This window comes from Malania oleifera, chromosome 9 (genome assembly GCF_029873635.1).
Source record: "Malania oleifera isolate guangnan ecotype guangnan chromosome 9, ASM2987363v1, whole genome shotgun sequence".
Lineage (NCBI taxonomy): Eukaryota > Viridiplantae > Streptophyta > Magnoliopsida > Santalales > Ximeniaceae > Malania > Malania oleifera.
Genome location: NC_080425.1, coordinates 14,659,752 through 14,718,303, shown reverse-complemented (window position 1 = coordinate 14,718,303; position 58,552 = coordinate 14,659,752). Strand labels below are relative to the sequence as shown.

General features: G+C 37.6%; 1 protein-coding gene across 9 annotated transcripts; it reads right to left on the bottom strand.

The window, feature by feature from the left end:
- Positions 1-4,462: 4,462 nt before the first annotated feature.
- LOC131164618 (J protein JJJ2) lies at positions 4,463-34,100 on the bottom strand. 9 transcript variants are annotated; one of them, XM_058121936.1, is made up of 6 exons: positions 32,068-34,100; positions 25,241-25,349; positions 12,763-13,027; positions 11,858-12,010; positions 5,104-5,191; positions 4,463-5,021 (listed from the first exon to the last, which is right to left on the bottom strand). In XM_058121936.1, exon 1 carries the CDS (start codon positions 33,949-33,951, stop codon positions 32,170-32,172), a length of 1,782 nt encoding a protein of 593 aa, XP_057977919.1. In that variant the 5' UTR covers positions 33,952-34,100; the 3' UTR covers positions 4,463-5,021; positions 5,104-5,191; positions 11,858-12,010; positions 12,763-13,027; positions 25,241-25,349; positions 32,068-32,169. The 9 variants fall into 9 exon arrangements, with proteins under 9 accessions (XP_057977919.1, XP_057977920.1, XP_057977913.1 ...); XM_058121937.1 differs by lacking the exons at positions 12,763-13,027; positions 25,241-25,349; XM_058121930.1 differs by lacking the exons at positions 4,463-5,021; positions 5,104-5,191 and having other exon boundaries at positions 11,623-12,010.
- Between the last annotated feature and the right edge of the window lie 24,452 nt (positions 34,101-58,552).

The following is a 58,552-nucleotide window of genomic DNA, read 5'->3' as shown; positions in this document are numbered from 1 at the left end:
GGCGGGTCCGAGGTGTTTCATGTTGTTTGTAGATGATATTGTATTAATTGACGAAATCGGGGACGGAGTAGAGGCGGAGTTAGAATTATGGAGAGAAGCTTTGGAATCTAAAGACTTTAGGTTAGAATTATGGAGAGAAGCTTTGGAATCTAAAGACTTTAGGATAAGTAGAAATAAAACAGAATATATGAAATATAATTTTAGAAATGATAGGAGGAATATTGGAGACAAAGTTAAATTTGATATTACTTTCTAAACATGAAATTCTAAGGAATTTTTTTAAAAAAATAATATCTAATCACACAATGGATAAAAAATAAATCAATAAACTCAATAATTATTAAAGGTTACAAAAATATTAATTCAATTATTATTAAAGGCTAACAAAAATTAAATTTAATTATTAGTGGTTACCATAGTGTTTTAATGCATATGAACTCATAAGCACTCTCAACAATGAATCTAATTTTCTAAACATGAAATTCTCATGAAATCAAAAAATAATAAGAATAATATTTAATGACAATTAATAGTATCAATAAATAAAAATAAATTTATAAATTCAATTATTATTATTAACAGTTACAAATATATTAATTTACTTGTTATAAGAGGTTGCAAAAACTAAATATAAATTAATGAGAAGGTTTTAAAAAACTAATTTTATTTATGAGGATTTTCAAAATATTAATTGTTTTATTTAATTTTCATAATCAATTCATTTATTAATAGTGGTTACGAAAATAATTAATTCAATTGGTTTTCATCAATTCAATTAATAATAGAATTTTAAATTTTAAATTGCAAATGTATAAATTATGATAATTTGATTCATAATTTATACGTAATTGCTAAATTTTGAAAATTATTAAAATTAACCCCGTGCATTGCACAGGGTCTCTATTGGTTATTTTATTAAAACACATCATCAATTCATAGGCCTCCAAATGCTACTCATAGACCTCCAAATGCTGATTTTGATTTTATTTTTTTTTTATTTTTTGATTTTTTGAATTTTTAAATTCACTTCTAATTTATTTTTTTTGGTCGGTTAATTTGTTAGGTTTTCAACTACTATTAGCTTAAATGCTTGACCCAAAACTCTCTCCCTTCTTTTAAACATTGTCAATAATGGATGCATAATTAACACGGTCGAAAAAGCTCGATGATTGCTCCTTTTCCCACTCTCTCTCTCTCTCTCTCTCTCTCTCTCTCATAGTTACTAAGAAAATACAAACGAAATAGAAGCTCGATGATTCCTCTTTCAATTTATCAAGAAAATTATAGTTAAATCTAAATGATGGCAATGAAATAATATAAAAAAATATTTTTATTTTAGTTTTCAACATATTTTATGAAATAAATGTTTAAAATATTTTATGTAAATCTTAAATAATTTTAATCACTTTTAAAATAGCGTAAAATGAAGTTAAATTTTCAATCTTAATTTATTTGGATTCTAGTTAAATGCAAGGGATGGCAAAGAAATAATATAAATACAATTTATTTTAGTATTAAAAATATATTATGATATTTTTATTTACAATAATTTATATAAATATTAATTATTTTCATTCATATTAAAAATAATAATAAAATAAAATTTTAATTTCCAATATTCTCCATTTAAATACAAGATTATAGTTAAATATAAAAGACAAAAAATAAATAATATAATCCCATTTTTAATTTAGTATTCAAATATTTTATTTAAATATTGAATTTTTATTCAAAGTTAGAAAAAAAATAACATGAAATTTTGATTTCTACTATACTTAATTTATCTAAAAGATTGTAGTTAAACATAAAAGATGACAAATAAATAGTATAAACTCATTTTCATTTTAGTGTTAAAAATATTTTATGAAATTAGTATTTAAACCTTTAATTTTTTATTGAAATTAGAAAAGAATTAAATGAAATTTTAATTTTCAATTTTTTCAATTTACCTGGAAAGTTATAATTAAATGTAAATAATAACAAACAAATAATATAAACACTCTTTAATTTTACTATTTAAATTATTTTACGAATTTAGTATTTCAAATTTATTGTTTAGATCTTAAATATTTTAATTTAAAATTTTAAAAGTATAAAAAATTAAATTTCCAAACTTCTCCATTTATATGGAAGATTATAGTTAAATATAAAGGATGACAAAGAAATAATATACACACATTTTTATTTTAGTATTTAAAACATTTTATGAGATTAGTTAGAAAATTTTATTCTAAATTTTAAATATTTTTAGTCGACATCATTGCATTTTGGATGGAATAATCCGAAAGATTTTCCATAGGGCCTCGTTGACGAACATAGGGAGTTCGTCGACGAGTGCATAAGGGACCTTGACGAAAAAGCTACGACTCGTTGACAAGAAGATACCGAGAGAAGAATTTGGGCTACTCTGAATTTCGTTAATGAAGGGTAAGGTTCATCGACGAAATTCCTTAAGGACTCGTCGATGAGATGACGTGGCTCGTCGACGAATCCCGCAGTGCAAAAAGCCCTAAACTGATTTTAATCGTAGAATTTCGGCCGCAAACCCTCTCCTCTCTCTCTCTCTCCTACGGCCTCTCCCTCTTCTCTCTTCAATTCTGGCCCCGTTAGTCGCCGGATTAACGATCTGAGGCCACCACAACACTCCTAGCGGAGTTCTCTGCAAGTCTGCCAGAGCGGATCGTCGGTGGGACAAAGTTGGAATTCATCACAAATCCAGGATAAGGTCTTTTATTTAGTTTTTGGCCTTCTGAAAATTGTAGGAAATAATGTAGGCCAAGAAATATTGATATTTTATTCTGACAAATGTGGTTTCAGGGTGTTGAGTGGAGAACCCTGCAAGTGTAAGACCCATTATAGTAGGAGGATTTTAGCAAAAATCAGGTAAGGGAAATATGCTATATGAGTCAATTTTACTATGTTTCAGCATAATCTATACGTTTTATCATATGATTATTCACGATAGAAATTTATACAATTTATTATTTATGTATAATGTGTTTAAAATTTCTGTGTGGCTTAAGAATATGGGTATAGTAAAGAAACATGTTTTATAGTATTTTTAGGATAAGTTTTACAGAATATACAGCCAGTGATTATGTTTAATAGTAATTACAGAATACCATGATTATACAGTTTTCAGTACCATGATTATACAGTTTACAGTACCATGATTATACAGTTTACAGTATCATGATTATACAGTTTTCAGTACCATGACTTACATATTACAATTCAATTCAGAAATACAGATGATGCAATTACAGTTATTACAGTGTCATGGTTAATACAGTTATTACAGAATCATGGTAAAATAGCTAGTTGTATATAGAAATATATTATATAGTATCAAACCTTGTTGGACCATACAATTACAGAGTATGGTACCGAAGCTACATACAGTTTACAGAGTGCAACCACCTATTCAGATAATATGTGGTAGTAAGTCGATCATATAGTGCCCTGACGTGGACAGGCTCCCCATCAGAAATGGATTGAGGAGGGAAGATCGAACTGAGGGAGTATGGTGGTTTACCCTGGTCGGCCGGCTAAGGTAGATCCCGCTTACGGGCCGCACAACCTTGTCATGAAGGGTTAAACCATGACACACAGTTATCCACATGAAAATTTTCAGTTATTATTATGTATATACAAATTTACAGAGACAGAGAATATACTTACATACATTAGAAGCATTTTAAATAGTACCATAAAATACTGATATGTTAAGCAACATGAAAATGATGGTGGTTTCTATTACTTGTACCGTATTTACAGATCCAGTTATACATGATTTTATAGAAACAAATTTTCATAATATTGTAACTCATCTGCCACACACTAGCAATAGCATATTTCGTCTTACTGAGCGTTGGTTCATCCCATTTATTTTAACATTTTTCAAGTGATTCAAGTAGGCTCGCAGATCAGGCTCGCAGATAGAGGGGCATTAGTATTGTCCTGATATTATAGTGAGTATTTTTGGGAGTATTTTTGTATAGCCTTAGCCAGTTGAGGATATTTCTGGGGGAATAGTTATATATGTACTGTATTTACAGATCCAGTTATACATGATTTTATAGAAACAGATTTTCATAATATTGTAACTCATCTACCACACACTAACAATATCATATTTCGTCTTACTGAGCATTGGCTTATCCCAATTATTTTAACATTTTTCAGGTGATCCAAGTAGGCTCGCAGATCAGGCTCGCAGATAGAGGAACCTCAGTATTGTCCTGATATTAGAGTGAGTATTTTTGGGAGTATTTTTGTATAGCCTTAACCAGTTGAGGATATTTCTAGGGAAATAGTTATATATGTAGATTTTTGGAAATAATTTAGCACTTTGGTATTGTATATAATTACATATTGATATGTTTATTTGATTTTCGCTTCTCGCTACTTAGGTTAATGGTTAGGTTTAATCCAGTATGGTATCAGAGCATGTTAAATATTATGGTATAAAATAATAAATAAATAAATAAAAACCTAGTTAAATAGCAGGTTGTTACAGTATAGAACAAAATTTAGTTAGTACATTCACATCATAAAATCCATATAACAAGAATACAATATGTGAGTTAATGTCTACATACAAGGCTCATATATACAGCGGCGATCCTGGTCACAAAGCATCGTGTGATGGACCTATACCACCTGAAGTATTGGTCATCCGAATGCAAAAAACCATCCTCTAGCATCATTAGGATGATGTGCTCTCTCTGATGCTGTCATGCATCCACATACATCCTGTGGAAAGACGTCCAATTGGTCACCGCTCGACCGTGTCCATCAACTGCATGGAGGTTGTACACATGTACATGTACCCCCGATGTCGAGAAGGGGTCGGGAATGCCCTGTTGATAGCCAAGCCAACGTAAAACTCAATCAGGGAGATACCACTCCACAATATAAAAGCATATGAGTGGCACTCGAGATACCCATAAGTCATTCTCGACGTGATAATCGGCAAGTAAGTCGGCTATAACCTCATTGGAGTACAACCTCTATATGAACTGCACATAAACCAAAAAAAAAAGTTAAGCAGCTATATCTATCTCCTACAAAAAAGAACTTCGATTTGTTAAAGTTGAATACCTCTTGCTCCCTGTGCATGTCCAACTCAAACCTGTACCAGGGCAATGTATGTTGCACAACTGACGAAGTCCTTATGTCGTCCCTCAACCTGTACAAAATGAAAACTTAAATATTAGAATGTAATGAAGCAGTGAGTACTTATTCGTAGTACTTAAGTGCAACTTCATAGTAATACATGTTGTCACTAACCGGTATGCCAATAGTACTTAGTCAACTAGACAACCGTCTATGTCCCTCGCAATCTACAATATACCTAAGCGCAAAGGAGCTATGGAGGGGCATCTCTCCCATGCCCAGATCTGTAGAAAACGTAGAGGACCGGAGATCACCCTCCTCCACAGGTGTGTCGCACAACACATCTCTCTATACAACCACGCCAAAGTTGCAGATCCCCAATTATATGAGCTAATCTATGTAAGGTCCTATAACAGTGATAGGAACATTAGATGTGTGTAACTGCCTGAAAGATCGCAAAATAATGTCCCACATATCAACCGCAAAATAATGTCCCACATGTAAGGTCCTAGATTGATGACTCCAATGATTGTTTGAATCGTTGGCTAAACATGGGGTATCACTTAGAGACGTGTAGCTCTAACCTATTAAAGGAGTGACCGAGTGAGGGGATATCACTTGGAGAGGCTGTACTCTTACCTATTGAAGGAGTGTGTAAACAGTGTTGTTTCACTCGGCAAAGGAACTGATTTTAGTGAATTCTTTGGTGATTTGTCAAAGGCGAGAAAGTAGGCTATGGATAAGTCGAACCTCGTAAAAACTCGATCTCACTCTCTTTCCTTTACTCTCTTTACATTCAGCATATATAAACTGCGTAGATGATTTAATTTTCTTAATTATAAAAACTACGTAATTTGGAAGTTAAATAAACTTAAAGTTTAATTTTGATTTGGGATTGCGGAAACTGAAAAGTAGTATGTCTGTTGATCAAACTTTTGCAGAAACCTCAAAAGGAAGTACGTTGGTTGGTAAATACCCAAAGAAAAACTAACTAAAAAGTTTATTTAAATTCTAAGTTGTTTGGGAATTGAGTTGTGATTTGCATTGAATGAACGATTTCATATATATAGGGTTTGGTTCAAATTCACATTCACTACAGGGCTTGAATATAAATCATAGATACAGGGCTACATACAACAAAACTAAATCTATCAAAGTATTGCATCTTGATTGAATATATTTTTTTTTATTGAGTTTTGTTTGATTGTTAATTTACTTGAATTGGTTGGTTGTGGACCCAAATCTTTGAAAGAATTAAAAGGCTTAAAAATTCATTAAAAGATTTGAAAAAATTTTTAATAACCTAATTCACCTCCCCTCTTAGGACTGCATCTTTGTTTTCAATGAATTTTAAAGCATTCAAAATTTTATTTATAATGAAGTACCTATATAAGACTTCCTAAAAGATTAAAAACTCTCTAAGTTTGAAGTTTTCATGTATTTCTTTGCTTTGACTTATCTTTACCTTGAGCTTGAGTATTCTTTAAGCTTCCACATGTTTTGAATATCTTGGTCCTCTTGAGCTTTTCTTTTGATCACCTTGTTGATGAAGTATAACTTTATGGTACTTGTGATCTTAGACTTTCATTTCTTTGAACCTATTGAACTTTACCATACTAAGTTTCCTGAAATATCATCACTTAAACAATAACTTGTTAAATTAACCTTTATTTGTTATTATCAAAACAAGATTCGAAAGTCATGTTAGGCCAACAATCTCCCCATTTTTTATGATGACAAATTAAGAGCAAAGATGATAGAACCTTGATAAGGTTCCCCCTTACAATAAGCATACCTTTTAACAATATATAAAAAATTAAAAAAAATATGATGATTTCAAATACAAGTTCAAAACTCAATAAGTCATAATCAAGTATTATAGCTCATTTCAACAAACTTAGTATTAATTAAAGTATTATCTCAAATAGTTATAGCTTATGCTTTTGTTGCTTATATTCCCATTTGTGCTTTCTCCCTCATGTTATATCTCATGTTAAGATTATGTGTTTCACATGTTTGTCATGCTCTTATGTTCTCATTTTTATTTGCTCTCTACGATATCAACTCACGTTCTCATGTTTGCTCTCTAAGAAATCTCTCCCCCTTTGACATCAATCAAAAAGAAAGAATGAGCATTGTCACAAAGAGTCTTAGGACAAAACATAAAAAGCATAGTCATATATTCAGTAAAGATTACAGAAAGTTATAATCAAGGGAGTTACAAGCCAAATCAAAACATAAACAAAGAAAAAAAAATAGTTCCATAGAGATAACGGCAATACAACACAAGAAGTAAAAATCAATCATCATCGGCATCATTATCATTATCATCATCAGCTTCAGCTTTTTCGTCATCACTCTCCTCACTTCCTTCTTCAGATTCATCATCAGATGAAGCATCACTACGAGGGGCAATGTTGGTATCCATGAGATCAACACTCCGAGATGAGCTAACCCTATACTACTCAATGCGAGTAAGGCGCTGGTCAAGTGAGGAGCAAGTAGTGTGGAATGAGGATACATTCTCCTGAAGTGATTGGAGGCCTGAACGCGTGTCTCTGCTGAATGTAGTGAACTCATGATGAAAGGGTACAAACCAAGGAGTGTCAGTTGAAGGTCTTTGTTGCTAATCTGGAGGTGGAGGAGGTACAGCTGCTAGCCTTTGTGGTCGTCCTCCTTTCAAAAACTCAACCTTGCCCATACTTTTCGTATCTCATTTGTTTCAGGGTTGTGGAATTGAAAAGGTCGTACTGTGTACGCTTTATGAACAGTTCAGTAGGGGTAGTAACAATGAGGTGAGCAAAGAGAAGATTTAGAACACCACCATATGGAAGAGTGACTTGACTAGCTTCTAATTTTACCCACATCCACTTCAGAATTAAGCTAGATAGATCGAGTTTCCTCCCTTTCAACAGACACCATAACACAAAACATTCTACGTAGGATAGGTGATCATATGAACCAGCTTTTGGTAGGATGTTGTTTGTGATAATTTTCTGAAATATTTGAGCTTGAAGATTCAGCTATTTGTACATTGGAGGATGGCCAAAGTAAATAGGTTCTTCTACCATAATTAGTGGCAAGAATTCCTCAGGAGTGAAACCTTACTCTAGAATCCATGTTTCAACAAATGCTGGACACTCAAATTCTCCTGAACTAATATGCAAAATAGGAGCTAAAGTTTGTGGAGATATAACTATCATCTTTCTCCTAACCTCAGTGGTTAGTACATTTTCACCATGTATCATATTTGCATAGAAGATCTTCACTAGGTTTGCATACAGGCATTTGGATTGATAAGTTACAAAATTCTTCCAACCAATATTTTGAAACACTGGCAGGATTTCGGAAATTTCTGAATCAAAGAAAAAGGTATCCATGATCTTACCAAAAATTGGCTCCGTAGAACGAAGATGAAATCAATATCGATGATTCAATTGAAGAGTTACGAGTCACTGTTCGATGTTATTATCATCTCTCCCTAAAGAAGGATCTCGGTTTGTCGTAGTTTTGGTGCGAGGCATCTTTGATTTTGGAGGATCGAACCAGTCAAGTGAAACCCTAGAAACCGTGGGAAACGGTGTAGGAGGGTAATTGGGAGGCTTTGATTTGAGGAATTTGGAGCTAAGAATTAAGGGAGATCAAGAGAATGAGGCTCGAGTGAGTGATGGAATAGACGTCAATAGCCTAGAGTCTGAAAAGTTAAGGTTTGTCGCGCTGAAAATATATAAGACCCGTCAAGTCAGGCGCCTGAAGTTTTTGGTTCAGTCGCCTGACAATTTATAGAATTAATTTTTCAGCAAGCAGTAGCACATCAGTCGCCTAAGGTCTGAAGGCTCATGCACTTGACCCTCTCAACTTTCTAAAAATTCCCTTTTGACTCGACATGAAATCTTCTTAAATCACTTCCCTACTATGTAACAACCCAAGTTCTCTTCTAATTGATATAAATCTTTCTTCGGGAAGAAGTTTTGTGAAGATATCCGTTCATTGATCATTTGTATTTATAAATTCAAGTAGTATATCTTTTCAAATTGGCTTTTTGAAGTAAATGACTTACTTGATTTCGAAGATAAGCCGTTGTACAATCCAAGCTTTCTTGATTTGGCCAACAATACCATTTTTGTATTTGTTTCAATGTTACAGTTTGTCAATAAGCTCATAACCTTTTCTTTAAGAATTTCATACCTCGTTTGTTCAATATCCTTGGATTAAGTGGCTTTCTTATCTTCTAAAAAGTGGATGGCTAATCCTAATATTTTCGGAGTCCTTAGTTTGTGAACTAGTCTTTTATCTAGGTATCCACACATTCTTGGGTCCGGATGGTTTAGCAAGAGTTGATTCTTTTATTTTCCAAACTCGTTTGATTTTTACACTCTTTCTTTTTAATGGACATTCAAACTTAATGTATCCTTTCTTCTTACATAGAAAACATATGATATGTGTGTGAACATTTGAGGAGGTACTAGCATAAACTTTGGAGGCTTTTGTAAAGTACCCCATGTAGAGGTCTTTTTTCCTTGTATTCTCAGCTCCATTGAATCTTATGTCTTCTTTATTCAAAGACATTCTATGTGCCAATCATTTTATCAAAGTTCTTCTTTCTTCTAGTAAAATTGTAGATTATTTTAACTTGATCCTCATTTTTTCTTTTAAGATCACCAATTTCTGAGTCGTGTATTTTTACCCTTTTCTTGCAGCTTAACGGTCTTGAGACATCTTGCTGATTTTATTTTCTAGTTCAAAAATATATAGATCTTCAATGGGAGTTTGGGATTTTAGATCTTCTAATTCTTTTATCACCTTTTCATTCTTACTTTCTAATCTCTTAATTTTTAAATCTTTTTTTCTCTTTTAGCAAGTTTTTGAGATCCAAATTCTTTCATTACACTTTCATTCTTATTTTTCAATTATGTGTATCTTTTGGTCATATTGACTAGAATCTTATGAACCTTGAATAGTTCGTTTTGTAGTTTTTCATAAAATGGCATACTCTCATTATTGAATTCGTTAAATGAATCATCACAAGAATCATTAAATGATTTGGATAAGGAGTTGTGCTCTTCATCATTGTCCTATGCCATAAAACAAGCAACCTCTTGGTCACTTGATTCACCATTTGAACTACTTGTACTAATATTTACTCATGTAATGGCTTTCATTGCCATTTTCTTTTTCTTTTTGAAATCTTTCTTAAGTTTTGGACAATCCGATTTTATGTGTCCAACTTTCTTACAATTATAACATGTTGGAAGTTCAGTCTTTGTTTTCTTCTTACTGATTTCCTTTTCTTCATCTTCATCTGAGTTTGAGTTTTGGATTTTTCTTGTAAATTTTTTCTTCTTTTTAAGGATTTTTGCAAGTTTCTTTATTATGAAAGCTATTTCATTTACATCCATCTCTTCTTCATCTTCATCACTAGAGCTTTCATTCGAGGCTTTAAATGCAATGGATTCCTGGGCTTTAGATTTTTCACTTCTTTCGTTTATTGCAATCTCATAGGTAAGAAGAGATCCAATTAGCTCATCTAATGAGGTATTCTTAAGGTTTCTTCCTTCCATTATAGCTGTAGCTTTGGGTTCCCAAATGGGTGAAAGTCCCCTAAGTATTTTTCGAATCATCTCATATGTAGAGTAGTTTTTTCCTATGACATTAAAGGAGTTTATGATATGAGTGAACCTAGTGTACATATTTGTAATAGATACATCCGGATTCATCCTAAAAGTTTCATATTTGCTAGTAAGCATGTCAATTCTATTATCTCTCACATCAACGATACCTTCATGGCTACCTATAGTTTGTCTCATATTTCTTTTGTTGTTTTGCATGTCATGACCTTATTGAATTCATTTATATCAAGATCACAATATAAAACATTAATAGCACTTGAGTTAACTTGAAACATCTTATGATCGTTTTCGGTCATGTCTTTTTCTTCTTTGGGAATTCTTTTCTATCTACAAGTTTGGTAGGGATAAGATCACCATGTGTGACAACCCTCCATGCTCTCCAGTCAATAGTTTGAAGGTAAATTCTCATTCTTTGTTTCTAAAAAGTATAATTAAGTCCACAAAAGATCGGAGGTGTAGTTGAAGATTGACCCTCTTCAAAGGAAGCTACGCATATGTGTGCCATTTAAATCTTTATATAACTTCTAATTAAGATTTACTGTAATCCCGCTCTAATACCAATTGAAAACTAAGATGTAATCCCAAGAGGGGGGTGAATTGGGATTTTAAAAGTTTCTTTTAAATCTTTTAACAAATTCACAACCTTTTGTAAATTTAACAAACACACAAGAATGATTTTTTAATGCTTAATTATACCAACTACAATTCACACGCAATATTAACACAAGCCAATGATTCTTAATGAGATGCTTTCAACAATGTTTAGCAATCAACCAATCAATCACAAGACACTTAACCAATTATATGAGCTGCCACACTTCCTTGATTTAGCGTTTGCAAAGCTCGGCTTAGAGTTTAAATAAAGCCTTGTATATATGAATATTGGTGCACTTCTTTTTAATTGAGATTTCCTCAAACGATTAATCAACGTACTCCTTTTAAGGTTTCTACAAAAGATTAATCAACGTACTCTCTTAAATTAAAAGTTTTCTCAATCTCGAACTTTCAGCTTCCTGCACTTAGATACACAACCACACAATTTATATATGCATAAAAAATAAAGAGTAAGGGTAGAGAGTGACCGACTTTTTACAAGGTTCTGCTTGTACCTAACATACGTCCTCGCCTTGGGCAATACCACCTAAGGATTCCACTATAGCGTTTCTTTACGGGCGAAACAAACCGTTACAATCCCTCCTTCAATTAAGTTGGAGCCCCCTCTCCAAGCGATACCCCACGCTCGGTACAACGATCCAATAACCCTAAACCGTCAAGAAAACAAAGAAATAAAAAAATATTCTTGTGTATAACAAATGCTCTCACATAGAGCTAGTCAGTACAAAAATAGCACAGCTAATACTTCAAAGTAGATATCAAATAGAATTGAATTGAAACTCAAAGAAGTATGTCACCGAGATCCTTCTTTTGATTTGTATCAAACCTTAACAGATTAGCTTTCAAATTAGTGATCAAGGACTCAGTTTATCTCAGAAAATTCTCAGCAAAAGTACGTGTGCAAGAGGGCTTTGAGAAAGAGTGAGCAATATAGCATGAAAATTGATTTTCAATTCTTGGTATTGATTTGATTTTAGAAACCATGCATTTATAGGCTCAAAAAGTGTAAAATTCGTGTTACCCAAGTTATTTGGAGTGTTTCACAAGTTTATACGAAATTTGGAATACAAGCAACTTCGAATTTGAATTTAAAAAGTTGCTTTAAAAACTAGTCGTTTGAGGGTTAGTTGCCTGAGCCCTTAGGGGTCAGTCGCCTGATCCTTTTGAACACTACAAAATTTCAATTTAAAACAGGGTCAGGCATATGAGGATTCAGGGGTCAATCGCCTGAACAGTTATAAAAAATGATTTCAAGGTTTGTTTCCAAAATCCTTAGTCATCTTGCTTTGATACATTTAAAAAGCATTTTCTGAGATTTTCAAAGTAAGGTCTCTAAGTCCATATCAACCCCTAATGAGCTTCAAAGCATTCAAAATGATATTTATAATGAAGTACTTACATAAAACTTCCTAAAGACTTAAAAACTCTTTAAGTTTGAAGTCTTCATGTATTTCTTTGCTTTGAGTTATCTTTGTCTTGAGCATGAGTATTCTTTCAGCTTCCACATGTTTTGGACATCTTAGAGTCCTCTTGAGCTTTTCTTTTGATCACCTTATTGATGAAGTATAGCTTTATGGTACTTGTAATCTTGGACTTTCATTTCTTTGAACCTTTTGAACTTTATCATACTAGGTTTCCTAAAATATCATCACTTAAACAATAACCTGTTAAATTAACCTTTCTTTGTTATCATCAAAACAAGATTCAAAGTCATGTTAGGCCAACACAAGTTCATAAATATAACCAAACATCCAAATGAAGCAAACAGATGTTTATACTGACCTAAAAAATTAGCAAGCTCTCAATCACTAAGTGGCAGTTTTCAAAATTCAAATAAGCATCACAACCAAAAAGAATAATTGTTACCTTCTTGATGCCAATGTGCACGATATTATAATATACACTAGAAGATATTCTCTATTAGACTACTAAAGATAATAGCGCCAACAAAGTTGATGAGGTGGTAGGCGAAGTAAAATATCTATCATGCCCCACAATCATGCAAACAAATAAATATCTTATGTGAACAGTTCAAGATGCCAAGAGGCCTAAACTTATTTTTTTTAAAAAACTATAGCAACAAATTTAGTAAGTCATAAGTGATATGTGTGTTTATGGATGATATCTTGATCCCAAAATGCCATACACAACAATAGTCTAGTTAACTGGAGCTTTATTTAAGCACACCAAACCCTAATTCTGCAATTCAATCCACAGTTGATATTCAACAATGAGCAATCCTCCATATAAATATACCATCAAAGACTGCACCTTGCTGTGAGAATAATCAGAATCTATATTCAGTTTCAAGGAAAAAAAAAAGAACAAATAATGAGAGAGAGAGAGAGAGAGAGAGAGGGAGAGAGAGAGAGATAAGGAGGGTACTGAAACATGAAGAAGCAATCGTGATTATTAGTAGGTAGCCCTATGCTACATGGAAACATCGTATCTTATGTTATTTATAGGAAGAGTGCAAGTGTGCAACAATAAATTATATTAATTGGTAATAATTCAAGTGACACGGTGAGCATAAATAGGCGTATATTCTAATTATCTGCATAATATTTTTCAATCTCTTATTTCAAGCATAGCTCCAGTCCCACAAGTGTCCTGCACGACACCTAGCACATGAATCAAAATGGGTGCTAGCAAGTCTGGTTGTTACTGACCTTCGAGTACATGGTAGTATACATGGTACTAATTAAATTACCATCAATAGCCACAAATTAACCCATTCTCTCTCTATCCATGAAAAACACAATGTTTTGGCCCATTCTCAATGGCAACCACAGCACAAGAGACAGTCACAGACTCTAGAGAAGAAAGTGAATGTTGCTACACCCAAGGAACCCGCTTTTAAGATCTAGACAATAACTGACTGCCCATAATTGTAGATGGGAAAAAGTCTTAAAAGTAAAAGAAGTTATAGCTCTCAAAATCAGCACTCTGCACCTCTCCTGCAACAATAAAAATAAAAAATTTCAGGCATGCTGATGCCAAGTCGTAAACAACCATGAAATCCAATTTCTTCCACTAAAAATTTGTTAAAGCTTGATATACATTGTTGGCCCACAGTCTAACATCTTAAACTTTTAGGTAAAGTAATAATCTAACATGGTACCAAAGCTAGTTAATAGGAGGGTCCTAGGTTCTGGTCTTGTTGCCCGCATTTATTGTGTGGTATTTAAAAAATTATTGTATTTCCTATAATGGGTGATATTATCGTGTCTTTATCTCTCCACATGCTGTCAAGCTGCATGTGTGAGGGAGTGTTAAAGCTTGATATACATTGTTGGCACACAACCTAATAGCTTAAGCTTTCAGGTAAAGTGATAATCTAGCACAAATCATCTGATAAGGTCCAGCATAGTCTTTTTTGTCCAAGTATTGAAGTTATTGAAGATGACAGAAAAGAAATTAATTAGTATTTCCAATTGATATTGCAGCATCTTGGTTGACTATTTGACACAATAAACAAGGATTAGGAAGTCGAATATTCAATATACAACTTCTATTAGATACTGATGACAAGCAAATATTTTTCTTATAGAAAAAGAATATTTGTTGAGAGGAAGAAAACACAGAAGGGAGGGCAAGGCATCAAAAAACCGGAGAACAAAACATCCTTTCGAAAAACCAAACAAACAAACGAAGAATGCACCAAAGCAGCACTCCAATCACGTTGCGAATTACGCAAGAAAGTATCCAAACACCCAAAAAGGCTCAAGCTGAGGCAAAGAACATAATTCTATACCAAAGCAAAAGAGAAATGAAGTTATCCCTGAAAATATTCTAATTTTTGCTAGTTTCTCTATTCACAAGGACCACAACTCCCAAAGTGGCAAAACAAGCACAACTTGACAAATCCTTTCTTACCACTTCCCAACGAGAAATCTTGGGTGTGCCCAAGGCACCACATGAATGTGAGGCTCTCTCTCTATATTGCATCACATGGTCATAAAATGTGGGTTCCACACATATTAAATTTTTTTAACCTCTTGAGCCCACTATCACCATAGTTGTCAAATTGAGATTGGGGTCTTGAATTGAAATTCCAATTTTTGCAATCAAGAAACAAATTAAATCATAAGAATTAAATCATAAGAGACAAAAGAAGTACGATATAATTATATATATATATATATATGGGAAACACGGAAATAATCAAGAAAAATAACTGAACTACCCTTTATGTTGTTTAAAAATCATATTTTATGTGTATATTTTTTTTTGTAAGAACTAAAAAAGCAAGAAAAACCAATATAAAAACTTAAACCAAAACAAACATAATTCGAAAAACTAAGGAAAACTAACTTCTGAAAGTTCAAAACTCACCCAAACTTCAAAACCACCCAAGCCAATTAGTACTAGAACAGATCATCCTTCCTTCTCAATAACGAAACAGAGTTCTGCTCCAGGAGTAATGAGAAAAAGCCCAAAATTCAGGTTTATTTAAAATCATCGAGAGAAGGCCAAACATTGTGGTTTTCTTTTGTCTTTCAAGACAAACAGTCAGAGATGGAAAAGAATGTCCATGGAAAAAAAAATACATCAACAAACTATTCTTTTTGGGACATGACCAGACTTCTGTAAATTGACTAAATCAATCGATTCATATCGATTCGGCATAAAAAATTCAAGTACAATTCAAGTAGCTTCTCAATTCTTATATATGATCAAATCGTTCATCCTGAATAGTGCGGTTCTAACAACAATGCTCTTAACAATGTGGGACCCACGTTTTACGACCACGTGGCACAATTTAAGTAGAGGATCAAATATTCATGTGGTGTGGCAGGTGCACCCAAGAATTTCTCCTTCCAAACCCACAGAAAATTCTACCCTTGTAAAGCCTTGCACATAAGCTGGACACACCCACACCTGAATAAAAATATACCAGGTAGTTGACCTCAGGCAGCTTGCAACTCAATGAGAAAAGAGGTGAGAATTATCCACCAGTAACAACATACATATTAATCCACCTGGATTTCAGTAGCCCCAGCTTCAAGATGCAGGTTTTGGACTGGCCGGGTACTCAGCAAAATGAACCTGGTATGCAAGGTGATTGAGGCTTCTTCTGACGGCTTTGAGGAGAGAGCATTGTGTCTTTTGAGGAAATTGAGAACAAAAAAAAAAAAGGATGAAGGGAAAGACTTAGAGAAAAAGCAATAAGGCAGCAGCCAAAAGAAAGGCACTAGCAGGGAGCTGAAGAGGCTGGAATGTTCTGTAAACTATGACAAATCAGGAGTAGTTTCAGAAATGGTAGTGGCTGCTAGCAGTGTGACTGTTGCAAACACATGTTTGAGGAAAATAATGTCTTGGAAAGTGAGGAGGCCAAATGATAAAACCAAAAGATCGTTATAAGGTCATTTCTCGTTGATTGGAAAGGGGATGTTATCTGCTTTCAGGAAACCAAGGTTGAATCTCTATACTGCTGGTTGCTACATAGCTTATGGGGTTTAAAAAGCTACAAATGGATTGATTGAGGCTTCTTCTGACGGCTTTGAGGAGAGAGCATTGTGTCTTTTTGAGGAAATTGAGAACCAAAAAAAAGGATGAAGGGAAAGCCTTAGACAAAAAGCAATGAGGCAGCATCCAAAAGAAAGGCACTAGCAGGGAGCTGAAGAGGCTGGAATGTTCTGTAAACTATGACAAATCAGGAGTAGTTTCAGAAATGGTAGTGGCTGCTAGCAGCGTGACTGTTGCAAACACAAGTTTGAGGAAAATTGTAGTGACCCAAAGAAATTATAGTAGTTAAATAATAAAGAAAAAGGAAAATGAATCAGGGCCTCGTCGACGAACTCAGGGGATTCGTCGACGAGAGCACATGAGGGTCTCATCAACAAGAATGTGTCTCGTCGATAAGAAAATACCGATAGGATGTTTTGGTGATTCTGAATTTCGTCGACGAGGAGAGAGCTCATCGGCGAATTGCCTTCTAGACCTCGTCGATGAGGTGACGTGGCTCGTCGGCAAAGGTCAGTGTATAAATAGCCCAAACTTCATTTTTAGGCTGAAATTCAACGCACCAAACCCTTCTCTCTCTCCCTTTTCAGTTTCCACCCCTTCTCTCTTAATTTTTGGGTCCGTTCTTCGTCGGATCAACGATCCGAGGCCACCACGACACTCCTGGGAAAGTTCTCTATATATCTGCTGGAGTGGATCGTCGGTGGGACGAGCTTGAAATTCATCCCAAATTCAAGGTAAGGTTTTTTATTCAAAATTTGGCTTTACCATAGTTGTAGGAAATGTTATATACGAAAAAATACTGAAGTTTAGTTCTGAGAGATGTTGTTTTCAGGGTGATGAACGGGGAACCCAGCGGGTGTTGGATTGATTGTTTTAGGGGCTTTTTCCATCAATCAAGTAAGGGGATAAACTAAGCTAGTTGTTTTATGAAAATATATGTATAATCTCATAGCATTTGATTTCAAGAAAATAAATGTATATCTATATGCATTATGTTGGGAAATACTGCTGTAAATGATGATATGTTCTGATTATAAGTAATACCCAATCTGTGTGGCATGAGTAGAATTTATAATGCATTACTGTTTTTCTAGGAAAATGCTAAATGATACAGAGTTTTAATATGGAAAATCGGCGTACAGGCCGAGAGTTTTAATATGATAAACCGGCGTACGGGCCGAGAGTTTTATATGATATACCAGCGTACGGGCCAAGGATGTATTTACATGATATGCCGACATACGGGCCGAGCTTGTTACATGTTATGCCAGCGTATTAGCCGAGCCATTTATATGATATGCCAGCGAACGGGCCAAGCTCCTTATTGATATGTGATACGGCGTACGGGTCATGATGGATAAAATATGAAATGCCCGCGTACGGGCCGATGATTTTCACGTTATATATGAAATATGATATGATGATATTGAATTGACAATTATTATTATGGAATAGCAATGTATTACAATTTGGAATATGTATAATGTTATCAGAACCTGATTAGCTTGGTTTAGGCTTACACTTACACGGTACCATAGCTATGTGTTCATGATCATCATGATATTAGTGTTATCGCTGTCGTACGGGGCAGCATGAGGATGGATAGTCAATGTGGTTTATTGAAGTGTTGGCGCCCCTGGTGTACGAACCAGATCTGACAGACCCATCGTACTTACAAATTGTACTTTTGACTTGACAATGGTCGGCCAGCCATTGTCAGATCCCGCCTTCGAGCCACACAACCCAATCATGTGGGGGTAATACATGATACCAGTCAGCTAACCTTTCAGGGTATTTTCGTATTATTGATATATAAGATGAAATATGTTTGTAGAAACCCAGCATGTTCTACCATATGATGATTATGTATGTTTTCCCAGATACGAACAGTTTACTAAATATGTTTATGTATGATATATGTATAGGAAAAACTCATGTTGTCACACAGTGGTATTAATTTATTTACCCTTACTGAGAGATATCTCACCCCAAATTATATGAACATTTCATGAGCCCCTGATAGGAGAGCGGATAAAGCTCCGCTGAGGTAGTTACAGCTGGTCTGCCCTTTCTGAAGGGTAAGTGCTTTGATAGGGTCGGATGGATTTTGTGGGAAATGACCCTAGGTTTCCTTTGGGTTGTGTACATAATTACCATGGATGTAGTAACTCTGGTATTGTGATGAATGGTGTTGTGTTGTATGGTTATATGAGGTGTTTATAATTTTATGCTTCCTGCTGCTTAGGCTTCCGTATTGTATCTCTGATGTATCCCTAGTACCCACGGTTTTAGGTTGATTTGATCTGCCGGATTTGTTATATTAGTTTTTATTAAATTAAAAAATAATATATATAATATGAAAATTAAACAAGTCGTTACAAAAATAATGTCTTGGAAAGTGAGGAGGCTAAATGATAAAACCAAAAGATCGTTATAAGGTCGTTTCTCGATGATTGGAAAGGGGATGTTATCTGCTTTCAGGAAACCAAGGTTGAATCTCTAAACTGCTGGTTGCTAAATAGCTTATGGGGTTTAAAAAGCTACAAAAGGATTGCTTTAAATGCAACAAGCATTGCAGAAGGGGTTCTCATCATGTGAAATGCTTGGGTAGTGGAATTGTTGGATCATTCCATCAATTCCTTCAAGGAGTCCTGCTAGTTCAAGACTTTGGATGACAATTTTTTTGTGGATTTTCACTAGGGTCTATGGTCCTGGTGAAGCATCTCTCTTGGGATGAGCTCATGGAGACTAGAGATAAATGGGAAGCCCTTGGGTTAATGGGGGAGAGTTCAACCTGGTCTTATACCCTTAAGATAGGAGTGGGAGATCCTCTGATTCTCCCAACATGCAGGAGTTCCAAGACTTAGTGAATGATTATGCCCTCATTGACCTCACCCTAATTGGAGGCTCCTTCATGTGGTCAAATTCAAGAGAGTCTCCTCACACTCGAGGATTGATAGATTTCTTATTTCCTTCGATTGGGAGGAACATTTTTCAAAAGCTACACAATCCTCACTCCCATGGCCCATTTGGGATCACTTTCCCATCTTCCTAGAGACGGGAAGAAACAGATGGGGGCCAACCCCCTTCTGTTTTGAGAACATGTGGCTTAATCACGAAGGTTTTGGTGATCTGGTTTAGAATTGGCGGAATGACATGTAGGTTGAAGGGAAGGTCAGATATGAGGTAACCACAAACTAAATGCTGAAATAGAAACTAAAGTGGTGGAGCAAAATTATCTTTGGTAATATCCCTCAGAGAAAGAATGAGATCCTGAATGACATAAAGGAGCAGGAAGGCTAGGAGTTTAGAGGGGGCCTAAATGCTAAGAATAGATCCAAAAAGAGTTGCTCTAAAACAAAAACCCCAGCCAAAGTCATCATTTCAGGGAAATAGCACAAAGACAAAAATCTAGGATCCTTTGGTTGAAGGTAAGAGAAAGGAAGACTAGTTTTTTTCACTGAGCTGCTAATGCACATTGTAGATACAACTTGTTGACAAAAGTTGAAGTGGGGGGTGAGCACCTTGAGTAGGAAGGAGATATTAAAAGGGGAATTTGCAATTTCTACAAATACCTATATACTGAAGGGGTATCCTGTACACCAATAGTAAATGGTGTTTCTTTCAAATAGCTAAATTTCTCCAAGCTCTATGGATCGAGAGGCATTTTGAGGAAGAAGAAATTGTAATGGCTCTCAAGAGCTACAATCGAGACAAGGCCCCAGGGGAAGCTTTAACATGGCATTCTTCCAAAGAAACAGGACATTCTCAGGCAAGACATCATTGGAGACTTCAAAGACTTTCACAGTTCAGGTAGAATTGTGTTTAGCATTAATTCAACCTTTGTCTCCTTGATCCCTAAAAGAGTAGAGGCTTTAAACATCAAAGCTTTTCGTCCCATCGGCCTTGTTGGTAGCTTGTATAAGCTTCCATCTAAAGTTCTAGCAGCCAGAGCCAAATTGGCAATTTCAGAAGTTGTTGGGAAACACCAGCATGCTTTTGTTGCAGTGGTTGTGGACACCTACTTAAAGGGAGGAAAAAAAGAGTGGTTAGTAAAGATGGCTATGGAAAAGGCTTTTGACCATGTGAACTAGAATTGTCTACTTTACATCTGAGGAGGATGGGCTTTGGGAAAATTTGGAGGCAAATGGATCAGTCAATGTGTTCCTACACCCTCATTCTCTGTGCTATTTAATGGCTGCCCCGCGGAGTTCTTCAGTTCTTCATGCAGTTTAAGACAAGGATACTCCCTTCATACCCTTTTATTTATGTTAGTTATGGAAGTTTTGAGCCATATGGTAATCAAAGCCAATGAAGGCGACCTACTCAAGGGCTTAGTATTGAGAGGACCAATGAAAATTTGGTAGTCTCCCATCTCTTTTTTTGCAAATGATACTATCATTTTTTTTTAGGACAAACCGGAGCAAATTCTTAAACTTAGATGCATCCTATATGGGTTCAAAGTAGTCACAAGTTTAAAAGTGAATTAGGGTAAGAGCGATATCATTCCTACAGGTCTTGTAATTGCAGATCCTTTCCAGCAGGCATTTTAAGCTACAAGCTTGGAACCATACCTATTTATTACCTTGGCCTCCCACTAAAAGCCAAGTTCAAAGACAAGGGAGTTAGGGATCCTATAATTGGCTGATATGAAAGGGAACTGATTGCTTGGAAAAGGAATGATCTCTCCGAGGGTGGCAAACTCACGCTCCCATCCCTAGTGCAATTGCCAAAAGATTGGAAGGCATTCAAAGAAGATTTTATTGGGAGTATAAGGGAAAGAAATACAACTATCACCTTGTAAGATGGAGAGTTGAAAAACAACCCAAGCAAAGGGAGGGCTTGGCCTCAGATCCCTTCTTACTCTTAACAAGGCACTCTTAGGGGAGTGGCTTTGGAGGTTCATGTCTGAGAAAAATTATTTCTTGAGGGAAGTTATTGCTGCTATGGCCTTCATCATAACATTGAGGCCTCTAAAGAGGTGACTAAGGCTATGGTCAAGTGTTTGGAAATTCACTAGGATAAGGTGAAAGAATTTCTTCTCCCACATTCATTTTTGCATTGGAAATGAGAACATGTGTTTTCTTTGGCACGACATTTGGTGTGGCAAATCCCAGCTCAGCTCTTCAACCCTTCTACCACAGGCTTACCTGTGATAAAGATGCCCTCATTTGTCAACACTGAGAGCTTACTAATCATGGATCTTCTAGAATGTTCCCTTGATTAAGAACCTTCTTGATTGGGAGATTGATACTCTAAAACTTTCTGCAGTAGCCTTTACAATATTTAGTGCCAAGCTACCTCCAATAAGCCCATGTGATCCCTAAGCAAGGATGGAATTTTCATGGCCAAGTCTTACTATAAACAAGTTAGTTGCCCGGTGGAGTGTGTCAGTAATTTTCCTTGGAAGCTCATTTGGAAAACAGCAGCGCCTTCAAAGGTTGCCTTTTTAAGAAGAGGAGGAGGGAAGGGGGCTGCACTAGGGAAGATCCTCACTTTTGATAATCTAAAAAAGAATTAAAAAAAAGGGTGGGGGGGGGGGGGAGGCTTGTCTCTTGTGATTGGGTGTTTTTTGTGCCTTGAGCAAATAGAATCGGTGGAACACATCCTTCTTCAAAGCCTTTGGTCAAGAAACTTTGGAGCTTGGCCATGTCCATGGTCAAACAGAAACGGGTCACTGCAGCTTCGGTTGAGGGTGACATTTGGGCTTGGAAATGGATCTGCTCTGGCAAGGTGAAAAAGAGGGCTCTTTCCTTAATCCCCCTTGCTCTTTCTTGGCTGGAGTGGAAGGAAAGAAATAGAAGATCTTTTGATGGAATGATTTCTTCTTTGATGGCTGTCATGGGAAACCAGATATCTATGATTACTAATTGGCATAGTGGGATGCTTGGGAGAGACATTTGTATTATCCTTGATTTCCTTGATGTACTACAGTGAAGGTTGTATTGTTCTTTGTTGTTTTCACTGCACTTAAAAGGCATCTCCTTGATGCCTGGTCTCTATTAATAATACTTCATCTCTTTTCTCATCCCAAAAGAAAATCTACAACTTTTTTTTTTTTTTGATAGAAAAAGAATTCAGTAGATAAAGGACAAATGTACAATCAAGAGAGAAGACATTTCCTTAGCAAACTCTGGTAATCCTCAGGAAAATCAGATAAGAAAAAAAAAATGAAAAACGACAAAAGAAACTCAAGACGCCCTAAGAATAGAGCTGAACATCTGAAACACACATTCCCTTGAAATTTCCATAGCCCACACACGATAAGAAAGCCACAAAAAGAATCTTTTTTCCCGCACCAACCAATATGGAAACTTCTTCCCAGAAAATATACGCAGATTGCGTTCCTTCCACAAGCCCCAAAACACTGCAAATAAAGCACAATTCCATAACGCAATTACTTCCTTTTTCCTCCCAAACCCCACAAAAGAAACTGCCAAGAACTCCTCCACTGTTCTAGGACAAACCCAGCCTTCTTCAAAGCAATTGAATAACTTGTTCTAAACCTTCCACGCAAAATCGCAGTGCAAGAAAAGATGTGAAACAGACTCTAAACAATCAGAGCAAAGCATACATATATCACGAAGGAGAGCCTTTAAAGTTCTCCTCATCTGCAAAAAATCATTAGTATTTACTATTTATCCTATTAAGCACAACCAACCAAAGAAATGCTTTGATTTTTTTTTTGTGGGGGGGGGGGGGGGTTATTGCTGGAGAGTGGAAAAGAGAAATTTGTCCCAACCAAGAATTCAAAGAAAGATTTACAAGAATAAACTCCCAAAGAATCCAACAACCAATATAGACTATCATTTTCTGAAGATACTCTACAATTATTCAACATAACCAACACAGAAGATAACTCAATAGTTTCCCTATCATTCAAGGCTCTCATAAAGTGAAAATCCGAAGAAGGTAAAGGACCGCCCAAATCTACTTAAATCAGATATTGAACTTTATTAATAATTTAGAAGTATGATTTTTTATATCCTTTTTTCTTTCTTTCTTCATTCAGATAAAGTTTAAACATTTCCAACTTAATAAGGAAATAGTAGAAAAGTATTGATACAACTGACCACACCTAGTTGGAGTTAAGGCTGGGTTGTTATGGCAGCCATTGTTGTTGTTCTTTCAGCAATTATAAGGCATTAACTTCATCGAAATGAACATAAAATTGGACAATAGTCACAAGATTCACAACATAAACCAGCAATGCAGCATATCTAAAAGTCCAGATGTGTATTATAAAAGATATCTGCCTTTCCCCATCACTTTATTCATACGCAAGCACCTTTGTGTGCCCTCATTTTGGCACCTCTTAGTAATGCATGCTTATTTAAAATATATATACATATATATAGCCAATGTTTTAAAAGGGCCTCAAGGCAAGGCATACCTAAAACGCCTTGGAGCTCAATCTAAATAACCAAATTCCAAAAAAGGATAACTCATTACAAACTAAGATTTGCGCATTTGTACAAAAGGCACACCTTTTTTGCGTCTTTTTAGTTGAGGCTTGTCCTCAAGTTAAATCTAGCTAGAAACTTTTAACTCCACCATTTATATAAAAGAATATGAGTTGATTTCTAAAACTCTTGAAGCTCAACATTTCCAAAATAATTGACAGTTTGCATCTAAGATTTTAAAAATAATTTGAAATTTGTAATATTACACAAAATGAATTCAAGTTAGCAATTTTTTGAAAGGCCCATAAGTAGTTTGCAAATTATATTTGATTTTTTTATTATGTTTATTTTTAATTATATTTTTTATTTTCTTAATTTTTCTTTATTTAAAATATATGAAATTTATTTACATATTTTTAACACCTTAAGGCTTACGCTTCACCTCTTAAGGGTTAGAACGCCTCACCTTATGCATTTGCCTTTTAAAACATTGATATACACACGCAGATGACCACAAACTCTAATATAATAGACTCTTAGTAATGCATACATACATATATATATATATATACTAGAAACAAAAAATTGACCACAAACTCTAATAGACTCTTAGTAATGCATGCATGTTTTAAAAAAAAATCCCAGAAAAAATAGGTCACAAGCTCTAATAAAGAAGACCTTGTATTCAAAAACATCAATGCTCCCCATGTACACATTTCATCAAAATTCAGCTGAAGAGTGCACAAACAGCACCAACTAATCCAACTCTACATCTTGGTCATGAAAAGTTTGGCAATCAAAGAAGATGGTAGGCAAGGATAAAAATGTAAGGAAGAAACCCAGAGAGGAAGATTTGAAAATGGAATTACTTCATGGATTTCCATGGGAGCTTCACATGACTTCAAAGGCAACAAATCAATTTTCAAATTGTGATATGCATCTGCCCTTTACTACAATAGCTAAAAAATGAAATCTACTGAAGAAAAAAAAAAGTGAAGATCTCACCCTTGGAAGTCGCAGAAACACACGGTATTCAAGATGATAGAAATGCTTATGAAAAAACCTGCCACAGCTAGTTTCCATGCATTTCCTAGTGGCAGATCCACATGTAAATCTGTGGGGGCAGAGAGCAGTAACATTAGTAAGGATTATGAGGCTAGGTGATATAAGAACATCAATGAACAACTATAGATGTTTATATCATAGCTACAGATTTAGAAAATAGATTTTAATTTTAGTTTGGAAATTTTAAAAGTTTATTTAGGCTTGTTTTGGGCACTTCAAAGATTTTGGAGCTTTTTGTAATTATTTATTTTAGTTATATAGGTGTGTAAGTATTCTGCTTGTGTATTGTACAAGAGTTAACCATTTGAATTGACTGGTTTTCCCTCTCTCTCTTTCTCTCACCCATAATTCTCTTTCTTCTGTTTCTGTTACTTGTCTGTCCAGGATCAATTTGGCATCACAGAGAACCATGATTATCCTAACCATAACCATCTCCATCTCGCAGAATCTCCATAATTGCCACCATTGTTTCAGATAAGAGAAATCTTAAAATTACGAGGGCATACAAAGCACTCACGGATGCATCGTCACTGCTCATCATCCAGCAATTTCCAGCTGAAATTACAGTCACTGCCCCTTGCTTTTCGAACACCACATACCTCAAAACATTTTTGAGGGACCTCCACCATCACCAGAGATAGAGAACCCTGAAAGCCCTTCCCCAAAGTTAGGTCGTCGTCCAACAACCAGAGAGCTCCCATGTGCGGGCCAAAGTTGTTGCACCAACAAGGCCTCACCTTTATCGGAGTTAATTTGAGAAACCACCATCACCAGCATTCTCACCATCACTCGATCTGCCTTCATTTAGAAGGCCATCACCAGAGGATCATTACCTGCAGCTCATGCACCCACTGCACTAGTGATGTGCATGAAATTTTTCCGACTTCTGCTGCAACTTCAAGACCAGCAACAGAACTGTCCAGCAACAACATTTTTTTTTTTTTTGCTGCCACTTTACCATGGGCATTTTCGAGTAAGAAACTGTACTGCCAGCACCCTAATTCAGGCTTATGAGTGGAGTTTGGTGGGGAATATGTGAAAAATAGAAACCAAACATTTGAAGAATCTCCAAAGACTACAAAGCATAAGGACCTTTAGGTAAGGTTGCAAAAATTTGCACAACTTGGACTCAACAGGCATTGATCCATTGTTACTTATCTAATTGGTACTTGCTTGAATTTGCATCGGCTTACCCCTGCTCTCCATTGGGAAGAAGGAAAAAAAAACTGATTGGTCAATTCGACATATCTAGTTCCCACCTAGTTGGCTACTCTCAACAACCAATAAAATGTAGATGTCCTGTTTTGATAGCTGTTCAAGTCTTCACTTTTTCTTAAATTGGTCAGATCGACATGGAGAAATAATTTTATTGGCATGGATGATGACTAGAATATCTACTTTGCCAAATCCAAACTTTTTGGTTTCTCAAAGCAATATTGGCAAAAAGTTGAGAGGGACAAAAATTATCTTAGAGAACCATGTGTTGCCATTTGGTATGTACTGGGATATACTTTAGGAGAGAAATATGCCCCACATTGTTATATGGAGAAATTAGAGGACCAACTATGTAAATAGTCCTGCTGATTATTACCTTAAATTTAGAGGTGGCCTCGTGTATCAGTGTGTTCTTAGTGATGTACCTAGTCTGAAGATCATGTTCAAAAATGGGTTGAGAGATGAAATTATAAAACATGTTATGTTGCGAAACCTTTAACATCCCACCAATCTGTTTGGGGCTTACCGCATGGCTTTGGAAGCGGAGAGATTTCACTAACTACCAAATCATAACATTTCTTTTAATGTTATCATTCGAAAGGCCAGGAAGATTAACGAGACTATATTCGTTTCATCGCCCCCTCCTAATGCAGATCAAAGAATTTTATTAAAGTGTTCAAGAGGTGATCATAACCCCACCTAGGATGCTCAAGAGAAAACTCAAATTGTTGACAATAAACAATAAATAAATAAAATAAAAAAAACTAGCAGTGCTCATGCGAATTATTGCATAATTGATTTTCACAACTACATAAATTATTTGCATATTATCAATGCACAATCTTTTGATTCTTCTGTGGACATGTGTCATGAATCTCCTTATCAAAAATGGGTCCTAAACTGGCAAAAAGTTGAGACGGACAAAAATTATCTTAGAGAACCATGTGTTGCCATTTGGTATGTAATGGGATATACTTTAGGAGAGAAATATGCCCCACATTGTTATATGGAGAAATTAGAGGACCAACTATGTAAATAGTGCTGCTGATTATTACCTTAAATTTAGAGGAGGCCTCACGTATCAGTGTGTTCTTAGTGATAAACCTAGTCTGAAGATCATGTTCAAAAATGGGTTGGGAGATGAAATTATAAAACATGTTATGTTGCAAAACCTTAAACATCCCACCAATCTGTTTGAGGCTTACCGCATGACTTTGGAAGCTGAGAGATTTCACTAACTACCCAATCATAACATTTCTTTTAATGTTATCATTCAAAAGGCCAGGAAGATTAACGAGACTTTATTCATTTCATCGCCCCCTCCTAATGCAGATCAAAAAATTTAATTTAAGTGTTCAAGAGGTGGTCATAACCCCACCCAGGATGCTCAAGAGAAAACTCAAATTGTTGAAAATAAACAATAAATAAATAAATAACTAGTAGTGCTCATGCGAATTGTTGCATAATTGATTTTCACAACTACATAAATTAATTGCATATTATCAATGCACAATCTTTTGATTCTTCTGTGGACATGTGTCATGAATCTTCCATGCAAGGGGGCAGTGAAACTGAAATGAATAGAGCAAAAGATAATGTCTCCCTTGCTGTCCCGATTGTAGCTGAAAAGGTTGAAGATAAAGGAAAAGGCCCCCTTATGGCTTAGGATCGTGGCAAAACTCAAGGGGATGAAATGATGCAGGATAAGGGTTTTCAACCAGTGAAAAGGAAGAAAAGGAATAAGGGGTTCTGGCGTCCTTGAGCTCAGGTGATCTTGCGTTCCCTTTGATATCTGGGTATGCCCAGAGTTGATTGTACTTGTCTCTAGGTTTTCCTAGTTTTGTTGATGCTTGTTATTAAGCCTTTGTGCCATGGGTATGCCCAGGTTTGACTGTACTTGTTTCTAGGTTCATCCTAGTTTTGATGCTGTTTGTGTTTGTTTGGGAGCTTTGGCCTCCCATCTCGGTGTATGTTTCGGATTTATCGGTACATATTCCATTTGATCAATATAATTTACCCTTTAATGATCAAAAAAAAAAAAGGGTCCTAAACTTGTCTTTAGTGGCCATAAACTTTGGTGCTTCTAGGCCAAAGATGGGCCTTGACTTCTAAGAAAACTTGGTTGCTGAGACTTGCAATGAACTTCAAGATGAACTGCCAACTACTAGGAAAAATATGTGTCTCAAGAACCCTGCTCTTCAATCACAGAATGTTGAAAATCCCCAACTTCTTTCCATCCAATAGATATGTGCATCCATCCCTAACATCTTCTTCCCCTACATCTTCTCAAATCAAATCTAGTGAAAACTTTTCCATCATTCTAGAATATGAACTGATTGCATATTTGCTTGAATTGCCAATATATTAGGATACTAGATTGCTTTTTTTTTTTTTTAGAACTTCTTATTCTATTGGAGGATATTTCGAGCCTTGTATGCTACTTTCTGGAGCCTAGAGGATCTTTTTGATACTTTCCTGGTGATTAACAATGCAATTCAATTCCTACCACCTCTTTACTTTCCTATATGTTCGACTTTGCTGCCATTCATGGAGCCATTGCTACTGCATCATTTCAAAACTCAAGGTTTCCTCGACCATGGGGGAATTTAATGGCAGACCAGAACTTAAAATGTTTACAATATAGCTATAGAATTAGAAATTAGGATTTTTATTTTGGTTGGGAAAATTTTGGTTATTTTAAAAGTTCAATTAATTTAGGGGTTATTTTGGGTATTTTAAGTATTTTGGGGATATTTTGTAATTATTTGTGTTAGTCATAATGGCGGATGTATAAGTATTCTATTTTTGAACTAATTGAGAGAGAGAATCATTTATGTCAGACTGATTTTCCTGCTCTCTCATGCAGCCCCCTCCCTGTTCTTGCTCTAATTTTTCCTTCTTCCCCCTTCTTCATTTTTCTTCTCCTTCCCTACCACTGCACTTTCTCACCTATAATTCTCTCCACTCTATTTTTGTTGTTGTTCTATCCTACATCATTGAGCTTTTGAAATTAGAGTGTGAGATCATATAGCCAGTGTTTGGCTCTAACAAAGCAAGGCTCAACATCAAAGAACAGAAAATAGGAAGAGCTTTGTCTCTACAATATAGTTTGCATCCACATTGTGCATGTGTGTGTGTGCATATCTCGCCTCACGAGGAAAACTTTTAGCCATATAGGCAATGTTAACATGTTATTCCCATGCATAAGATCTAAATATACTCCTACCAAATTCACGACTGACTGTATTTTGTTTTTCCCATTTAACTCCAAAAAAAACACACCTTGCAAGTTGTCACGTCCCACATTAGATGTGTATTAGGGAGATCTTGGGCTTATAAGAATGGTTTAGACTCCAACTATGTGAGACACCTTTTATAGGACAAACCCATAAAGCTAGTGGGTCAAAGAGGACAATACCTCACTAAAGTTGCGCCCAAGACAATTCCATTCAGCATTAGAGCCACCCTGAGTGTACTATGATGTGAGTGGATCCTACATAAAGGTGAAAGTCACTCTAACGAGGACATTAGAAATCAAATGGAAGAGTGTGTCACAGTCTCACATCAAATGTGTACTAGGAAGATCACTCTAACAAAAGCGTTAGAGATCGGACAAGAGAGTCTATCACGGTCTCACATCAGATGTGTATTAAGGAGATATTGGACTTATATGGATGGTTTAAGCTCCAACTACGCGAGGCGCCTTTTATAGAATAAATCTGTGAGACAAGTGGACCAAAGCCAACAATACCTCACCGGAATTGGGCCCAAACATTTACCTTTATGAAAGATCATGTGACGCTAGCTAAAACACTCTTATTTAACTAACCAGCCTAACATTTACCACTATTCACCAACAAATCACTTTCTTGTCGTTCAAAGAAGTATAAGCTAAAGCATTAAGTAGTTTGCGAAGGAAGTGACATGCAAGTAGTAAACATTGAAGCAACGTAATTCCTTAATCAACACATCTGTTAACAATATGTGTGTAGCAAGGGAAGCAAGTAGGCTAAACAAGTTTACAGTAGCAAGTGAGTTTTACAAGTTGATGAACACTCACCCTCCCCTAAAGCGCTTTCAATGTTATTCCACTCTGACACTAGGAAACATCAATATGACTGACGAATCATATTCCCCTTTTTAGACTAGGGAAAACTATCTCTGAAAATAACCCCACACAAGTATTTACATGATGGAAACTCATCCTAAACACGTGAGACAAGTGGTCACAGGCAAGCATAATGCCCTGAACAAGATTAGACGTCCTCGTAGACTTTGACACTAGGTACCATTCAGCTTTGTCTACGAATTGTTGCATCCCTTCCGCAGAAATCTAGTTGATTTCTTTGTCACCAAGTTCTCTCCTCTTCACTAAGATCTCTCACTACTTCTTACTTGAGGATGTGAAATATCTATCTACAAGGATGTCTTTAACTTCTCGTATACTGGGTGAAACACGGGATGCACTTTCATCCAAGTCGGAGGGTCAATTCTGTAAGAGGCTTTGGCCAAGAAGGAGTCTAGTCCTTCATATTTACGAAGTAATCTCCTATCTCGTCCTCGTAGGGACCTAATCTAACCTGGATTAAGCTTAACAAGCACAACTCACCCACAATGAAGTGTTGTAGTCTTCTCCTCTTATCTGCCCACTTCTTTATCAGCTGTGAAGTTTTCTCCATGTAGTCTCGAACAACCTCTACATTATGTCACGGTCACATCAAATGCATACTAGGAAGATCACTCTGACGAGGGCGCCAAAGATCGAATGGAGGAGCTCATCATGGTCCCACATCGGATTTGTATTAGGGAGATCTTAAACATATAAGGATGATTTGATCTCCAACTAAGTGAGGCGCCTTTTATAAGACAAGCTCATGAGGCCAATGGGCCAAAGCAAACAATATCCCACCGAGCTAGACCCAAGACCGTTACATTTGGTGCAGAGTCACCTTGGGGGTACTATCTTGTGAGTGAATCTTACACAAAGATGTAAGCCACTTTAATGAGGATGTCAGATATCGGACAAGAGAGCCTGTCACGGTTTCACAATCGGATGTGTACTAGGGCGATCATTCTAGCGAGAGCGTCAGAGATCAGACGTGAGAGTCTGTCACGGTCCCACATCGAATGTGCGTTAGGGAGATCTTGAACTTATAAGGATGGCTTGAACTCCAACTATGCAAGGGGCCTTTTATAAGACAAACCTGTGAGGCCAATGAATCAAAGCGAACAATACCTCACTAGAATTGGACCAAAGACCATTACACAAGTATAGTACCAGTAACTCATGATGAACGCAGAATGAATAATAGGACCACAGATAAAACATAACAGGAACAACATTTCAATTATACAAATATAAACAGAAATATAAATCCATATTTCAACGAGTTCCAATGAATGACTTTAGACCCTTCAAATTTTCTTTTTCATTTCTTAAGAAAAACAAAAATGTCTATTAAAATGGTAAAAAGTAATTCAATTATACTTAAAGAGAAATGATCCCTAAACGTTGTTAAAGTCATTAAAAAATGATTGAAATTCATACATACCTTGTCAAGGTAGCTTAAGTAGATAGAGAATATACTCTAGTTAGAACTTGTTGACTAGAATGGGAAAATATAAACAGTAAACCACGCCTTCCCAAATGAATGTCATCTCCCCCAACCGATTGTTTGCAATTCCGGGGGAAGTGAAGCAGGGTCAAGTTCCCAACAGTCTTTTGAGAGATTAGGGACCTCTTCCCCAGAGAGCTTTCTTGCAGGAATTTGATGTGAAAATAATCGTACATCATCCTTCTCAAACCATCTAATTGCATGACACCCAATCTCTTTCCTCTTAAAAATTGTCTTAAAGCCATCAGCCTTCTCAAGGTATGCCATGCTTAACCCGTACATCTCACTGTAACTCGTCAAAAACACAACTATGTCATAACACCGCCTGTCTCCCATTGAAGGGTTCCCTCCTTCAACTTTGTCCAAAGCCATTTCATTATAAAGTGCCCACACTGATCCCTTCTTAGGATAAATCTTGTACACCTCTCTAGCTGCTCTTTCGCACTCAACAATATGCGAGAAGATATTCACATAATTGATGGATGTCTTCCTTGCAACCTTGAATATCCCACAAGATATGTGAAAACCCAAATTCTCCCAACAAATCAATCCTTGCTCCCCATTATTTTTAAGGTCCAACCAACTCATCTTCACATCAAACGGCTTCACTGAAACAACTTCTTCAATCAACCCATAGTGCCTTGGCATTCCATCATCATCATCGTAAATTGCCCATATCTGCCCTCTCTTAAAACTTCTCTCCACTCTATCCTTGTCAAAATCATAGAAGTCTGAATCTTCCACAGCCATTATCTCTCTATCTCCCCTCTTCGATCCCTGAAGTCTATCAGTTTTTAAATTCCCCCTTCTCGAACTTCTTTGCCTCTGAATTTCTATATTGATACCCCTCAATTTGCTCCTTCTTTCAACTTTTAAAACCCTATTTTTTGATTCATTTAATTTCTCCCTCTCCTTCACCCTTCTACTCTCCCTTTCTTTCTCCTTCTCCTTTGACTTCATTATCTTCTTTTGCTGCACCTTCTGCTTTGCTTCCACTTGCATTTCCGCCAACGTCATTTCTCCGCCAACTGGTCTCAACTTCTCTGAAATCCCCCTGCCACTGCTCTTCTCCAATTCCTTCTCCACAACAACTCCTACCACTGTGCCCCTCCTTGACTTCTCCAATACCTCCACAACACTGCCCATTTTCCTCTTCAAACCCACATTTCTCACTCTCTTCTTATCCTTACTAACCCCACTCCTAGTCCTAAACAAATTAGCATCACCCTTATCGCCACTCTCGGATTCATCACCCTCAGATACCTCCACAGCCACGAAGCTCTTCTTACAGCTAGGGCACATCAAGTTATGCCCCACATATTTCCTCTCAAACTGATGCAACAGCCGACACGTTGAGCACGCCGTCCAGAACGTCTCCACCGCCTCCCCTGCCACCTCCGCGGCCGCAGACTGCATCGCAATGCGAAGCTTGAGATCATACTCCTTCCGCCGAATCTTATCCGACAAGCACCGAAACGCTTCCCCGACGAGCTTGAACGCTTCTTCGGACGCTACGAAAGAGTTTTTGTCGGGGTGGAGGGTTAGGGCAAGCGTCTTGTATTGCTTTTTGATGGAGTTGATGTGAGAGAAAGGTTCGACCTGAAGGACTTTGTACCAGTCGAGTGTTTCGCCGGAGGATTTTCCGGCGACGCGGAGGATCTTGAAGGTGGTGACCATCTCGGAGACGCCGTCGAGGTCCGGGGAGAGGCGGAGCGCTCTCTTCGCGTATTTTAGCGCGGATTTGAGGTTGTTGCTTCTGTACTTCTCTTCTGCTAGGTTTCGGAGCCTAAGGGCTTCGTGCCGTGCCTTCTCTTCGTCCATTTTGCTGCGGCTGCCGAGGAAGAAACTGAGCGAAGAAGAAAATATCGCTCCGCAGTTGGGATCTTCCAACTTCCAAGACGAGCCGTCAGCTGCCACTCGGGTGCCTTCTAATTCACCCGAAGTCCCGAACCGAACGGCCAGTAGGGTACCCGCGCGAGTGCTCCACGAGTCCACGGCTCTCTTTTTAAAAGAAAATTAAAAATTAAAAATTATAAAGACAATAAACTATAGCTCAAAGTGTATTTTGTTATAAAAAATACGGGAAATGAATTGAAAAATAAATAAAGACGAGACAGAAATTTTACATGGTTCAGATATACCTACTTCACAGGGCGGATAGGATCAAAAATATCACTATTTTAAGTGAAATTATAAGATGATTTGAAACTAACTTTCTATAAAAAATCGGAACTGGTCTTGTACAAGATATCTCTTTTCTCTTTATCTCTTATCTTCTTTCTATATACCTACTTACTTCAAGCATACAAATATGTATACAAACATATAAATGTGTATACAAGCATACAAATATGTGTGTTCCAAATAAGAAGGGGATGGTGCCCTTATATAGGGCAATAAGGATATCTAAGCATTTATTGGGGTGAAAAACGAAGGGACGGAATATGGGGTAACATTCATATTTTTTAAAACACTCCCTCTTTGATATCACTCATATATTAACTCATTCTACTAAGATTTTTAAGATGTATCATTCCAATAAAATGAACCAATTTCTTAAATGTTATAGTAGGCAAACCTTTGGTAAACAAATCTGTTAGATCATCACTTGATCGAATCTGCTGAACATTTATATCACCATTCTTCCGGAATTCATGTGTATAGAAGAATTTTGGAGAGATGTGTTTTGTTTTGTCACCCTTTATGTATCCTCTTCTCAATTGAGTTATACATGCAGCATTGTTTTCATATAAAACTGTTAGAATATTCTTGATTAATTGAATACTACAATTTACTTGAATATGAGAAATCATTTATCTGAGACACATGTATTCTCTACTAGCTTCATGAATAGCTAGTATTTCAGAATGATTGGAGGATATTGTTATAATCATTTGTTTTACTGATTTCCAAAATATAGCAATTTTTCCATAAAAAAATACATATCCAGTTGGAGATTTAGCATTGTGATGATAGGATAGATATTCAGGATCTGCACATCCTACTAGTTGATATTTGGAATCAAATGAGTAGAATAAATTCAAATCAAACGTACCTCTCAAATAGTGCAAAATGTGCTTAATTTCACTCCAATGTCACCAAGTAGGAGCAGAGTTCTATCTTTCTAGTATATTTACAGCAAATGCAATGTCGGGTCCTGTACAAATGGTTAGATACATCAAAGAGCTGACAGCACTTAAATATAGTATTTCAAGACCAAGTAATTCCTCCCCCTCATCATAAGGTCGAAATGGATCCTTCTTAACATCAAGTGATCGCACCATCATTGGAGATCCCAAATGATGAACATTGTCTATATATATAGTAACCCGGAAAATAATAGAATTTAAATAAAGATGGAGAGAACATAGAAACAGAAACAGAAGGAGTCCGTAGGAGCGTTCGTCGACGACATTGTATTTTGGAGAATAAAAATAATTTTAGGAAATTGCCCAACTTCATCGATGAACACAGGGTCTCGTCGACGAAGGTCTTCAGAATTTCGTCAATGAACACAGGGTTTCGTCGACGAGAAAATACCTAGAGAGGTTTCCGACTGCTCTGAATTTCGTCGACAAATAGGGCTTCGTCGACGAATTTTATGAAAGACTCGTCGACGAATCTAGCAGTATAAAAGGAGGGAAACCAGGATTTTTGTCATTTTCACCGCACCTCTCTCTCTCTACGTCTCCCTTCTCTCTTCGATTCCGGCCCCACCAGTCGCCTGATCAACGATCCGAAGCTGCCGCTACACTTCTGGTAGAGTTCTCTGCAAATCTGCGGAGCGGATCGTCGAGAAAACAGAGTTGGATTTCATCCCAAATTCAAGATAAGGCCTTTTAGCTAGTTTTTGGCTTCCTGACAGCTATAGGAAATGATATAAATGGAAAAATATTGATATTATGTTCTGGCATATGTTGGTTTCAGGGTGTTTTGTAGGAGGCCCTACGGGTGTTAGGCTTGTATTCCCTAGGGGCTTTCCTGTAGTCAAGTAAGGGAAATATGCTATGCTAGGCATTTCTTAAAATATGATACAGTTTATTTAATTACGAAAATTATGTATTTATTATGGTGTGGCTTGTGAATATGTATATGGTACGGGGATATGTTTTACGAATTTAGTTTCACGATTTGATGAATTTCAGTATTATGATTATGCGAATTTCAGTACCATGATTTTATGGATTTTAGTATCATGATGATACGGATCTCAGTACCATGATTACATGAATTTCAGTATTATGATCATGCAGCTTCAGTATTATGATCATGCAGCTTCAGTATTATGATTATTCAGTTCTCAGTATTACGTATGAATTACAGTTACAGTTTATGCAGCATCATGATTATTTCAGTACTTCAGAATCATGACAAATCAAATAGATATATATATATATAGAAATATATTATATGATATCAGACCCTGTTGGACTTGCAGCTACAGAGCACGATACCGTTGTTACAGATACTATGTTACTTATTTAGTGCAACCACCTATTCAGATAATATGTGGTAAGGTCGACCACCTAAGCCCTTGAAGAGGTTAGGCTCCCCATCCAGATATGGGTTGAGGTGGGCAGGTCGACTGACGGAGTTCAGTGATTTATTCTTGGTTGGCCAACCAGGGTAAATCCAGCCTACGGGGCGGCACAACTCTGTCATGAGGGGGGCAAGTCATGACACACAGATAGCCACAGGGAACAGTTTCAGTTACTATTACATACGTACGAATTTACAGTAACATGGACTATACTTATGTACACTAGAAGTATTTGAATTATAACCATAATACTGTCATGTTAAGTAATAGGAAAAAGTGGTGGTGTATTCTATTATTTGTACTGTACTTTTGTACTCAATTATTCATGTGTATATGAAAACAGATTTCATGATATATATATATATAGTAGCTCATTTGCCACACACTAGCAATAGTATATTTCTCCTTACTGAGCGTTGACTCATCCAAGTGTTAATATATTTTTCAGGTGATCCAGGTAGGCGAGCAGACCAAGCTCGTAAATAGAGGGGCTTCAGTAGTGCCCTGCCAAAGAGTGGGTATGTTTTTGGGAGTATTTTTGTACATCCCAATATAGTTGAGGGAATTTTTGGGAAAACAGATATATATGTGTATATATTGGGGAAAACATGTAGTACTCTGGTATTGGTTCTATATTGTATATAATGGTTATGTTTATTCAGTTTCTACTTCTTGCTGTTTAGGTTTTATAATTGGGCTTTTCTACAGTATGGTATCAGAGCATGTTAGACATCATGGTATAAAATAAAAAAAACACACATCAGTTAATTAAGCAGGTCATTACAATATAGAATTGTCTTAATACCTTTTCAGTATATTTAGATTAATGAATAAAAATTTCGCCATTTACATGTTCAATATGTAGGCCAATATAATATTTTGTCTTTCCTAAATCTTTCACCTCAAATTTCACCATTAAATAATTAGCAGCTTTAGTGAGCTCTTTAGGAGTCTCAACTAAATTCAAATCATTAATATAAACAACAATTATAGAAAATTTGAATTCTGATATTTTGATAAAAATACATAGACAAATTGGATCATTTATGAATCATTCATTCACAAGGTACTCACTTAATCGATTGTACCACATGCGTCCATATTGTTTTAATCCATATAAACAACGTTGGAGTTTAATTGAATATAAATTTCTGGTTTTGTTTCAGGCAATTTAAATCCTTCAAGGATTTGTATATAAATTTCACTATCCAACGATCCATATTGGTATTTTGTTACTACATTCATAAGACGCATGCTTAGTCATTCAACAACTGCTAGTTCAATTAAGAATCTAAAGTGATTCCATCTATTACGGGAGAATATGTCTCCTCATAATCAATTTCGGGCTTCTACGAGAAACCTGACTCACTCAAAAAATGAGCAGCTCGGAAGCTATCCCAAGTATAGGAGTTCTGTTGTGTAATACTTAGTCCAAGGGCCAGATCGTCTCCTCAGGGAATGCGTTTTATCTCAGATTTTACGTTCGACCAATCGAAAACAAAAAGGTTACTGAACTCGGTTCAGATTCGAGATTTTCAAGATTGTTCAATTTTACTTCTCATGAATTAAATGGCACGTAATTTAAAAACCCTAAAACTAACATTCACTAAATTAAAAAAAAAAACAAGTATGGAAATCCTAGTCTACTTAAGGAAATACCTAAACACCCATTATTAAAGATGGCAACTACAAATAAGGAATTAAAACATGCAATAGACACTCAATCAAACACACACACACACACACAAAATCAAACCTTTAATACGGATCAATAATTCAAACCAAGAACTTGAACAAAAATGCAAACACATCAAAAATCTAAACTTTGAATGATACCGAAAAATAAAAATACAAACTTTAACAAAATTGAAAAATAACAAAACTGACCCTAACTAAATTAATTAAATAACTTGGAACATTAAACTAATATACGGAAAAAAATTTAACCGAAAGGGAATAAAAAAAACAATTAAACTTCAATAATAAAGAAACACCCCAAATAATATTCAAAATCTAAAAATAACAATAAACTCAAATTAAAAGTTAACAATATTCAACTGATTAATTAGTAATAATAAAAGAAAGAGAAAAGATAAGAGAGAGAGAGAGAGAGAGAGAGAGAGAGAGAGAGAGAGAGAGAAAACAGAGCAGGACTGCTGGAAATTGCAGCAGTGACAGGGGTTGGCCGAGAGGGCTGCTGGAATGAGTCCTAGCCGAGGGTGCGATGGAGAGTGGTAGCTGAGGGCCGTGAGGATCTGCTGCGGAAGATGGAGGTTGGTTGTGCAGTGGTTGTGCTAGTGTTCTGCTGTGCCATGAAGAATCTCCTCGGGTCTCCTTAGACAACAGCAGCAGAGTGGAGTTAAACTGCTGTGGCTGCTGCTGGAGGACTGCTTGGCCGAGAGTGGAGGAGCTGGTATTGCTGAGGGGTTCGGCTACTAGTAGGCTGGCAGCTGATGGAGCTTGCGGGAGAGAGAACAGAGGGATTGGGAGAGCTTGAGTGAGAGGACTCGTAGAGAAAAACAAGGAGAGGAAGACCAAGAGGGGAGAGAAAAAGGGAATGGAAAGCAGAGAATAGAGAAAAGAGAAAGAGAGAGAGAATGGAAGGAAGGACAGGAAGAAAAACAAGACAGGAAAAAGAACATAACAGGGAAGAAGAAGAAGAAGAAGGAGAAAGAGAGGAGAGGAGAGAGTGAGAGTTGGCTGGGGGCAGCGCCCAACAGGGCAAAAGGAAGAACAAGAGAGTATTTAAATGGAAAAAATTGGCTTGCCCTAGACCCACGAGACCAACTTGACCCGGCAACTTGACCCAACCCAAATTATTATTATAATTTTTTTTCCATTTTTTTTGTTCTATGTTCATGGCAAATCTGACCATTTTGGAGCCTGTTTCTCGCAAAAATCAAAACACAAAAGTTGTAGATAATCCTTTCCTTTTTCTCCAAAAGTTTGAATCGTCTCGATCGGAGCTCGAACGGAAAAGTTATGTATGAAATACGAACAGGTTTCGGTTTTGGTTCTCGGGATTTTTCCTGCGACAAAAAAATTACCAAAAATTCATAAATTGTGCAATAAAACTGAAGAATGATAATTTTGGCACTTTATTAAAATATTGGACAAATTTTTACATTTAATTAAAAATATAAGCCATAAAGACCGGTTTAAAATGCCCAATTACGCAATTTTCACGCATAATCAAAACCTTGATCCTTAAGCCTTGTTCTATATCGAGTAATTTTATTATTTTCATTTCCCTTGCACACAAATACCCATTTGTATCCAATGGGTTGGACATCTTCTGGTGTCTGAACTATAGGCCCAAAAATTTCTCTTTTTGATAAAGAATTTAATTATGATGTGATTGCCTCTTTCTATTTTGGCCAATCACTTTTATATCGACCTTTATTAACAGATTTAGGTCCGGGAGCCTCATTACTTTTGGTAATGTCAGTAGCTACTACATATGCAAATGTATTATTAACAACAACTTTATTTCTATCCCACATTTTTCCTATGTAATGAATTGAGATTTCATTATTATTTCCAGGTACCTGTCCCTTTACAAGTGACGTCTCTTTAGGAGTTTTCTCTTCAGGAGATTCCTCATCAAGAGGTTCCATAATAGGGATTTCATTTTCAAAAGAAACAAGTTTGTGAAAGTCGAATGGATTATCCACCTCTTTAACCTCTTATAGAGTGTTTACAAATTTTAATTTTATCCTTTTGGGAGTTTTATTATTTGCACCAACAAACCTTCCATATAACACCTCGGACCTGTCATGGGCTCCAGAGTGTTATGAGACCAACACGCATCTCCAATACCATTCACGCAGTAGAAATAATAAAATAACCTAAAAAAAAATATGCGAGAGTTCTAGATTTACTCATGCAGATCCATAATAATTACAACCATATTCTTCATATTACAGAACCTGAATGAAATAGATTAAACATAAAAACTACAAACATAATTGTTCTGGTACCACCCACAAAACTACCCAACCCTGAAGCTATCTAAGCTCGATCACCTGGATAACCTGAAAAGATTTAACTAACGACGGGGTGAGACACCTCCCAGTAAGGAAAAAATAGTTTATAACAGTGTGTGGCTAAAGTGTTTAATACATAATTAAAATATTCATACAATCGCATTCATGATCCACAAGCAGTCAAAGTATTACGCTCATAATCATATCATGGTCAACATCTTGTCATCAAATCACATGCCACATACATGAATATTTTAACTGACAATTTCTGAGAATAGGGAAGTCTACTCGCCCATACAAGTAGATTCTCTCTGCTTTAGTGCTAACACCAGGGCACTTGCCTTTCTTAGTAAGCCCTCCAATTATGTATCTAGGTAAAGTCACCAAGAATAGGGAAGGTCACCCGCCCATACAAGTGGCTTCTCTCTACTCCGGTATCCATAAGTAATTACCAGGGGCCTTCCTCAACAAGCCCTCGGGTGGAGTAATCTACTTTACCCAAAATACTTAATTAATTAAAGTCACACGCAACCAACCATATTCGTCTCACAGAGCTCCACGCATATAAACACATCACAATCAATCCACATAGGATAATCATACAGTCTTCAATCATACCCACACAAGGTCTACATTCACACAATATGTATTCGTCCACACAGGACTTCTAACACACACATCATACACGTCCACATAGGACTGCTCTACGCAGGACTAACCAATCACATAGATTACATGGTCCACACAGGACTAATCAAACCACATAGGTTACAAAATAAACACTTTGTTCATGGTAAATAGGTAAACAACCTCCTCATACCACTGTCAATGTTTACGTCCCAATATAAAAGCACATATAACGACCTCCTCACACCACTACCAACGTTATACGACGGTTATACCAGGTATGATATAACGACTTCCTCATACCACCGCCAATGCTATATCGCAATTTACATGAACCACAACATAAGTCAACAACAACCAATCATTCATGTATTGACCTACTACTTATTTAGCATTTTTTTTATCTGTAAATCATAATATCATTTGTCTGAAATACTACTAATAACATTCCAGGCCCAAAGGAGCACTGGGGAAGACTTTGTACGTTATACAAAACTAGGCAGCGGTAAACAAAAACTGGGAACGGCTATATACAATACAATACCAAAAAACTGTAGAACTCTGAAATAGATTTACAATACAAAATACCCAGTGACGCCACTATAATCTAAAAACTATCCCAAAACACTGTTATCTCAAAAATACTTACCCTTCCCACAAGGGCGTCTCAAGTCAACCTCTACCCACAAGCCTGATCTACTCGCCTAACTGGATCTCCTGAAAAATGATAAGTCACTGCGATAAGACAACACTCGATAAGTGGAAATATGCTATTACTAGTGTGTGACAGCTGAGTTACATATTTAAAATACTGAAATAGTACTAAAATCTGAGAAAATTGATAAACTGTACAGAATACATCTATCTATCTATCATGTAATCTTTAAAATATGACTGCATATCTAAGTTTGTTATTTGAAGGTACTACTAGTATAATAATATAAATTGCTGCTGTGTGATATATCTGTACATAGGAACTTCTGTTATACCCTGGGATCTGTATATCATGATATAACCCCTCATGATAGGGTTGTGCAGCCTGTAGGCTGGACTTACTCTGGTTGGCCTACCAGGCAAGTCAATCTCTATTTATACATCCGCCAATCTAGCCCACTACAATCTCTCCGCGCAATCTCCAAACTTTAACATCGTCTAACCGGCCACCTCAACCCAGCTTGCTGGGGAGACTGCAATCTCTCCTAGCTCGGCTAGACGAAATCCACATACTATCTGAGTTATATGATTGCACTCTATTCCGTACTAGCAACGGTACCGTGCTCTGCTGTATATTTATCTGTCCGTAATTTCCACAGGGTTCTAAACTATGTAATACTATATACACATAAATATATAATAATCTTACTGCTTTTAACATGATTTCAAAAACAACCATAACATTATAGTTCTGAACTGTATTCATAATATTTGTCTATATCATCAGTGATTTCTGTCTGTATAATCTGTAACAACTGTATATAACATATGTATAAAATATCTGTATACAATATATGTATATAATATCTGTATATAATATCTATGTATAATATTTGTGTATAATATCTTTGTGTAATATCTGTAATCTCTATATAATCTGGTTATAGCATCTTGATGCTATAACTGAATAATTTGTCTTAATATCTGTAAAATATGCTTGAGTGTTATGGTGTAGAAATCATGTTATTCTAATAAATACTGTAAGTCTCATTCATTGCTAATGATCTGAAATATCTGAATATCTATAATACTGAAAATTCTTCATGCTTTATATAGTAATAAACTCAAGCCACACATTTGAGTAAACATATTTTCATGCTCAATTTTTATAATTCTGCTATGAAGATATTATTAATAATTCTCTAGGAAAAATAATTTGATCTGCATACTTGTATATACATATTCATAATATTCTATATACATAATAAAATTGCTAGCATAGCATATTTCTTTTACCTTAAATCTGGAAAGTCCCTATAAAATTCTGGCTCTATACCCTCAGTTCCTAACTCAACATCCTGAAAACAATATTCCCTAGAACAAAACATCAGTATTTCCTTACCTACAACATTTCTTACAACTACAAGGACGACATATTCTAAATAAAATGTCTTACCCTAGATTTGGGATGAATTTCAAATCAACTTTCCCCACGAATTGCTTCGGCAGACTTGCAGAGAACTTCGTCAGGAGTGTCGTGGTGGCCTCAGATCTTCAATCCGGCAAGAAATGGGACCAGGATCGAAGAGAGAAGGGAAGGGGGTCGTAGGAGAGAGAGAGAGGAGGGTTCTGCGCTGAAGATTTTGGTTAAAAATCCATGTTTCAACTATTTATAGGACTGGATTCGTCGATGAGACATGTCACCTCGTTGATGAGTTCTTAAGTAATTTCGTCGACGAACCCTACCTCCTCGTCGACGAAATTCAGACTGCCTAAAAACCCTCTTTTGGTATCTTCTCATCGACGAGGCGTGACTTCGTCGACGAGGCCTACTTATGCACTCGTCGACAAAGCCTATTGCCTCCTTTTGTTTTTGTTTCCATTTCCCTCTCTCTTTATTATTTAAATACCATTATTCTTTGGGTTGTTACAATTCAACACATCCACAGTTCTACTAGAGTATACACAACAACAATATATGCAATTAACCAGTATAATCAACCAGGCAGACATCACAGCCAAACATTATTCGCAATCTCAATGATTCATCATTCCACAATGCTCACAATCATTTAATTAACAATAATGGTTTCAACCACACAAATTTTCCCTATATAATATATATAATCAGTATTTTTCAGTACCAGCATGTTTTAGAAAAATTATACCTGAATATGTAGAAATTATACCTGAAATTAGTTGTTTAAAATTATTAAAAAGCTATTATAAAATATTCCCCCTTACATGCTCCTCAAGATTCCTACCTAAAATCAAGAAAACGAGACCCTATATTCCAAAAATTCCAAATTCCTCAAATCTCAGAAAAATACCCATATAATACTTCCTAAGCTCCAAATACCTCAAAATAATAATAAAATCTTAAATTATTTCACTTACCCTGATTTTGGGATGTTTCCCAAACTTCTCCAATCGAAAATCCTCTTCGCCTATATTGTAGAGAATCTTTCCAGAAGTCTCGTGGTAGCTTCCGATCGTTGACCCGAGCTAAATTCGGTTCGGAATAGAAGAGAGAAGGCAGAGGAGTCGTGGCCTAGAGAGAGAAAGTGAATAAAATGAAATTTCATCCGCTGAAAACTAATTTCTCCTTATTTATAAGCAACTTACCACGTGGCCTCGTCTACAAGACGTCTGTACTCGTCGACGAGCCCAAGTACACCACTCGTGGACGAGATCGAGAACTCGTCTATGAAATTCAGGTAGTCAAAACCCTTTCTCGGTAAACCCTCGTCGATGAGACAAACATGCTCGACGACGAGGCTCTACAGGCTTCTCATCGACGAGAAAGTCCAACTCGTCAACAAGCGCCTGTTTATTTCCCTTTAATATTTCTTTTCCCTTTTCTCCTATTTTTCTTTTTTCATTATTATCCTTCTTATTATTTTAAATAGTCAAAATTTTTTAGATCATTACATTCCACGCTTAACTTGCGGTTTAGGTTCATTAGCCGACTGTTGTCCTTCAGAGATATCAATACATGCTCGAATATTTGCAGCAAGTATATGAGATTTTAATATGGTCTTGGTAAGAAAAAGAATCTAGTAACTAATCTGCAATCATTTGCAAATGTATAATCTTTTGAACTTGAAGTTCACTTTGATTTGTGTGAGAATCTAAATGAGATAAACTCATGGCATTCCACGTGATTTCATGTTCTGCTTTTAACACTGATTTTGCTCCCCCTAATGTAGGAAATACTGTTTCATCAAAATGACAATCTTGAAACTGTATTTTAAATAAATCACCAGTTAAAGGTTCAAGATATCTAATAATATAAGGGAAATCAACACCAACATAGATATCAAGTTTACGTTGAGGACCCATTTTAGTTCTTTGAGGAGGGGCAATAGGAACATATACTACACAACTAAAAGTTTTAAAATAAGAAATATCAGGTTGTTGTCTAGAAACTAATTGCACGGGTGAAAGATTATTATAAGCAATTGGTCTTATACGAACTAAATATGCAGCATGAAGAATAGTGTGTCTCCAAATAGATAAAGGTAATTTGATTTTCATAATCATGGGTCAAGCAATGAGTTGAATTCTCTTAAGAAAAGATTCAGCTAAACCATTTTGTGTATGGGTATGAGCAAAAGGATGTTCAACATTTATTTTAAGTGACATGCAATAGTTGTAGAAACCCGAAAAATTATGGTACTTAAATAATAAAAGAATGAGAGAAAAAGTAATTTTCTTAAAGGATTTCAGTAAGGTCTCATCGACGAGTGAAGAAGTACTCGTCGACGAGCCGGATTCTTGGGCTCATTGACGGGGATTTGCATCTCGTCGACGAGAAGTTACTGAGAGGACTATTTTAGACTCTAAAACTCATCGATGAGGAGAACGTGTTCGTCTACTAGCTCCCTTCATTGACTCGTCGACGAGGAAATGCGACTCGTCGACAAGGTCACGTGGACAAGCTTTCTATATAGGTCCAAGACTCATTTTTCTATTGAAAAAATTTACAAGAACTCTCTCCCCCTCTCTCCTATGACCCCCTCTCCTTCTCTCTTCGATTCTAACTCCGTCTTTCGCCGGATCGACGATATGGGAAGATTCTCTACAAATTTGCTTGAGTGATTTGTTGGTTACGCTAACTTGTGAACCATCCCAAAATTTGGGTAAGTTGATTATTTTAATATTTATTAATGTATTTAGTATTTATGGGTCAAGGAAAGTATTAGATGGGTTTATACTGAAGTTTTGTTGGGGGAAATGCAATTTTGGGGTCTTGAGCCGGGGAACACGCGGGTGTAATTTTGAAGTAATTTGTGGGCTTTTCCATAAGTAAGGTAAGGGGATAAACTAAGTCAGTATTTCCATGAAATTATTTATTAATATTTAGCTTTTATTTTCAAGGAAATTATGTATGTTATAGAACTGAGTTTGGAAATACTGCTGTTAACAGGAAAATGATTTTAATACAGTTCAGCAGGGAATAAGATTTCGTGTAGATTTTACAAAATGAACAATATTTATTTGGTATGGCGCGAGTATGAAATTCTATGATTTTACGTAGTATCAGAATATTAAGTTTTCAAAATCAGCATGTTATTATTGTTTTCAGGAAGATATTAAAAACGATATGGGAACTATATTTAAAATATGGTATTGAAACAGTACAAAGATTTCGAACTATAAATGTTAAAATATATGCCGGTGCAAGGGCCGTGATTTTACATGATATGACATGTCGGCGTAAGAGCCGTTATTTTTATATGATATGCTATGCTAGCATAAAGGGCCGTGGTTTTCATGTTTTACTATGCTGGCGTAAGGGCCGTGATTTATAAGTTACAAAATGTCAGTGTGAAGGTCGTGGTTTATATGTTATGACATGCAAAAATCCATGAAAATATTATCTTGACTGCTACTATTATGAAATAGTTATGTATCATTATTTGAGATTTACTGTATGTTATCAGAACCTGGATGGCTTGGTTTAGGCTTTCACGAAGCACGGTACAGTAGCTATGTGATCACGATCATGTATATGTTAGTGCTACTACTTGTCGTAAGGGGTAGTGGGAGATCGGCAATCGATGTGGTTTTATGGTAGTGCAAGAGTCCCTCTGGCATCCGGACCAGGAGGGGCAAACCCATCGTACTTAGAAACTTATGTTGATCTAGCATGGTCGGCCAGCCATTGCTAGGTCCCGCCTTCGGACGGCACAACCTAGTTATGTGGGGGTAAGACATGACACCAACCAGCTATCCATCCAGGGTGTTATTTCATGTACAATTATATATATGATGTGTTACACCATGTTATGATAAATTATGTTTTATCCAAATATGATACAGATAGTTTTCCCAAATAAGATTTATGTACTATTATATGCATAACACAAAAATACTCATGTTGTCACACACTGATATTAGTTTATTTCCCTTATTGAGAGGTGTCTCACCCCACCTGTCTATGGATGTCATGCCTTAAATCCCTTTCAAACATTCTCGCCTTCTTAACCTCAACTGGAACAATGTAGGGTGCAAAACTTGACAGCTCGACAAAATTTACTACATATTGCCGAACTGTCAGTTGTGTAACGCCCCAACCTAGGTCTGCCAGGGAGTACTGCGTCTCTCCTACTCCATTTGGACTAGACAATAGGGGTGGGCCTTATCGAGACTAATGACTGGCCCCATAGACCAACACATGTCCTTTGTAGTGTGTTTTGTCCTCACTCACACACTTCCTGAGAAAACTTCCCAGAAGGTCACCCATCCCAAGATTACTCAAAGCCAAGCACGCTTAACCGTGGAGTTCTTACGGGAAGGCTCCCGAAAAGAAAAGTGCACCTTGTTGATATGTGTAGTAACATTTAATCCTTTTAAGTCATTCTTCCATGGGGTATCACAAGTTGCCCTTGTCTTAGATTCAGAAATCCTGCTATCTTGGCTTCTCTAACAGTGGGAGGAAAATAATGATCAAAGAACATTTCCTTAAATCGGTTCCACGTCATGACCACCGGTGTCTCTGTTCCTTAAGCAATTTCATGGCTGCCGACCATCTCTCAGTTGCACCTATGAACTTATATGTAGTATATAGTACCCTCTGTTCATCTATGCAATGAAGCATCATCGGTATTTTCTCGATCTCCTGCATCCAGTTTTCAGCAACTGCAGGATCAGCTCCTCCTGAAAACACCGGAGGATTCATTTTGGCGAACTTCTCTATAGTGCAGCCCTAGTCTGCTACTAGTCCTCCCTGCTCCCTGGAGCTCCATGCAATCTCAGCCATAACCTGTTGAGTTATACTATGCAAAACCGCGTCTGAATCATCATCGCCCGCACCAGATAGGCATGCACCATCGTCACCACTGGCGTAAGTGGTGCTACCTCCAGGGTCCACCATGAAAAGAAAATATACATAGTCTGAGGATCCTGTCTACATAACATAACTAACATATTTATCTAAGATACATCTTATATCCTCAATTAACCTAACGTCCTTATTCTCAATTTAAGATTCAGTTCAACAACTAAGAAACACGACCTGGCAATAGTTTATTATGGCTTTCTTGAAATCGTTACCCCAGGGAAAACACAGAAACCACTACGGAAATCCTGCTTCCCAATTACGGAACAAAACTCTAAATAATCATCTTAATTTCCCAGCATTAACTCTCTAAATTATTCCTATACTCTGGTATTATTTCCACTGCACACTAAAGTCTACAGAACCTAGCAACCTAGGCTCTAATACCAAACTTGTAACAGCCCAAAATTTCTACTATATATATATATTATTTCCATATACTATTAATACTCTGATACCATAATATACAGTCAAAGTCAACTTGAACCCATAGGCACCAGGGATATACCTGTTTATACATGCATACAACCTAAGCAGCAAAACCAAAATTGTAAGAACCCGAACCGTGATAAGTGGGCTTAAATATTAAAGAGAGGGGCATTTTGGTAAAAGAGCAAGCCTCGTCGATGAAGTCAGATTTCGTCGACGAAGCCTTTGTTCTTCTCATCGACGAAATTTAAATACTCGTCAATGAGGAGTGTTGACCTTATAGGTCACACCCGGTTTTGATAATGACAAATACTCACGTAATTGATGAATATCTAGTCCATGTGCAGGTCTATATTAGTAGATACATTTATGGCATGTGAAAGTTTAAAGCTTGAAGACAAATTCATGTTTTCGATTTTAATATTCAGTAGTGTACTTTGTCTGTAATAGTAATTAGGATATTTGGTTTGTAATAAGCACACACATCACATGCATGGTTTATTTTGTAAGCTCAAACCAGATACGAACTAAAAGGTGACTGTAGAAAGACCTTAGGGTTTACCCTTCGATCGACTGACACCGGACTTTTTCGGTGTCTTATTTTGGACATAAATGACCCTAGGACACATACATTTGCACATATGTTTGTTATGCACTTTAATAGGGTTTGTATGTTTCGAAACGGGACTGAAATGCACACTTGGTGCATTTTCAGTCGACCAGCCAACATAGTTCATTTTGGCCTGGTCAACCGAACCGGACCTAGGTCAACAGTTAACCAAGGTCCTGGTCAACCAAACTAGGTAGTTCAAAAAGCTTCGGTCGATCGAAACCTCCCAAGGTCAATATTTTGACCATCGGGTCGACCGAGCCACTTTTGTACTCCAACTACCTGGTCGACGAAGGGTCCTCGGGAGAAATCCCAACTGTCTGGTCGACCGAACCAGCTAGTTCAAAATGGCCTAATCGACCAAACCTCGGAGATTTGAAAAATCACCTTCACCTAGTCGACCGAGCTTTTAGTTCAAAATCCCCCTGGTCGACCAAACCATATGAGACCTGGTCGACCAAAACATTTCTGGTCGACCGGACCTCTCGGATTGCACCTAATTTTTTACTTCTGGCTTAAGGGTGTGACGACATCAGAATTGTTGATCATGTGTATGTGTGCATGTATGCACTGTGGAAACTAGTACTGGGTTGCATTTAATTGCATGTATGTTGTATCATGATAACACTCAAATGCCACACACAGATATAACATGTGTTCTTCCTTACTGAGAGGTGTCTCACCCCTGCTGCACGTACATTTTTATAGGTCCTTCGAGTAACCAGAACTAGAGTCCTAGTGTAGGGAGCGTAGTGGCCGGTGTACTACGTTTAGCGCTTGGGTAAGTACTAGGACTATATTTTTGGTGGGTTGCCATTTTGAGATGTATTTGGACACCCGATTGTACGTTTTAATAGAGCTTGTTTCTGCTCTTGTATAGACTCTGGTATGGTACTGCATATGTATATATTTATATAGAATGACCTTTTTCCGCTGCGTATATGATTGTATTTGGATGTGTTTAGGGTGCCTAGGAACCCCACGGGGTCGGACCCTCATCCATTGTACTGTATCTTTGGATGTTTGATCGGATACAGGGACATGTTAGATTACATTTTCACCTTTGGGTCCCATTTCGGGGTTCGGGGCGTGACAACTTGGTATTAGAGCTAACCAGGTTACTAGATCTCGTAGACTTGGTTAGGCTTAGTTGTGAGTACATACCAGAGTATAGGGTATGGATATGGGTAGAGTTGGTTGAGAGTTGTTCGGTTGCTAGACCAGGATTTGTCGACGGTATTCCGTGTTTTTCCTGAGATGACGATTCCAGTAAAAGTAGGGCAGATCATTGATGACTTTCGTGTCGGTGTGATAGGACATACCTAGACCTGGCAGGGAGTAGTTAACACGATTAGTGTAAATCATTGTGTTAACTGTATGTGTCGTAGGGATACTGATAGATTCCTATTATGTTGCAGAATAGAGCCCAAGGATAATGACCTGGGAAGTGGCTCCGAGGAGACTGCGAGTGATGAGTCTCCTTCTGTGCCTCGAGGTTTGACGAGGCAGGTATTACGGGAGATCGGGCGGAGTGTAAGGAGACGCGAGCGCTCTCCTACTGCTGCAGGGTGCACCATTCAGAGGTTCACACGCATGCATCCTCCGACGTTCTTTGAAGGACCTGACCCAACGATAGCAGAGGATTGGGTGGAGAAGACTGAGAGGATCTTGGAAATCCTGCACTGCATGGATAGGCAGCGAGTCATTTATGCCACCTTGCAGCTGTCTGGGGAGGCAGGTCGATGGTGGACCGCGGTGAGTCTGCTGGAGAAGCAGAGGGGTGGTCCTAAGGAGATGTCATGGAGCCGTTTCAAGGAGGTGTTCTTCGACAGATACTTCCCGGCTTCGGTACATGATGCGAAGGCAGATGAGTTTTCTGCTTTGACGCAGGGGAGTTTGACGGTGCAAGGGTATGCGGCTCGGTACATAGAGTTGTCCTACTTTGCACCATGTATGATCTTGAGTAAGTATGAGAAGACTCAAAAGTTCGAGAAGGGCTTGAGGAAGGATATCAGCAGACTAGTGGGTATGCTTCAAATCCGCGAGTTCTCGGTGTTGGTGGATAAAGCCACCGTGATCGAGATTGGTATCCGAGAGGACGAGGTGGATCAGGAATCGAGGAAGAGGATAATACCTTCTGGTTCTCAGAGAGGATCTCGTCAGGGATCGTGGAAGAAGAGGAACAAGGGCTCAGGCTACCGTCAGATTACCAAGCGCAAGGATTCTCAGGGGAGCCAGACTAGTGGTAGTTGTACCAGATGCCACAAGTGGCACGAGGGTGAATGCCGGTCATTTGGGGGTAGCTGCTACAACTGTGGCCAGCCAGGCCACATGTCTCGTGATTGTCGTGCACCGAAGCGAGATGTGCTTGCATTTAGTGGGAACTAAGGGAGCAACCAGATACCTCGGGGAACCGTTCAGACTAATACAACTCTGGCCAAAGTATACTCTCTACTCCAGCGGACACTAAGCATGCAGGTAACGTGGTGACAAGTACCTTATTATTGCTTTTGAATAAAGCTTCTATTTTGTTTGATTCGGGTGCGACCCATTCCTTTGTGTCTGTGAATTTTGTGGGACGGTGTGGGGTTGAGACCCGAGACATGAATGAGGTGTTATCTGTTACTACACCATCTGGGAGTGTATCTTTCTGTAGGAAGATGTTGGTAGACTGCCCAGTGGAAATTCAGGGAAAGCTGCTACCAGTAAATCTTATTATATATGACATGTCGGGGTTTGATGTCATTCTAGGGATGGGTTGGTTGTTCTCCAGTTATGCTGTGATTGACTATTGTAGGAAGGTGGTAGTTTTCAGACCTCCTGGGGAGCAAGAGTACAATTCGTGGGTTCGTGTGTGCATTCAGCGCCACAAATTCTGTCGACTCTACAAGCGAAGAGGCTACTCTTGAACGGATGTTAGGGGTACCTAGCGTGTATGAACGAACCGTCGCGGGATGAGTTGAGACTCGAGGACATTCGGGTGGTCAGCGAGTTCCCGGATGTGTTTCCAGATGATTTACCTGGTTTACCTCCAGATCGTGAGGTGGATTTTGCGATAGAGTTGCTGCCCACCAATCTCTAAAGCTCCGTACCGGATGGCTCCAGCAGAACTTTGGGAGTTGAAGGAGCAGTTGCAGGAACTATTGAACAGAGGATTCATTTGACCTAGTGTTTCGCCTTGGGGAGCTCCAGTATTGTTTATGAAGAAGAAGGACGGGTCGATGCGGATGTGCATTGATTACCGTGAGATTAACAAGGTGATTGTGAAAAATCGCTATCCTTTACCTTGTATAGATGATCTATTTGACCAGTTGCAAGGGACGCGGGTCTTTTCAAAGATCGACTTGCGGTCAGGATATCATTAGGTGAGGGTTAGAGCGGAGGATGTAGCGAAGACTGCTTTCCGAACCAAATATGGCCACTATGAGTTCTCAGTCATGCCTTTTGGGTTGACAAATGCTCCGACGGTGTTCATGGATCTGATGAACAGGGTTTTGCATGAGTACCTAGATCGGTTCGTAGTGGTATTCATTGATGACATTCTGGTATACTCGAGGAGTATGAAAGAGCACGTGGAACATTTGAGGTTAGTGTTACAGATTCTTCGGGAGAAGAAATTGTATACTAAATTGAAGAAGTGTAAGTTCTGGTTGAGTCAGATTGCGTTCTTAAGCCATGTAGTTACTGGGGATGGTATATCAGTTGATCCTAGTAAGATTGAAGTTGTGGTTGACGGGTAAGGCCGAAGAATGTGCAAGAGGTTCGAAGTTTTCTAGGACTGGCGGGTTACTATCGTCGGTTCGTAGAGGGTTTCTTTAAACTATTTGGACCTCTAACTCGATTAACTAGGAAAGGAGTACAGTTTGACTAGACTAGTGATTGTGAGCAATATTTTCAGGAGTTGAAGCACTGGCTAGTTACTGCTCCAGTGTTGACCATTCCTTCGGGGGATGGTGGGTTTGTGATTTATAGTAACGCGTCTCTGAAAGGCCTAGGATGTGTGCTTATGCAGCAGGGTAAGGTAGTAGCGTATGCTTCTCGGCAATTGAAAGAGTATGAGAAGAATTACCCTACGCATGATCTGGAATTAACTGTTGTGGTACATGCACTGAAGATCTGGTGACATTATCTGTACAGGGTACAGTGTGAGATCTTCACTGACCATAAGAGCCTCAGGTATTTCTTCACACAGAAGAAGTTGAACATGAGGTAGAGGCGGTGGCTTGAATTGATTAAAGACTACGATTGCAGGATCAGTTATCACCCGAGGAAGGCTAATGTGGTGGCTGATGCGTTGAGTCAGAAGTCAGGGCCTACAACTGTATGTACGATTGTAACTTAGTGTCACATCAGACGGGATTTGGAAAACTCAGGTATAGAGTTGGTGGTTGGTGATCATCAGACTTACCTTGCTGGTTTGATGGTCCAACTGATCTTGTTTGAACGTATAAAAGTCGCGCAAGCTAGTGATGCAGAGTTGACAGAGGTAAGGGAAAAGGTACAACAGGGACCGGCTACAGAGTTTAACATCTTTGAGGGAGGTGTGCTGAGGTTTGGAACCAGGTTGTGTGTTCCGAATGATGCTGAGATAAGAAGGACGATTCTAGAGAAGGTGCATCATTCTATGTATACAGTACATCCTGGTAGTACAAAGATGTATCGGGACTTGCGCGAGACCTTCTGGTGGTCTGGTATAAAGAGGCGGATTGCTCAGTTCGTGGAGCAGTGTCTGACGTGTCAGCAGGTGAAAACTGAACATCAGAGGCCGGCAGGGCCGTTGCATCCTTTGCCTATTCCGGTGTGGAAATAGGAGCATATTTCCATGGATTTTATGACCGGTTTGCCACTAGTGCTTCACGGGTAGAATGTTATTTGGGTGATCGTGGATAAATTGATGAAATCTGCTCATTTCATACTGATGAAAGTTGGCTATCCTTTAAGTAGGTTAGCAGATTTGTATGTGTAGGAGATTGTGAGAATGCATGGGGTACCGGTATCCATTGTGTCAGATCAAGATCTGAGGTTTACTTCTCGATTCTAGATGACCTTGCAGGAGGCATTGGGGACAAAGCTTACTTTCAATACAGCGTTCCACCCCCAGACTGATGGATAGTCGGAGAGGACAATACAGATATTGAAAGATATGTTGTGAGCTTGTGTGTTAGACTTCGGTGGTAGCTGGATACCGTTTATGCCACTTGTACAGTTTGCTTATAACAACAGCTTCCAGTCTAGTATCGGGATGGCACCGTTCGAGGCTTTGTATGGTCGAAGGTGTCGATCTCCGTTGTGTTGGGATGAGGTTGGTGAACGTCAGGTGTTAGGACCTGAACTCATGCAGTAGACGTCTAAGAAGGTGGGTTTGATCCGGGAGAGGATTAAATCAGCTGAAAGTTAGCAAAAGAGTTACGCAGATGTTCGCCGCCGTGAATTAGAGTTCGAAGTGGGAGGTAAGGTATTTCTACGTATTGCTCGAATGAAAGGGGTGATGAGATTTGGGAAGAAGGGCAAGCTGAGCCCAAGGTTTATTGGACCATTCGAGGTACTTGAGTGTGTGGGTCCGGTAGCCTATAGAATTGCATTACCTCCAGCACTTTCAAGGGTCCACGATGTGTTTCACGTATCCATGTTGAGGAGGTATGTGTTGGATCCTTCACATGTTATTAGTTATGATGAGTTGGAAATTGGGGATACTTTAGCGTATGAGGAGATACCTGTTCAGGTTCTAGACCGTAAAGTTCAGAAGCTTCGTACCAAAGAGATACCGTTAGTGAAGGTATTGTGGCAAAACCACAAGGTTGAGGAAGCTTCTTGGGAACTAGAAATGGAAATATGTAGGAAGTATCCATAGTTGTTTTGAGCACTTGTACATGATCCAACTATGGGTTGGGATAGGTGGTTAGTTGTCGAGAGTGCGTGTGTATTGTGAACTCCTGAGACAGTTGTATATGTAACCACGGTATTCCTCCACCATAAGTGAGGGTATGTATGTGTATGTGTATGTGTATGATGGGACTACGCTGTAGTGGTCTCCAGTTTTCACTTGAGTTATGTGTACGTATCTGATTGTAGGTATGAATCTGTGAATGAGAGATGGCAAATTTCGAGGACGAAATTTTTGTAAGAAGGGGAGATTGTAAAAACCCAAACCATGATAAGTGGGTTTAAATATTAAAGAGATGGGCATTTTGGTAAAAAAGAAAGCCTTGTTGATGAAGTTAGATTTCGTCGACGAAGCCTTTGTTCTACTCATCGACGAAATTCAGAGACTCATCGACGAGGAGAAGCCGAGGAGTCTCGGAAAAACCAGAGATCCCATATTTGTCAACGAGGCCACCGATTCGTCGACGAAGGTAGTGGAAGATTTGTCGACGAGAACACCATTTCGTCGACGAGTTGGGCCGGGTCAAAGGACTATAAATATCATTTTCCTTTACTTCCTCACTAAGAAACTTTAATCCTATCTCTCTCTCTCTAGAACTCTCCCTACTCTCTCTCTCTCTAGATTTCTTCGTCGATCATTGTTGGAATCGTGAATATGAAGTTACCACGAGGATCGTGGAAGGATTCGATACAATTTCTACGGATCGGAATCTTGTTTCGGAGATTTTTAGGTTTTGGCGAAAAATCGAGGTAAGGCTCAGTTTTCAATTCTGATCCGGTAGTTTTGTAGGTAGCTGTCTTGTGAGTATATTCTGTATTTTGATTTGTAGGTTTTAGAACTCGGTTCGCTGTTTAGGGGCCTTGGAGTTCGGGATTTGATTTTCGGGGAAAAGGTAAGGGGAACTGTGTTTATATTGGTTATTTTTTAAATCAGACTCGATGGAACTGTGGTTCACGATCCTGTGTGTGTTTTGGCTACTCATTTGAGGGAATCTAATGGGGAAAACTATGGGTTTTTCATTAATATAGTTTTGGGAAAAAGGGGGCGACGGGCTGCATCCCTGGTTTTGTTGAAAACCGATCGTATATGTTGATTTATACTAGATTATTGGGATGGTCGTGCCTTGACTTGTGTTTAAACTGTATTTGTTTGAGAGACCATGTTTTAGATTACCAAATGGGTGTGGCTTTTTTGGTTATATGAGCATGCATGTGTGTGTGATATGTTGAAATGCTAGTAGGTACGCGGTTCCGAAATTGTTCCAGGTACTGAGAGTGTCCGACTCTATATCTGAGGGCGTGTGTTTATCGCCTGCCACGTAGGCAAGAGTGTTCGGCTCTATATCTGAGGGCGTGAGCCTATTCCGGCAGATCTGGACGAAAGGTGTGGATCCACCAGTTAACGCTGGTACGATGCCATGGGAGTCAGGGACTAGCCATGTGCTGGTGGCACCGTGCTTCGCGAGTTGGCTAAGGGCCAACGTTGTATGTTGCGGGCCAACTTCGGGCCGAAGGGTATGACGACACTAGGATTGTTGATCATGTTTATGTGTATGTGTGTGTGTATGCACTGTGGAAACTAGTACTGGGTTGCATTTAATTGCATGTATGTTGTATTATGATAACACTCAAATGCCACACATCGATATAACCTATGTTCTTCCTTATTGAGAGGTGTCTCACCCCTACTGTACGTACATTTTTACAGGTCCTTCGAGTAACCAGAACTAGCGTCTTGGTGTAGGGAGCTTAGTGGCCGGTGTACTGCGTTTAGCGCTTGGGTAAGTGCTAGGACTGTATTTTTGGTGGGCCATTTTGAGATGTATTTGGGCACCCGATTGTACGTTTTGATAGAGCTTGTTTCTGCTCTTGTATAGACTCTGGTATGGTACTACATATGTATATGTTTATATAGAATGACCTTTTTCCATTGCGTATATGATTGTGTTTGGATGTATTTAGCGTGCCTGGGAACCCCATGGGGTCGGACCCTCTTCCATTATACTGTATCTTTGGATGTTTGATCGGATACAGGGACATATTAGATTACATTTTCACCCTTGGGTCCCATTTCGGGGTTCGGGGCGTGACAAAAATACACTTTACATATATTCAATACTAGAGTTTCACTGTCTTTACATATACACATATATACCACAAAAATCCATCATGAGTCTGACCCGACTACTTACTCTACAACTAGGTAATACCTACAAACTCCTCTATCATGGAGCTCGCTCGACTCATCTATCGAGATTTCCTGAAATATTTGTAATGCTGAGGTGAAACACCTCTCAGTAAGGGAAATAAACTAATATCAATGTGTGGTAACGTGATTTTTATCATATTATAAGCATAGACTGCTAGTAGTATAACTGTATTATATGTATATATCTTAAACTATAACTTATCATACATGAAAATCTATACTTTTGATTATAAACATACTATATCATAATGAATTTTCGTATCATTTAGATCTTTTGTTAAATCTGTGTATTACTTGTAACGCCCCAGACCCGCCACGTGGGGCTCAGAGTTTTATGAGACCATCCCCGCGTCTGTGATACCATTCACGTAGCAGAACTTAATTAAACAACCTCAAACAAAATACCAGAGTACTATATTTACATATGCAAACCCATAAAAAGGTACATTCATATTCCATATTACATAACCACGACAAAATATTAAACACAGTCTATACACATATCCATTCTTTTATTTACTCACAAAACTACCCCGCCTTGGAGCTTTCTAAACTCGACCACGTGGAGGACCTGAAAAGATTAAATATTCGCCGAGGTGAAACACCTCTCAGTAAGGAAGAAATAAGTTACAACAGTGTGTGACTGAAGTGTTTAATATATAATTACAAAATATACATACAAATGTATATCACTATCAATAACAGTTGAGAAAATGCATTCTTAATCACATCATTGTAGACTTCTTTGTCACCCAATCACACACACGCACATAATTAATTATTTTTACTGATAATTGCTAAGAATAGGGAAATCTACCCACCCATACAAGTAGATTCCTTCTGCTCTAGTACTAATATCAGGGCACTCATCTTTTTCAGTAAGCCCTCAGGTTATGTATCCAGATAAAGTATCCGAGAATGGGGAAGGTCACCCGCCCATACAAGTGACTTCCCTCTGCTTTGGTATCCACAAATAAATACTAAAGCACTCATCTTCCTCAACAAGCCCTCGGGTGGAGAATTTTACTTTGCCATGAATCTTTAAGCAATTAAAGTTACATGCAACCAATGCAAACATTTTACAAAATCCCACATGTGCACACAAACCAGAATCAATTCACACAGGATTTACACATTCCAC

Coding starts and splice junctions, on each gene's coding strand:
- LOC131164618 (XM_058121936.1), bottom strand. CDS start 33,951: ATGGACGAAGAGAAGGCACGGCACGAAGCCCTTAGGCTCCGAAACCTA.